The 72,089-nt window shown below is 40.4% G+C and overlaps 1 protein-coding gene across 1 annotated transcript; it reads right to left on the bottom strand.

The window, feature by feature from the left end:
• Positions 1 to 25,261: 25,261 nt before the first annotated feature.
• ELOVL4 (ELOVL fatty acid elongase 4) lies at positions 25,262 to 55,378 on the bottom strand (the record flags this gene model as incomplete). The annotated part of the gene is made up of 6 exons (XM_080342330.1): positions 25,262 to 25,537; positions 26,002 to 26,129; positions 28,255 to 28,426; positions 34,921 to 35,001; positions 38,282 to 38,469; positions 55,282 to 55,378. The coding sequence occupies 6 exons, from the start codon at positions 55,376 to 55,378 to the stop codon at positions 25,262 to 25,264; spliced, it is 942 nt and encodes a 313-aa protein (XP_080198456.1).
• Positions 55,379 to 72,089: the final 16,711 nt, after the last annotated feature.

Here is a 72,089-nt window from a genome sequence, read left to right on the forward strand (position 1 = left end):
TAAATTGCAGATAGCAATATCCTCTCATCCTTCTGCCATGCTATTTTCTTCTAAAACTTCGGCTTAATTTCATGGTTACAACTGTAGTATTAAGAAGTCTCCAAAGCAACAGTTTATTTTTTTTAAGGCAAGTGCAGAACATGTTTTGGTTTTGTGCCAGTTTACACTGTCTCAGAATTACCTTCAGCTCCCCAGTGCCCACAGTTAATCAAAAATCTTTGGGACAGGGGTCTTTTCTCTAATATGTACAATGTCTCTGATGACCTGGTGTCCCTAAACACTAAGGTACCATGCATCAGTATTAATTAAATACCCATGCATACAGTCAGGCTAGGACAGAGGTTTTTGCAGAGGCTATTGGAGGTTGCAAGTACTTTATAACAAATCCTTGGAGTTTAAGTAGAAATCTAGTACTTTGCTGAAAAACATGAATTTTAACCTTATTGCCAGCCTCCATCATGTGTCATTAAAACTGTACTTTGCAGAAGCTCATCACTCCACATGTTTCAACTATGGTTTCATTGCCCATTTTATTGCTGCCCAGCAAGCACAGCAAGCTGTAGAAGCTTAAAAAACAAGATTTCCAAAGACTTTTGGGACTATAGACAGGTGAAGTTATCTCATCATAAGACCTAAACAGCTGTTGTGAAATAGTGTCATTTCGCGACTCTATTTCAAGAGAGCACCTGGAGAAGCTCGTTTCTGCAGTGGCGTGTTTTGATGGTGGCAGCCTGCACCCAAGGTGCAAGTGTGTTCAAAAGAAACAAGTAAAATACGGCACCACAACATTAAAAAAGGGTCTCCTGGTCTCCCTTGCTTAACTTTGAAGTTATTATGAGCTTTCTGTTGCTATCATAGAAATGCGGGTGGAAGAGAGCAGGTGTGTACATTTCCAGACCACTCTCGTGAGGAAGAGGGAACGTTTCCAGGGACTTCCAGATCCAGTAGGTCCTCTCTGTCAGGCCATCCCCCAATTAAAGGAGAGGACATTCAGAAGAAATCTTTTACAATGAGTGTGGTAAAACATTGGAACAGGTTGCCCAGAGAGCTGGTAGATCCCCCATCCCTGGAAACACTCAGGCAAGGGTGTTGGACTTGATGACCTTTGAAGGTCTCTTCCAACCCAAACCATTCTATGATTCTATGATCCTACCTGTGGGATAAAGGCTACAGGGAGCTTCCTGGAACCCATGGCACTCTCCAGTTCACTAATGGAAGGTGGCCTGATTTTGGTCAGAAGCAGCAGACCCAAAGCTTGCTCCTTTCTACAGGCATCCCAAAGAGCCTCTTTTAAGTGGCTATAAACCAGGTTTGAAGTTATGGCTGTGAAAACCTCTGGTATGGACTCTCATGGTTTATAACCAATGTCCAGGATCATCCAAGCAATGTGGGAGAGGCTGAAGCAGTGACGGCCAGCCCAAATACGCAGAGGGAAATGGAAGGGTACTACAGGACCACCTCACAGGTACCCTTAGAAAGGGTGTCTTCCTAGAGACTTTTTTTTCACCAACAAATCATTTTGCATTTTTGCACATATCAAGGTGATTACAATATTCCTGTCTTGTGTCTTGGACCTTAATTATACTTTCAATCTTCCTTTCAATCACTTTAATTAATTCATTATTTATTTCTCCCAGAAATTCGAAGGACATGTCTGTGAGAGTAGATTAGAGCTGAGAGACTGGATCAGATGCTGGCATGTGATTATCCACCACGTTTAAACGTGGGTGCAGTGAAAGGGAATTTAGGAAATATCCTCTGCAAACTCTGCCAGGCCACTTGAGATAGGGCCAGAAAGTGAGCTCTGTTCCCTTTATTTTATTAACAAACATATGGCCACTGAGCCCAAAATTGTCATTCTCAGTGCCTCCCTATGGCTGGGCCTAGGAAGCTGGTCTGTTTGCAGTCACTTCCACCATAAATGTCATGTGTGAATTTTGGACAATGTACCTGAATGCATACTTCATTTCAGTGGTAGTACAGCACACCAGGCGTTCCTGTAAATTTGAGAACTGTTCATCTTTGGGTGCCAACAAGCATATTTATAAATTGACCTCTTATCTCTGAAAATTCCAGTGCTTCTTTCTTTCCCTTATCCTGTGGTGGGCTTCTCTGGATGAAACATCTAAGTGAGGAGAGGTACTGCAGCAACAGGTGGCTCCGTTGCCTAACTATCATCTACTTAATTGATTTATGAGTGCTAAGATAACAGACAACTCTTTTCAGACGCTATCTACATGTCCTGTGCTTGTGTGTGGTGAGGTAGAAGGGATCTGGGATCTCAGATGTTGTAAATCAGGCAAACCTAAGCATATTTACACAAGTTGACCATGTGAGTGAAGGCCACCAGCGTTTTGTTATGGTCCCACAAAAGCTGTGCAGGCAGAACCAAGAAGGTGACATGGGTCTGGGAGCCGTGAGAGACGGGGCAGGACAGGAGTCACCAAAGGGAACCTTATTCAAATGGCAGCCTAGCAGGCAGAAGAGCTAGTTTCTTCAGTAAATCAGTCAGCTGCTAAGTTATGGGTAATCATTCACCTAAAATGTGCTTTCACTAAGCCTATACATCTACCTAGTATAGGCTCAAGCAATTTAACCGTGCACCTCACATCAGTATCTGACAGGTGCAACCAAACCTGCCAAGGCACACTGTACTGGGAATGGATTTGGGGTGATGTTACTGAGTTAAGAGGCAATATGTGAAAGGGGAATTCACATTTATTCAGAGCCAAATTAAATTTGTTCAAAATAGCACAGGTTTTAAGTTCTTAAGGCTCCCAAGGTGCTTAATACATTTTAAATGTGTGATGATGAATTAAACATTCCAAGATTTTCCCTGTCTCGTACTGATGTGGGTCTGAGGGGAGATAAAAAGCTGGATTTTATGTCATTGTTATGTAATTAGACTTGTCTGGCCTTTCATTAGCCAGCGCAATTGCTCCCTTGGACCTGTCCATGTAGTGTGATTTGTAATTCAGCACAGAATAAGTTGCCTCAGCTTCACGTAATTGCTCAAATTTTTATTTGTCAACTATTGTAGATCACAAGCATTTTCAGTTCTGCATAGACAGGCAAATGCTGCTTAAAACAACCCACATCCTGTAATTCTTCCCTCAGGAGCTTATACGTGAGCATTTTCAGTGTACCGATTAATGAGATCACACTTCCCTCTCCCACTCATCTGATTAAAATATTTAAAGGAATACTAGACAAATTCAGATTGTCTAATAAGTACTAGACACAATCTTTGCTGTGTTAGCTGACTCTTGCTCATCTCGATAACAGAGGGAGAAGGAATCTCAACAAATCAGAAGTCTGCTATTGTCTAAGTCAGGAATGCTCTCCTCCAGTGAAGGGAACGAGCTTTAACATCTGATGAAGAGCTGTCAGATTGGACCAAGTATTATAAAACAAGTGATGAAATAGGCAACAAAGCTATTATACTGTGTAAGTTAAGGGAGCAACTCTTGCAACTGAACTTTTAAAAAGCTGATAATTAAGCCTGCCAAAATGGTAATAGTCTGTGGTTCAAACAGAAAAGAAGTCCCAGTGCAAGGATTTAGGGGTCTTGGCATGAAATCTGTTAACTTCACCGTTTGCATGTGATAAATGTGTCTGACATTTGGTAATGCGATATTAGCACAGTCAGCAGGCTTTGCCCATTTCAGCTCCCAATATGTGAATCACACAGATTCTTCTTGTCAAAGTCTCTCTTCATCTTCTCATCATTTTTGATACCAGCTGCACTCTTAAACACATGACTAATCTGTATACTCCTAGGAGGGGTATAAAATTTATGAGAGTGTAAGAGTGAAGTGCATTAAAATGGGCCACTCTGTTAATAAAGAAAAGCATTTCTGCTACAATGACAATTTAGGAATCCTAATTTTCATATATATGGACATGAAATTAATGGGCAGATGTGTGCTATGCTCAGCACACATAAGCCGGTATGTTTGGGAAGGCATGGATATGAAGCAAGAAACAGTGACTTCTGTTACAAGTTCTGCAAATATATATCCACATACTGATTTTAAACTACCTTTAAACATCCAGTGGAAGAGGATGCATGAGCTGACAGTGACATCCAGGTCTTGCTGCTCAGTTCTGGGGCTTCTTATCTCCCTGCGGAGATGTCCCCTCTCTGGTGGGTTCTGGGGTCTGTGGGGCAGGAGCAGGTAGCACGAGGACCATGGGCATTGTGATCTTTGATGCCAGCGAGCCAAATGTGAAAGTGAAGGCATTAATGGTCCTACCAGGTTGAGGAGCTTGAGGTGCAAACCTATGCCCTGCTACTGTAGCCGATGTGGCTCTGAGCCTTTGTCAAGCCACCCTGAAGCCCTGGCTGGGCACATGGACTTTCCACAGAGCCCACCACCAAAATGGGTAGAAGGAGGAAAAGTGAAGGGAGGGTGAGAAGAAAAGGCCAGAAGGGGTTCAGTGAGAGGAGGTGGAGGGCAGGCTAGTGGAGTAACATGGACACAAACAAGCAGGTGGAGCAATGAAGCCATGGGTATGCAGTGTGCCCGGTACAGCTCCCATCCCTCCAGGTCAGGACAGGCTGCTCTGATCAATTCACCAGCACATGGGAGAGATGCTAAAGACTTTCCTCTGAATGGACAAGCAAGGCACAAATAGTTTCTGATGGAAAACAATAATAAAATAATTGATTTTTACAGAAAAAAAATAATATCCATTAATCAAACAAATGGCATGCTCAGGACCTGAGCAGCGTGGGAGAGCAAATTGATTGCAGGAGTTGTCTATTCCTCTTGCATCTCTCAGCATTTCAAAGTGTACATAATACTGAGCCTTATTATTTGCTGGCCCTTTAAGTTGGAATTGAAATGCAATTAAAATAGCATTTGAGAGAGCCATACATTTTAATTAATGGCCTGCATTACTGAGAAGTTGGAAAACAAAGAGAGCATTGCCCACTTGCAATGAGTAAATCAAGACAGATACATTCCTGGGCGTCCATACATCAATATGACGACATAATCTAGTAAAGCGAGAAACCTATCTCTGCTGTAATATCACTCGTTTTGCTTCAGAAATTTAGCCCAATGGGTGCATATGATAAGTTGAGTGTTAGATGAACAGCCTCAGTTTTTAAAAATAGGACAAAATTTATCTAAGGGTTCTCCTACAGGGCTCCAAAATGAAAAGGATCTCCTGTGAGACTCAGCCCATCAAACTGCCCTCCCCCCTTTGCTGCTTCTCCTTTTGGTTTCCAGCTCCCTGAGCTGCCAAACTGGTGTTTCAGACACAACAATAGCAGGTGGGGGGTGACAGCTGCAAGTGGTGTGAGCCCTGTGATGTAAAGTCTGGGGTTTGCTCCAGCTCGACAAGTTGCTTGGAGCCTGGACCACCATGTGCTCTCCCCAATAAGGATGGACACTGCTGGGAAGGGTCCTGGCTAATCTCCACTGCTCCCAGATCATCCCTCATTTGGATGACAAGGTGACCCACTTAGTAGATGAAGGAAAGGCTGTGGATGTTGTGCACTTAGACTTCAGTGAAGCCTTTGACAACATATCCCACAGCATTCTCCTGGAGAGGCTGGCAGCTCATGGCCTGGATGGGTGTGCTCTGCGATGGATAAAGAACTGGCTGTAGGGCCAGGCCCAAAGCGTTGTGGTGAACGGAGCCAAATCCACTTGGTGGCTGATCATGGATGGTGTCACCCAGGGCTCAGTACTGGGGCCAGTTCTATTTAATATCTTTATCAATGAAAATCTCGGTGCTGGTGAGGCGCCACCTTGAATACTGTACTCAGTTTTGGGCCCCTCATCATAAGAAAGACATTGAGGTGCTTGACTCGGCAGGAGACGGGGACCTGCGTGTCCAGACCAAGGAAGTCCTTCCCACATGTGTGTGCACAGGAGGAGTTGCATGTGCATTGGTTGGGGGAATCAAAGAGAAAGAGGCTTTTTGCAGCCTGCCTTCTATAACCTCTGCCTTGTCATTAAAAATGGTTGGAAAATATTTCTCAAGTGGAAAACAGTTGTTTGTATATTTTTGTCTTTGATTTGGTTTGATTTGGTTTGTTTTTTCCCCACAGCATTTAACAGCTCTTTTAAAATGCATCACCAATGTTTTCTAGCAACTGGCAGTCATAGTAACATGTGCCCACTTCAGAGTGCATGATTTATGCCTGAAATCAGAAGAAAGTGGGTGGCCCGTAATCCACACCTGCCTATTCACTGGGGAAGCTGCAAAGCTGAAGTACTTCATCTTTTGGGAAGCCAGCTTGAGCGTGCAGATCTCCTCCTGACAGCACCTTAGCAGAAACTGGAATATCATATCATATCATATCATCACTCAGACTTGTGAATTGAAGCCCGATCAGGCTTCTTACCAGTTCCATTTTATTTTCTGAGGTATCAAAAAGCTGGAATGGGGGAGACACACATGAAAGGTTACTGGCAGCTGAAGCAAAGGGACCTAATTAGAGGCCCAGGTAAGCGCACTGAAGTGAAGGCAGGGAATTTGGATGAAATAAAAAGACTCTGCGTCATTATTAAAATAAATATGTTGCTTTGCTTTATAAACCATGACAAACCACATAGTAGGGTTATGCTGTATTCTGAACTTTGATTGACTCACATAGTTGTGTATTGCCAACTTTTGTAGCAAGAAAAACGGCCAATCTGAGTCCTCGATCTATGTGCTACCATTGATGCCAAGGAGAAAATCCCCTTCCCTAATGATCAAAGACTGAAGGTGAACTTGAGCTTTTCAAGAACCTGAGATGGAGTTTGAATAAGAATTCTTGATGAAAATGGCATGAGCCTTTGGGTCAGGTATCCAAGATGACATGCTGAAAATAAAGGAGGATTTCTTTCCTTCTTTTGCCATCTGTCCATACCACTGTGGACACTCAGACCTGACCACTTTCTACCTCAGAGCATCATCCCACTGGCCACCATCTGCACATTTGCTGCTTTTGTCCTGCCTGTTTTGCAGGTGGAAAACATGAAAGCCAGCTGCTGCTGTAACTGGTAAAGAAATGGCAAGTTCACCCAGCTGGTGTGCTAGAGAAGTGGGAAAATTGCATCATCCTGAACTAACAGTGAAGAGAATCCATTCATCTGCAGTTACCTTTGACTATATCTTTGCTTTGTCCCTGAGTTTTGAATCCAATCTGCAGGTGTATTTAAGCAGAGCATTTGTAATGGAACAAAATTGGGAACAAGCTAAATATGGGGGGGAAACATAATTCCCCAGGATGATACTGGAAGGTCTTCACTTTCAGCATTTTACCATTTAAAAGTTTCCCTTAAGAGCTACACCTCCTTTTCTGGCAGCAAATCCTCACAGTGCTCCTTCACCCATTGCTCACCATTGGCACTGGTTATTTTTGTTGCTCTCACCTCCTGTCCTCTCAGGGGCTCTTCCCACCAGTGTGTTCCTCAGAGGTGGCTCTGACAGAGATGTAGCACATGTAATGGAAACAGGTAAAGTTATTTCATGGGTATGGTTGTGGAAGAAACAAGTTACACACCTAAAGCTACTCATAGCTATTAATTGGTGCTTGCTAATTAAAAATGAAAAGACAATTTCTTTCAGGACTTCATCCATTTTTTTTTTCCTTTGTAAAGCCAGACAACTTGAGTGTCTATCCTTCAAAGATAAGCCTCCAGAGGAAAAAACAGGACCAAAAATGTGAACTTCTTGAGATTTGAGATCTAGTACAAAACAGCAAGCCACAGCCAGACTCCACTGGGAGGATGGTGACCCCAAAATTCTGTTTGGGTCCCCACTCCAGCCTTCCGCTGACTAAAGCCACTTATGGTTACAAGGCACCACTGATTGCACCCACCCTCAGGAAACCCCAGTACTATTGACTGATTTCGGGGAGGACAGATACCCTACATGTGCCCTCTTCTTACACACCTTCCCTACAGCTGTGCTGTCTCCTAGCAGAGCCCAAGCAATGAGCTTGGTGGACCTTTCTCTGGACTTTTCTAGGGTCTCCACTGGTGTGCCAGGCCCTATGTTGCTGTAACAACCCCAGATTTTCTTCTTGCTGCCTCCAAAAGTGGTGCCTGCTCTCCTAGACGTTGCATGCTAGTCTGTGTTTGTCTCAGTTCTGCCTTCCTGTTTGCTTATTGCTGAGAAAGATTTCAGAGGTGTAGGCAAGCCATTCACAGCCCACCAGGACCTTTGGGCTTGGTGCCCATCACCTACAGCCATGGCCAGATGTAATTCAGCACTTCTTCAACTGACTGCAGGTTAATGGCAAAGCAGCTGTGCCCAGGGAACTGGAGCATCCAGAAGAAGAAGAAAAAAAGGACTCCAGGATAATTAAGATGACACCTTGCAGGACTGACCCACTGCTGGGCATGGGGTCCCTTTGCAGGATCAACTATGCTGATAACACCTGAAGTTTTCCCATGGGCAGCTCAGGGGATGAACAGGTTAACTGGGAAAAACCACATCAGATCTTTAAAAACAGTATTTGTGGGCAGCCCTGAGCTGTGGAATAGAAAGAAAATTCGGCAGACGGCTGCGTAATCTTGTGATATTTTGAAGAAATCGTGCCCCCTGCTGATTTAATTAGTTTTTTTTTTAGCTTCGGCTCTAAACCTGGTGAGAACATTCAAACATACTGATTAGCGTTCAAGGTCAATAACTCAGATGTCCTGCTGGATAGTAAAAATCTTCTCTTTCAACCCTGAAATAAGATGGTTATTATTGATTTTTTGGGAGCAGAAGGCAACAGATGAACAGCATATCCTTGCAGGCCCAGCCTTTCTGAGACCATACCTAGCATTTTACATGCCCTTTGTTGCATTTAACAGGGAAATGAAAGCCTGGAATAACAATTCAAAAATAAATTTGTGACCAGGGGATTTGCCAGGTTTACAAATCCTCCATGGATGTTTGTGACTTACCTGCATGGTAAAATCATCTAGCCCACCTACAGAGGACACTCATCGGCTGCCCATTTAAAACGATCAAGAGTTATTAGTACAATAAAAATGGATTGTTGTGGAAGAGCAATCACTGTTGTTTTATGAGGTTTGTTTTTTTTTTATACCCCAGTATCTCAGATCAGCTCTCCCAATTGCCAGCAGCACAAAACAAAATGCATGTTTTTTCAGAAAACCTCAGCTGTGTCCAACTGGCTAGCATGAAGGTTGCCCCCAAAGCTCCTCTCCTTGCAGGCTGACCACAAAAGCAGGAAAGGAATAAAACCCAGTGGTGTGCTGCCATGGGGATGCAAACTGAGCTCCCGGTCAGCCCCATGCTTCCATCCTGCAGCGGGGCTGGACGTGGGCTCACAGTCCCCGCTCTGCTCCTCAGGAAAGGACCATTGAACCCCCATTTCCCATTGCCCCATTCCTATCTGGCAGCTTGGGGTCACTGGAGCTATGGCACAGAGATGTTCCTGCTGGATTTAAGCTAGTGCAATATTTCTTTCCTGTAAAATCCTCCTTACTGTGCTTTCCGAGCCTGTATTGTTCTCTGCTATGGTTACTGCAACTCTCTGTGACATTTTCTTTTGCCTTTCCTCTCCCACTCGCTAGACTGCAAACCCGCCTTCACTAGACGGTCATTGAGTACCCTCTAGTGGATATTTTTGGAAAATATAACTCAGCTTGCTCTTTATTGGTCTTCAGAGACTTAGCAGCAGCTCTCGGGGAAGGCTTGTGTTTATAGTTAAGATACACAGGGGATGGATTACAGTAAGTACAGCACATGCTAACAGTAGCAAACTCTTACAAGAGCTCCTTCTCTTTAGCTAAATCAAACATGAAGGGCAAACAAGATTAAAAATCAATACTTCAGAGAGAAACTGCTTGAATTTTTTGAACCAGTAAATGTGTACAAGGGCAAAAATACCTGTAAGGAAAAATCAATCTGCCAATAGCATTCATCTTCAGGTTTTGGAATAGCCTAGGGTGGCATCGGGCTCCCCGTTTACATCACCCAAGGACAGGCTGGAAATTACAGCAGGGAGGTCTTGGGAGGAGCAAGGATACATGCCCATGATTCGCCTTCTTACCATTTATTTATTAGCTTTATTAATCATCCCGTTTTCAAAATTAGCTAATGCATTTGCTCTTTGCTTCCTGGGAACTGTATGTGACAGGTTAACCTTCACAAATAGCCGAACTCCCATTAAGCCTCTCACTCATTCCACCTCCTCAGAAAATGGGATGAAAAGGGTCTTTTGCCAGGGCAAGACAGGCCTCACTTGTCAATTACCATCACAGGCAAACCAGACTTCACTGGGGGAAAAATATTTTAATCTGTTGCCAAATAAAATGGATTCAGGTAATGATAAAGTCAAACATTAAAATGACACCTTTCTTCTCCCCCTTTTCCCAGGCTCAGCTTCATTCCCAAGTCCTCTCCCTCCTTCTCCCCCAGGCTGCATGGGCAGGTGTGGAATGGGAGCTGGGGTCAGTCCATAACAGCTCCTCTCTGCTGCTCCTCCTCCTCATGCTCTTCCTATGCTGCAGTGCGGGGTCCTCCATGGCCTGCAGTCCTTCAGAATGAACCTGCTCCAGTGTGGGTCCTCAACAGCATGATGGACATCTGCTCCAGCTCCTGGAGCACCTCCTTCCCTGCCCCCTTCCTTCTCCTTTCTCCAACCTTCGTGTACCCTCCGGTACACATTTTCCCCTCCTCCTCTGCCCATCCAGTGTTTTCTGCCCTTTCTGATACAACTTACTGATAATATTTTCCCTGAAGTGTTGTATGGTACTGAACCAAAAAAATCACAGAAAACCAAATATCTGCCTACACAGAGTGTAGACAGACAGTCTACATGCAGAAAAACCCTCCATGCCTTTCTCCTCTTCATAATGAGCAGCACTAGTTTCTGCTCCTGTCACCTATCAGTCCAATCCCCCTGTCAGCAGTCTCATCAGTTTGTCTTGGGTTGATGTCAGACTAAATGTTATACAATCACCATGCTCATCTTTATGGCTTTTTAACAGTGGCTTAATGATAACACTCTGTAAGGCTTCAGGACTTTCCCTGGTACACAAGCGTGTACTCAAAATGAAGATGAGTGGGCCAATTATCTCCTTGGCAGATCTTCCAGGCCTCCTGAGTATGTAGCAAGACTTAAACCTATTTATGTCTCATATAGATTTTTAATGTCCTCACTTCTAACTCCACAGCTGAAAAATTACTTTTCTTATTTTGGTTGAACATACCATCTTGCTTCTTTCTAAATGCATGACAGAAATATTGATCTGTCGTTACCTTTTCTCCTCCATCTCCTTCTCAGGGAGTTGCTGCAGCTACTGCCCACTGTTTTTCAGGGATATCCATCAGGCTTTGCCCTTTGCATGTCTCATTTCTCCCCATAAGCCCAAGTTCCATGCTGGTCTGCTGCATATTTCACAAAAATACAGTACCTCTGCCAGTTTAAAAGGCTTCTGGACCCCTCCTGGTTGTATGTTGGCTGTTCACCTCCCTTTTAAAAGTCATCTTTCCTTGTAGAGCTTGTGGACATGGCTCCTGAAGCTGAACATCATGCACCATTCTTATGTCGAATGCTGTTCGCTGTTGAAGCTTCAGTTTCTGAACCACCCTGATGGGTGGAGTTTTGCCTTTGCTGGGAATCACCATTATTTCCAGCAATTAGCTGGCTGTCCATTTGTCATAATTTAACAGTAATTCAGACTCTCTCTATATGCATGTAAGTAAAAGAGGGGCCAGTTGAGCCCCGAATGCTTTTGAGTTGAGTCTCTTTTGCCTGTGACAGTAACTGCTGAGCGATGTCCCTGTTTTTATCTCGACCCATGAGCCTTCAATTGTATTTTCTCTCCCCTGTCCAGCTGCGGAGGGGAGTGACAGAGTGGCCAGCTCAAGCACCAAAGAGACAGTCTGTTTTGCAGAGCACGCAGAAGCATTTGTTTCCCTGTGATTTGAAGCACAAGCAACAAACACCTATGGCAAAACAGAAATTGGCTTAGCCAGCGCTTCAAAGGGTGTGAGCTGCCACCCATGATAATTTCGGTGAGATACTTGCCACCTTCCCCTTTGCAAAAGGCCGCTCAAGTGACTCATGCTCTCACCTACAGATGTTCCAGGCTCCTTAAAACTGCACTGCTTGCTTTTTGCCTTAAACCTAAAGTTTTCAAACAGCTTTTAAATGAGATGCTTTAGGGTTTTTTTGGTTCATGGAGCCTTTTTTTGAAAGAGAGGTGTTCCCATCCTGCACACTAAGAGGCCGGGCCGGCTGCAGGACGCCTCACCTCGCTCACACTTGCTTTGCTCCCCATGAAGGGATGAAGCCGGCAAGGGGTGCCTTGCCCTTTTCTGATTAGACTGCGACGTTATAGTGCTGATGTACAGTTAGGTTGCAAAGTTACAGTGCTGACCTAAAACCAGGACATGCGGACACCCCCTTCCCCTGCTTTCCTGCTGGGCTGAGGAACAAAGCACCATGTGTCCATACCCTGCCTCATCTTTTTTGTACCAGATGCCCCTGTGCCAGCCTGGCCACTCACCATTTCAAAGAGCCTTCAAAATCTTCCATAGAAAGCATTACAATTATTATTATTATCATCACAGACGGCAATGACTACTTTTTAAGGGGAATGAAGAGCTCTGCATCTCTCCAGCCCTGCCAGGGCACTGACATGGTGGGCGGGCAGTGATTCCCATGTGTGTCTGCGCTCTCCCAACACCTCCAGTGACTGATCCCCTTGGTGAAGCAGCACTTCCAGTTATGTTCAGCTTTTTAAGCCTTTTTCTTACCCTTTCCAGAAGTTACAACTTTTCTGTTGGCACCTCCACTGCATCACACCCCCCTCCTCAAGAGCTGCCCTGCATTTTTTTTTGCCTAACAGCATGTAATTAATCAGCCCAGGTTTGTACTAAAATATGACGCCCATTTAATAGACTGAGTCACCGGTAAAGCCAAGCAAAATTAGCCGGTGGGAAGGATGTCAGGGGAGATAACGTGGGGCTGCCTTGCACAGCCAGCGCTCTTCAGAGGCAGCCTGGGCAACACCAAGACCCAGCCTGCTCGTGTTTCCTTGTTACTTGGTGATGCCCTGACACGTTTTCTTGCCTTACCCAGGGCTTCTGTGCACAAGCCAGATTGGTCAATCCTTTCCATAAGATATGGTATGAGCTGAGGGTTGGGCTGGGGACTGGGAAACAAACAGAAGTGTGTAGGGGGAGCAGAGAGGTGACTGTCAACCCCATGGGAACACCTGCCCAGATGAGGGGAAGGGGTTGGAGCCCAGGAAGGAGATGAGCCTTTCAGGAGGAGGCAACAACTTTTGTCCATAAACTGTTGCTGGCATTTCAAACTTTGGGCTGATATCTATTTGTAGTATTTCTTGGTTGCCAGCTATGGTACAGTCACATTGTTCATCTTCATTAGAAGGTGATAAAACACATGGGTAAAACCCACGGTAAAGCCAGCTGATCACCAGCACTGCGCTTTATGAGCTCTGGAGTCACAAAATAAACCGGTTGCATGGCACTTAAAAAAAAAAAATCTCCCTCTTGTGTCTCAGAGATCATCAAAGTTAACAAAGAGTTGTCTTTACATGGCTGGTAAAGGCTTTAGGGCTTGCCGTAAAACTCACATAATCAGGGACCACTAACACCAGGAAGATGTTGGGGGTATGTATGATTTACTTTGCAAGAGTAGTAGAAAAATACAGTAGATTAGTTTCATTTTGACATCAGAAATACAGAAAATAGCCTGTATAGACTAAACATAAGAGATGATACATGCACCTTGGAAACAGGAGGATTGAGAAAAGCATAAAGGGCAGTATCATAATTTCAGTAATGGGGAGATCTGAGTGTGTATATCCAGAAACATAGCAAAAGTAAATACATTCTGATTTTATGGTTAACACAACTGCAGTTGCATTAGAAGCTTTTTAAGCAAAATCATTTTAGCTTTGTGTCACGCAGTTACGAATGTTTCCACATGCTTGCTTTCCAGCTGTTTGTTAGAAAAGGCTTATCTAGAAAATTGTGTGATGTAAGCTAATTACCTCCCAAATTAAAAAAGATATTATTATTAATGAATAAGATAGCAGGATTTTGCATCTGCTTTCAGCATCAGCAAAATATTTAATACTGCGCAATCTAGTTTGTTCTCTATCACAGACCAGAAACTGCAAAAGTGGTGATGGTACAAATGGTGCATTTGCAGGATATTCATTGCAAGAGAAGCTTCAGGCTGCTCTGGGGAGGGCCAGGAGAGCAAAAGCTCTGCCAGTTCCCTGTACAGCCGTGCCCAGGGAGGCAGCAGTGGCCTGAGACCTCATTTCCAGTCCCTTAGTACAACCAGTTGCTTGCAGAGGCAGGAGCAGCCTTGGTTAACCTGCCATGGCTGTGGCAGGAGCCGCATCAAAGGAGAGAGTCATCACTGCCCAAGCTCTTGCAAGTCTCGTTTCTGGTTGTTTACCAAGTATTTAAACCATTTTGTGAATGTCTCTTTCTTTTATTGGAAAAAAAATATTAATGAAGAGCTAGCACTAACACAAATTACCTACTCCATTTTTTACAGTTGAATAAATAATCTCCTTACTTTATAGCACTGCCAGGAAGGATAACGCTGTTGCTGAGGCATGAAACCACACTGGATAAAGTGTGTCTGCTCAAAACTTATTCAATCCACTCTCATCCTTGCCTGTAGCCACTGGAAAACATACAGGCCTCCTGCAGTTCAAAAGCACTGCAGCCATTTCAGGCAAACCACGGGTCTTGTCTTCTGGTCTCCTTTCCCTGTTATGGTAAAAAACAGTCCAAAGCTGAATACCTACGAGTGTTCTATCACTGATGTTGAGAAGCTCCTGAAAGAGCAGCTTTTGCTTTTGGTGTAGGTGGACAACAGAAAATCCCCTTTAAGACTGCCCATCAGTTAAATTTTTTAAGCCAAGGAGGTGAAGCTGCAGCAACATCCTACCAATTGATGCCAGAACATTATTTAGCTCTTCCTTAGGAAACATCAGCAGCTAGGAAAGGCTCCAAGTTTTCCTAAGGAAAGGCTGCAGTGAACAGCATCATCAAGCTGGCTGTGCCTTCACCACCACCACTCACCTGCACCCACCCCCATGCAGGTAACCTGGTCACAGTTTGCAGGTTGTGCAAAACCTGCTGAATCCAAATGCCACCTAGAAAACGTTTTGCAAGCAGATGTGGTTTCCAGCTGAGGGGATTTTCATCTTCCTCACTAAATTGCCTGCAACAGAGCGTGCACCTGCTTTTTAATTTATTTACTTATCTAAACTGCTGTTCAGCCAATCCAGTAAGTCCCCAGAAGTAAACCAGTCCCAAGGAACAGGACTGAGCAGCAAGGAGGATGTTGGAATTTTAAAAGGGAATCGGGGCCATCCCACCGGTCATGTATGGATTCCTGCTGGCTAACATGAAACGCTGCTTCTGCTCCAGAATTTCCAGCTTCAGGAACTGAAATTCTGGTTCAAATGTCCAGACTGAATTATAATGGTTGAAAAAGGAAATCAAGAAATACAGTTAACCCACTCCCCACTTTTGATTGCGTGTATCATTAATGTTTTTTTTTCTAAAGCATTCTTCACAACCATAAGGGCTATTTTATCTAAGAAAGAAAGAGAAACAGGTTCCAGCTGCGGCTTTAAAACATGTAACTGATTTTCTTAAAATGAATATATTAGCAAGTAATAACGAGGGCATTTCTTAATTTAGTTGCCTCTGCTACTAAAATAGCAGAGGGCACAAAAAGAACCTTAAGTAATAACCTCCGTGAGCACATTTCAAGGATTTTTCTACTTTACCTTATTCCTCAATGCTGAAGAAAGAGATGACAAAGTTGGGTAGAATGTAATAACTTTTAAGATGTATTTATTTACTTAAATCAAGGATTTAGGACACAGTCTTGTTTTGTTTTTTTCCTTTTTAATTTTATTTATTTAAAATTTTCTGAATTCCTGGTTCCTAAACATAGCTTTTGCAGATACGAACAGCACACATCTCCATAGCCTGACCAAGCCACAGTGCTGGGAAAAAAGCTGTTGACGGTATCTGCTTTCTGACAGATTATGGATTTTTAAAAAAATTTATAATTCAGATCCAGAATACACTGCTCACCAGGTTACAACAATGTTCATAGCTAATCTTGGTGTCTAGTGTTACGCTTACAAAGGGAGTGCTCAGTGCAGGAGGTACTGTACAGCATTCTCTGCCTGTTCTAACAAACAAGAAAAGAACCACGTTGCCTCAAGATGTTACGCTGCTAAAACTGCTACACCAAAATTTAAATTACGAAGATAGCCCAAAATCACTTGTCGAGCTAAACCAACATGCTATTCTCAGCATTCTTGCAATTCAAAAGCCAGCAAAGCACTAACACTTTGTGCATCTGTTTGTAACCCAGCATGTGTTCCTACACCCCATGAAAAAGATGCATCAAGATGCATATGATGTGAACAAAACACCAATAATATTTTGGCCATAGGTTCCAGTCAGTCGTGAAAATTCCAAACAAAACACACTACAGACAAGTAAGTGACCCCCTTCCATTTAACAAATCACCTACTAGAGCTGCTGAGCACACATCTTCCAACACACACAGTGAAATGTGGAGAGCCCAGTGCTGCTCCCTGGTAGCCAGTGTCAGGAACAGATGCTCAATAAGTCAAAGTCTCAAGGTGTTGAAAGGATGAGAAATTGCTTCAAACAGGTGCTAAAAACATCAGCTGAATCATACTCTTGCAAGGTAACAAGTTTATAAAAAAAAAAAATACAGGCTTGCATAATTTGTATAATTTAGAATTAAAGTAGTTGTCCTAATGGTTCCGTTCCTCCCAGTGCAAGGATTATAGTAAAATGATATGTCTACAGATTTCACGGACTTTAGATGAGACCTTCTAGGTCCAAGGGATTTATAGACCTGTGAGACAGATGATTTATGCCAACTGCTTATCACTACAGTACTACAGGTGTATTCCATAGTGCTGGTGCAACCAAGGCATTCAGGAGAGTCTGAGCTACAAGTGTTACACACGCAATCTCATATGTGAGCCCTCACCAAAGACATATTAAATACTGTCAGAAAGTAAGGAAAAAAAATCTTCCCAAGCACTCGTCTGTAGCACAAAGCAGCTTTTTCCTCAGTAAGGAACCTGTCACAGCCAACATTGCCCAAGTTCAAAACACATTGCCACTAGTGTTTTACTAAAGTAATTATACTTTCGTTGTAAAATCTTAAAAAAAAATCAAAGCTTTTGGTACCTATTTTTCTATTATTCTCTGAATATCTTTGTGTGCCATGTGAGGTCTAGACAGTAAGCAAGCCCTTAAAAATTCTGTTAGCATCATGGAGAGTCATTAGCTAGTGAAAATTCTCACTGAAATAAGTGAAAATTCACCTAGAGAGCAACAGTCAGCATAAGAATTTTAACCTGTGCAAGAAACTATTTGTACTAGTTACCTGACTTTGAAATAAACAAACAACAGATTTATATAAAAATTCACGTTTTATTAAACTCTGATCACAGAAGAGAATAGCTCAGTATAAAATCTCTAACAAAGTGATTTTATAGTGCAGTAAACTCTCTGTCTCTCAGAGCCATAAGCTCTGGTTATGAGTGTACAATACACTTTTGTATCATAGAATAAAAAACTTGAGTTTGTCTTTGTAGCCCCGTATTTGTTAAGCAAGAAGACAAAATTTCATAAAAGCTTTTTCTTTTTCTAGGTTATTGTATCCAGAACACTTAGTTTTGTAGTGATGCTTTGAGACCATTATATGCAAAATATCGCTAGTACTCAACCTGCTCAGTCTTTGCGGCTGCTATTCCGCGTTTCAGACCATAACAGAAGCCACTTCAAATGCCCCAGTGACAAATCACAGCAGTAAATTATCTCCTGTACACACATGAATCTTCATCCAAGGAGCCACCCTAGCAGAGTAGAAAGGCATGCATAGTGCTTATAGAGAGCAAAGGGGGAAAAAGGGTTTTCAGGAAAAACAACCCCTATCTACTATGTAAAGCCTCCTTTTCTGAATAAATCCTAAAAGGTGTGCCTTTTTTTTCTTAACTTTGCTGGAATATTACCAGCACATTTGGTTAATGTCAAGCAACTAAGAACTGAAAAGCATGCCAGGCTCTCTACAAGTACTGAATCCAGAGCCACATTTTCTTCAAGCTCTGTACCTCAAGCTGTCAGCAGAAAATGTTCAAACACTCCCTGCCAGGTTTGGTGCTCTGAGAGCAGCAGAATGGGGGAACAAAAATATTCCTCTTTGGCTCAAGGATTCTCCTGCCCTTTCTGCCAAATGTGTGGAAACCAGGTCAGACACCAAACCCCAGGTGAGAATCTGCTGCCCAGTAAGGAAAATTCACAATATGCTGGATGGACCCAGGCTGCTGTTCCCTGTGCCCAGGAGTGGCATTTGAAGCCGCTGTGCCAGGTGATGCCATGGACTCAAAACCCTGGACTGTACAACAGAGTCCATTTCAATGTTTTACCCACTTGCAACTACTACAAGATCTTTCTATGAAGTACAACCAGCTCTGGAATAATTTAGTAAGTGAGCACCTGAGCTGAAGACACATGTACAAAAAAGAAAAAAAGAAACTAAGCAACAATAGAAACTCTGCAAAACAGGTTTTTTAGCAATTATATAGCTATTTTCACCTTCTTAGAGTTTTGTGTTACTGCAAGAAGTTGCTCAGAAGCTCTGGAGAAGATTATTAATCAGAAAATACAGAGTACATATTAATTATTTGTGAGTCCTGTCAATGCAGGACTACGATGTTTGTCATTAATTCTACTACAAGCATTTGTGGTTAGATAAATAACTCCACTGTAATTTAAGACAAAGCAATTTTTATGTATTTCAGAATGTACTTATGCACAAGTACACTACTTGTATACTGTTACAGCATCTATAAATAATAAATACACAGCAGTAACAGCTACAGCAATTTAACTCCTGCAACATCTAGACGCATGGGCAAAAGCTAGAGGAGCAACTACTCCATGTTCTCTAGCTTTTGGCCCAAGTTATTTCTTGTATTTCTCTAGCTTTCTGTCATAAACACATTCCAAAAGAAACCAGCATAAAGATGTTTTTCTCACGAAACAAATTAAGATGATACCACTACAAGAATAACAGTTCTCAATATAAAGATAAGGGTAGACAACATTTATTCTCATTTAGCAGATTTAAACCTACCTGGTATTGATTTGATAGCAGCCATGCCACACGAGCTCAAATCAAGTCCCACATATGGAAACACAAATAGATTTTTCCCCTCAAAGCTGTGCTGACTGTATAGTGCTCTGGCAGGAACTACTGGCACTGTTTTGACATGATCAGGCCAGTGTGCACTAATCAGGCCCTGGACAACCGGTTCTGCAGTGATCAGAAGAGCCATAATCACAAATATGCTTATTGATGGGCAGGATGAAGTCAAATGTGATGTCACTGACACATCAGCAATCAAAGTCTGTGTGCACTCACCAGGCTACCTGGAAATCCCAAGTTTGAAAAGATTCTGAAAGGCACAAGTCCATAGAATGGAAGTAACCACCTTCACAACTGACCTTGAGTACCTACTCTTGTCGTAACTCCAGTGCTCTGACCTGAGCAAGCAAACAGGTAATAAAACCCTACCCCCAGCCCCAGTTTCCTGGACATTAAGAAGCAAGGGATACAATAAGGAAAATAGGAAATTAAAAAAAGAAAAAGATCCAGTCTGTTCTGTCTAATTGTTTGATGAATCTAACTTGCTTATTTTTAATTATTGGTGAGGAATAAATATTGTGGAAAAGATGCCTGGACAGAATGCCTACCAGCAGCATATGTTAATCATCTAAATCTTGCTGTGAACACTTTGTGTACTTCCCAGTTCCAGGGAGGGTGTGAGCCATGGATTGAAGCAACAGCTGCAAATTATGCAAGAGATAATTGACCACACCATATTTTGCTATGATGGCAGACTTGATTCTCTACTCCCTGATACGTGGAGTAGCTATTTGCACTGAGGTGCTAGGAGTGCAACATGGGTGCAACTCAACATTATAAGGTTGATTACAGAGCCCATAGTTGGAAGACTAGCGAGGAAGGAACATACAGACAGTAACACGTAACCATGAATTACACCTGCTGCCAAAAGTGCTCCAGATTCTCTGGGATGACAGACATCATTTTAATACAGGGCAGTGTCCAGCAGAAGTTAAACCACACGGCTAATTTTATTTCTAATTGTTAATACTCCCAAGACCAAACAATCTGGAGGCTTCAGTACAGCATGCAGATTCTTTTTCCACCACCTTCTCAAAACAGAAGATGGATTGGGAAGGTTTCTTAGCTAGAACAATTATATTCAGGCATCACATCCCTTTCTCACTTTGCTGATCCTTTGCTGCTTTCCTGTGCATCACAAGCCAAACCAGGAGAGCAGCAAAGGCCAAATCCATCTGCCCCTTTCAGTTTCTCCCAGCCTTAATATGACCAAATCTGATGCTGATGCATGTGCTCTACAGCCAGAACATACTCCAGGAGGCTTGGGTTTTGCTTAAGTGGAAATCCTATTTTCAATCAGTTCCCTGAGGGTGACTTCAAAGCCACTAGACTACCATTTGGGGGCAATATCCAAAATTAGAAAGTCCCCTAAACCTTAAAATGTTTGTCTCAAACTCCTGGGCTACATAACAGAAAATTAGCTTCTACAGAATGTATAAAACCAAACAGAAACAGCATGAAAAAGTAATATTTATTTATTATTGTTTACAAAAGCATGAACACCTTGCAAAAGCAGCATCCTGAACCATACATTTCCCTCATACTCCTGGGATATTGACAGAAAGCAAGTATTTTCTCTGTTCTTTAGGGTTAAACGTACTCTGCTGATGTAAAAGGGAAACACCCCACCAATTTCCACAGAGCTCCGACTGCTTACGTTAGCAAAGGGGCGAATCAGACTGCAACGCAACGAGATGTAAGATGGGTGACTTGCTCTAGTTGCCAAATTGGCTTAACTTGGGCTTCTAATAGACATGAATACACTGTCCAGACAATACGCTCCCCATTATTTTCCATTTTAACAGAAACACATTTAAGTATCTTTTTAAACATTACAGCTGTAATCCCACAGTAACTTCATGCAAGGTTTGACTTTATGCATCATGAACAGTTTTACTCAAGTTTTTAAGAGATAGCAAGTATGCTTATAAGCTATTTTAGGAGTGAGACTTTCAGCAATATAGCTGTATATTTGTTTCTTACCTGCCTCTCCAGCACATGAGGTGAAAGGCTTACTATGAAGAAAGGTGCCCTAAGGTTAACACGAAAAAAATGTGCAGCATTTTTATTTTGCCTTCATCTTTTTCTCCTGGAGCTGGAAGTAGTTAATGGTCATATAATCAAATAGGTCATGCTTTGGAACCTACAGAAAAACATTATTTAATAAGTGTTTTCTTAAACATTGCATTGATTGCAATCTCTTCAAAGACTTACCTGGAGCAAATTACTCATACTGTTGCTTAAAATGATCCCTACTATAGAATAGCATAATTCGTCTCTGAGTTGAGGTTTCTTCCCCCTCAGAATCTACAACTGATGCCTCAATCTTTATTACACTGGGAGAAATGGCTGTGGCTTACCTGCCATCCTGTGTCTAAAATGACTGACAAATACTGTTTATGTCTGCAAGACTGATATTTGACCTACGGATCAATGAAAACTGCTTCATTTTACTGCTAGAGTTGTAAGAACTGTTCTATTAGCTCCTGACAGCTTCATATTAAAGAAACATAACTTACTTCACATATTGAAAGAACCTGCTAAGAACCAATATATGTATGTGTGTGTACACATACATTATGTATGCGCACACATATATACACACATATATAGACATAATTTGTATTTATTTTACACTGACAAAGTGCTAAAAGAATCCAATAACTACCACTGCTAGAGATGAGGCTAAATGAAATGGTATCACTTATATGGCATCAAATAATTATGACACTCTGGTCTAAGAGATTCACAACTGTTAGCAAAATGTATCTTTCATTGGCAAAAAAATTTCCAAATGGTTTGAATTTCAATTTAAAGAAATGGGAAACATTTAGGAAAAAAATACCCCGCAAATGCAAAGTAGATTTCATAATTTAAATTTCAGTTCTGTGTACAGATAACACACACACACACACATATGTATATATATGTGTGTGTGCTGTTACTTTCATGTCAAAATTCTGAGGTACCTCAGATCCAGTGATGACTTTAATGAATCTGGCAGTATCTCATGTGTGCATCATTGCCTCAAATTGTGAAAAATAAAAAGCTACACAAGTTCAGCCCTGTATTCTGTGAGTCTGGCTGCATAATCAAAAACACAAGTATTGCACTCAAGACAACGCCTACAAAAACGCACATTTAATAAGGCCATTGTATTCAGGATCATAATCAGACTCAACTCATGTGAACAATCAAACAGATCATAAATTAACCTTGGAAAGCATATTGCAGAAGATGGACTCAAAACAGCAGTGTTCCAGCAATTTAATAATGGATTTTTTTTCCCATGAAATGCCAATCTTTCAAATTGGTTTTACCGAACAGGGCCAGACACCATGATGTGTATGTATGCATGAATTCCCACAGTGCGTTGTTTCACTTTTTCTTAAAAGTTACAAAGTACCCCAGATTTGAGGGTTGGATTCTACTCAAGTTCTGCCAATAAGGTTCAAGTTGTTATCAACTTTCAGCAGCTTCCATGCATGATGAGAGAAGATTTGACTTTCAGTTTAAGTATTTGCCAACATGCAAGACATAATTCTTTACTTTACAAAGTGTAGCAGAGATAGAATTGAACCTGTACTGGAATACTTCTCAGTGTGCTCTTTTAGAGCTAGATCACATTAAGAGAATCAGTTTATCTGACCTGGCTTGCCAAAAGAAAGACAGAGCAAATAACCAGTTTAACACAATACAAGGAATGGTACAGATTTACAAGTTAGCTGTCCGCATCCCATGGCATAGAGAAAGAAGAGACCCTTTAATCAAAGTGAGGTAAGCTACCTTGAATTTACAGTAGGGTAAGTGTATTCACACCAGATATTACCTTGGAGTAGCAGGTGTGCTGTAAATCTGCTATCTTGCTTTGTAGTTATTTGCTCCTTCGGTCATTCCGAAGTTACTCAGTCAGCCAGCATTTTGGCTTAGTTAGGGTAGTGACATTTGTCCGAGAAGGAAGGGTAGATCGCAATCCCTCTTCCCCATGCCACACTCCATAAATACAGAGAGTTATGCAAATGCAAAAAGCATCAGTACAAAGGCTTGAAAAATTGCAAGACACAGCAGATAGGAAACTTAATGGTCGCACACATTACAGTTCAGCAGAGACATTCTTTCACAATCCTATATTCTGCCATAAAATCCATGGTGGTGGTAACTATGGAAGAACTACCTCCCAGCTGTATCAACTCCAGCATTAGGAATTATTTCTGAATGCAACAGATGATATCTAACCCTTTTTCTCCTAGGACCAGGTTTTTAGGCTTAGACAGATTTTATTACACAGACAAGAGACAAACCTGAGACACAGAAGATGTGACCTGATGGATAATCGAGATGCAAAAACTATTAAATGTGTCACATGCTTTACACCTATAGCTCCACGTACTTTTTTCCTGCAACAACAGCGTCACTTGCTAGATGCAAGTTTGTCACTAGCTATGAATATGTTTCTGACCAGAGCTGGGAGGAATGCATTTAGACAGCAACATAGCAGCTCTTGCAGTGATAAGCAAGGAATATGGGCGTTCAGGATATGGTTTCTTATTCCACTCATCTTATACCCATCATAAGCTCAAAACATCTCTCTTAGTAATCACATTATTTGGAGGCAGAATAACTCTTCCTAGATTGTCTTTACAAAAGGAGCAGTAAGAAGTCCATTAATGTAGCACATAGGATGAAAAGCCATCTAAAAGGCTTCTACTTATTTTAGCAGTTTTGACTAAAAAATGATTAGCAGAATCACTTTGCCAGTTCAGTTGAAAAGAACCAAGAATATTTTGGAAACAGAGCTTCAGGAGCCCATCTCTGACATTCCCATTAAAATGGTGGCCTGAATACTAGCAGTACTTTTTTTTTTGCAAGTGTCTAAACAAATAGAGTTTTAATGGGCATTGAGCAGTAGCAGCATTTTCAACATATTATATTTGCTGTATTTAGCACTTTTTAACTAAATTCTGTCTCCCAGTAAAGTGACTATCTTGTGGTTAGCATGACTACCCATACACAGAGCATTTCTAAAGGGAATTACATATTGTTGTTTTATCTCCATCGTAACATTATCATATCATTTTCAGTATCAGTCAGCACCAAAGGTTTAATGCAGGTCACAGACAACAAGCAGCAGGCCTACCTCTATTGCTTGCTCCAAACAATGTATTGTTTCATATTTATACATCCTTAAAATTTTATCTTCACTTAGCTATACTAAAAGTACCACTCCAGAATTTAAGTTCAGATTGAAAAGGTTATTGATGACTTGAACAAAAAATAACCCCCCAAATTCCTTTAACTCCCACAGGAAATCATGTTTTGTCCTGAATTAGTGTTAATGAATACTTATATTAGAGGACACCATATTTGACAAACCAGTTATTTAATGTTCAATATTATTTTCAGCAGATGAAGAGGTAGGTATATTTCCACAAGAAAAAAAAAAACAAAACAAAACCAAAAACAAACAAAAAAAACCAAAAAACCCCAACTGTAACAGACACTCAAATCAAGTAATGTCTGAAAAGTCAAACACTGTTCTGAAAGCACATAATGTGTCTGAAGATACTCTCCAAGGAGGACAAGAAAAGTTGCACATTCTGATTAGATAATACACCATAATTTCAAATTTAATAATTTTCTGGAAAGAAAACACAAGTATCCAAATGCAACTTCCTTCCCCTCCCTCCCCCAAAGAAATGTGGGTGCCAACAAAACTGCCTGTATCAATGGTAGTATTAACTTTTGGACTGCTAAACATGGAATCAACTGCAATTCTTCCTTACATTCACCAACACCAGCAGTCTACAAGTTTACACAGAGACCATATGCATGATAATTACATAATTACGATAGAAATTCAACTTTAGTGTTGCTCTTAGAACAATCTTCATAAATAATGAAAATATCTGTGTTCTAGCTCTTCAGTAACCTAAGGTTAATTGGTACAGATAGTGTTTTTTTCTTCCTTTTATAAACCAAACTGAAGGTTCCTCTCTGTCAACAATGGTTAAGGCCTGGATCAAGTTACTCTCCTTTTGCTTTTCCCTTTTTCTGCTTTTTTCCATTTTCCACTACTGGATTATTTTCTGGTTTGCTTACTCCATTTGCAACAGCACCATTTGCTATTTTGCCATTCTTTACGGGTTCCTTGGGCAGCTTATATGTCCGATAGTAGAAGTTACCAAATAGGAAAATGAAGGTGACAGCATAGAAAATTACACCCCAGTGCATCCATTTAGGGAAAGGACAATCAATATAAATAGACAAGGCTGTGTGGCCAATAGTCACATGGAACTGCACCTGAAAGACAGAAAATATAGAATCAAAGAGGTCTGGATGCATTCCGTGGGTCCGACTGTACCAATATATACTGATGCATTAAGTTATGAAAACTGCTGCCGTATTTGGCTGTCACATCACGCATGCACACAAATGCTTGACCAGGGACATCAAATTTATTTCAGTACCTGGCACGAGTTTTCAGAAATAGGAAAATGAGATCTGGATTTTCTCTACTTTTCAAACATGTTTTTGTGATTCAGTTGAAACAAAGTAGTATTAGACTTAACTCAACTCTTATCTATGCTGCATATTTTTTGAGACATGGAATAAACACCTCCATGTCCAGGAAGTATTCTAACTTGAGCTGTGAGTATCAGACAGCTGAGAACTATTGGAAGGAGCAGCATCTGTTCCAAAGCTCTGCAAATGCAAATTAAATCAGAGGCGATACCTCTTGAGGTAAATGGAGAAATATTACTTACCAATTGCAATATGGTCAAGTATCGTTTCCACCACAGGTATTTCTGAAATTTAGGGCCACAGGCAGCTAATCCATAATACATGTACATAATGACATGAATAAATGAATTCATCTGAGCTCCAAAAAAAGCTGTCCAGGAAGAGAATGGAAGATTGTAATGTAATTTAAAAAAAAAAAAAAAGGGAGAAGTCTTCTCTAGTATTATTCATGTGATAGTAAAAGTTATAAAGTGCAGGACATGTCAGGATTTCATCTTTGAAATATTCAATAGTATAGACCTGAATGCCAACACGTGCTGATACAAATAACCGTTCATGCAAGTATTACATCACATCTTTCACAGAACTGCTTAAGTAAAAGTTTTTAATAAGATTTTTGCTGAAAAGACATAAATAACATAGATTCCATACTAGTTATTGTAGTATAAGTGCAATTGTTTTGCTAAAGGATTATTAAAAGCTCTATTTGACAAGTATAAAGTATCGGATTCTGAATTTAAATCTTTTGAAGTGTGTTTAGATGCACAAGTTTCACTACTCAGCAAGAAGTCAAGAAACTCATGCATAAGTCTGCTTAAATAGGCCAAAAAGAAATCATACAACGCAAAACTTCACTTGTGGTTATAAGACATTCAAGGGCATTGCCAAATGAGTTTGTCTAAATTGCTCATCCTTAGTTTCCTTGTTCATGACTTAAAATATCCAGCATTCTTCAATATATACATGTATGGTATAACTTCTTCCAGAACAATCCATGCTGGAAACAAAGATGACTGTTCTATTTGCATTAAGATCTCTTTGCTCTGTCCAGATTAGCAATCATTTAGCAGAAACAAATCATATCTTGTTAAGTTATTCTTACACTGCCAGAGAGGCTCAAAAAGGCTCTGACATATAAGATTGGGGCAACACAGACAATAGCTGCTGACATCAGGCAGCTCAGATGCCTGTGTGGTCTAGACCCTGTTATAATAGGGTCTAGTTTATAACAGATCTGTGTATGTAAGCAACGTGTTGTTAACTAGAAAACAAAAGAACACAGATCTATCCGTATTTATGCAGTTGCTTTACACAAATGCAGAAGAGTAGCCACTGCTTTTCCTTTTGCAGGGGTTAGAAACTAAGAGGCAGTGTTACAACACCAAAACTTGAAATAAATTTGGAAATAGTTGCAACTGTTGTATTGAAAACTGCTGATATTCAGCACAAAAGGTCTGAAAAGGCAACAAGGGATAGGGCATTTTGAGATATGCAGGGAATTTCTAAGTAAGGTTACAAGTAAGCAACCAGTCTTCAATAAACTTATTTGATGGGTGCAGTGGCTGATAAAGATCAGGAAAAGGCTGGTTGAGTACCTGCATCCTGCGGATTACTTGGAAGTAATTCAAGGATAGTCAGAGATACGAATTTTAAATATTTCTTCTTTTGAATACAAGTAACCACTTAGTACAAGATATCTACAGTTTGGTGTGGCAATTACTATATGTTATTTTCAGTGCCTTAAGCCTACAAAGCAAAGTACAAACAAAAAGGTATTTTCCCTGAATTCTCAGCTCTGTAGAGCTTATAATTTGAGAGAGATGAGGCAAAACAACAGGAATAAGAGTATAATGCAGGCAAGGATTTGGTAAGTACAATGGAATAAAATTATTTGATGGGGCTTTGGAAAGGAAACAAGGGAAAAAAAGGCTGATAATGAATTATAGACTTGTGTCATTATGAATAGGTTTTCAAAGTTAATTGACAGATTCATTGGCTCACCTTCAGGGGAAGGTTTCAGAATTTTATACATGCCTCTTTACAAAAAAGAAAGCAAACCCAAAACTCAGATGCAATGACAAAATAATGCTTCCATTAACTCCATTACATTTGCACACAGATTGTGGCATGTAATTAGATTTTGCAGTTCTCTGTATCTGCAAAAATTAAAGTTAGGCAAGACTCATTCATCTTTCTATTTCATACAGAACAAGGATAATTTTGAAAACAGAACTTCGGGCTTGCAATTGATGCCCATGAAAGAAAAAAAAAAAAAGGTTTTGCAATTCATTAGATTATTGCCCTGTTATCTTTTCCTCCCCCACATTTCCCACACAGGAAGACTGTATCACTAAGCTATGGCACTGCTTCAGTGCTATTTAAACAGTCTTGTATATTATAATGTTAAGTCTCCAAAAACTTTTTTCCATTGCTCCCAAGCAATAACCATTGTCCCTTGTGTCCAGTCAAAAAGGTATGGGAGGAAGGGAACTCACCTTGTCCACCAGCAACCCACTTAATACCAATCCACCACAAGGTAAACATGGTGAAATGGTGATAGACATGAAGGAAACTGATTTGGTTAAATTTCTTCCTCAAGATGAAGAATACTGTATCCAAATACTCAATTCCTTTAGAGACATAATACCACCATAACGCAGCAGCTATCTGCAATGAAAAAAATAAAAGAAAACACAGAAGTTTTAGTGATTCCAAGCTAAATGGAACAAGGTCCTCTGCTGCAAGAGAAGGATACCTCTTCCTTCCCCAAATCCTGCTAAATGTTGAGGTAGTCATGAAACATCTGATGATATGAGAACAACAACAAAAGCAATAGTCCATTTCTCTATTCTGGACATATAAGTGTTACTCTGAGACTGCTGCTCACAAATCACAACTGTAAAAAAGAGCTAACATAATTAAAGCTGTGCCACCTCTGAACAATCTACCAGTTAAACATAGAGTTTGTGTCCTCGTTCTCTATCCTAAGCTTTGCATAGAAGACTACTACGGGGCTTCCCGTACTAAGGAGGCAACACTTTGATGTGGTCAGAACAATGAGGCAAGAACATTATGACAAAATGAAGGTGCAAAGGTCGAAGCCTTAACATAAGGTTCTTTCAGTAGCACAGGCATATGAGTGGGAAGATACCAAATCACTCTTACAAGCTAGGTGCAGTACGGATTTCATACCTCTCAGCTTCTTCTGGCCTGCTCAGAAACCCCCTCTGGAAAGCAGTGTTCCCCCACTGGCTCTGCGCCATTCAGGAAAGAGAAGAAATGACACCATGGGAGCCACAAAAGCTGCAGAGATATAACCCATCTATCCAACAAGGCAGCGCTACACACCTAAAATTATTTTTCTAATCCACCCATCACAGTGAATCTTGCCCAAGATGCAACATAAACATGGCTTTCTGCTGATATCAGGATATTGTTTTACCAGGAAAAGCTCAGAAGCTCTGCACAGCAATTTGCTAATACTGTAATATGGGAGTATGGTGGTGGCAGGTGCTCCCTTCCAGGTCCCAAAGCACAGCAACAAGTCTAGTTTCTGGCATCATAAGTCATCTAGCTTGTTATGCAAGGGTGGGACCAGAACATATCCCAGATGGTGACTCACACAGAGAATTTAAAATAAAAAAATAAAAGGAAAGTTGGAAATGGCACCGCCAGCAAGGAAAGCTGGCAATATCACAACACACCTATTTGTAAGAAGAAGTTCACCTGGTCTTTCAGGACTCATCTGATGGCAAATCAGTCTTCTTAACATGGTGTGAAATTACTCCACCACCCCCTCAGTACTCAGGGGAGACAGAAGAGAAAAATTTAAGAGAGCAGTAGCTTCCCTTCCTAAATACAAACACACTGTTAGGCTAGTAAAAGAAAGGGGAATCAGGAAAACGAGCAGTACAGAGCAATGCTGCAGCCCTGCATGGGGTTTTCCTCTGTGTCCCCAAACCAGCAGGAAAGGAATGCATCTCTCCTCAGAATCAGTTTGCCACAGCCATAATTGTACCGGTGAACATTTTAGGAGAGATTACAGCAGAAGCAAAAAAGCAGCATGGGAGCAGAAGAGTGCCGCAGATCTGCATTGCAGACTCTGCAGTGTCCCAGAGGGACAGCACAGCTTGCTGTTGCCAAACTGCAGGCTTCTATGCATCCATTAATGAACACCCTTCTCATTCCCTCGAAGCGATTTAGCCTACTTCAGTTCTCAGGAAGAGAAGACAGATTTTGTCAATTGTATATAAAAAGATACTAATATCTGTCAAAGTTGGAGAGAGGCTTAATGACAGAAAGCAACTCCTACAGATCTTGAAGTTCCCAGACACACAGTCAAGCTGCAAGAACCATCAATATATATGCGTTGCTCAATATCCAGTACAGTTCTGCCTCTGGGACAGGTAATCAAGTGTTTAATAACACCCACATCAAGGTTTTGTCTCACACCCAGGGATTAGCATAACAGTTCAGCATCTTTTACAGATCTTTGCTAAAGCTGCATCTCTTAAATAAATTAAGATAAGCATTCTTTCATCTTATGAGTTAACAATAAACACTTTGGACTGTATCCACAGAATGACAAGCCAGCACTACAATACTCAAGCTCTTACTTCCTTTTGAGAAACTTTTAAATCATCCATAAGTCAATTACAAGCAAACTACCATAAAATCTCTTATAAAGCTGATATGCATTTTGTTAAAGAAACAGAGGAACAATAAGCCAAATAGCCAGTTTCCTGTATGACACAGAGCAAAATGGAAGCAGACAAAAATCCAACAAAAAACCTTGTTTTAGGCTCAAGATGCCACAGGTTCACTATACATACCTGGACAAGTCATTTAACACACCTCGTTCTTTTGAATTCTACCTACCTTGCACAGAAAGCAATTACAGCCCATGGATCAAAATCAGTTGAACTTTTGATCAAAATGCTTCTATCACTTAAGAACAAAAATAGCCTCAATTTCTTTGCAGGATTATACCTGCTGATTTTTGTGTTCCTGTATTTTTTTTGCCCTGACAGCTCTTCTGCCCTCTTCCTATCATCAAACTTTACTAAGTTTGTTCTCAAACCTGACAGGTTTCATGTACTGATGACATGTTTCAGCGCTCCCAATGACTTAGGCAGATGTTTTGATCATTAGATTATAGATGCAGAAAAAAATGAAACATATGTTAAGTCATTTGCCCAAGGCCATCCATGCAATCAGTAACAGAGGACAGAACTAAAGTAGAACAATGCACCAATATGTAAGCTATGATGGGAGCAGATGGCTACTGTTAAGCAACTTCTGCAAAGCACCAGAACTTCGGACCTGACCTGTGGTCATTCTTTGGATACAGCATGAAAGATTTAGGTTAAAAGAAAATATGCATTAAAAAGGCATATACCTGAAATGAGTAACACTAGTCACAACTATACTTTTTTTGGCAATTTTTATGTGTACCAATTTAAGTCTGTTGAAACACCAGACAGCACAGAAAGATTACATTACAGCGCAGGATTAAGGGGCGTCAATAAGAGCCCCAGCTGCATGACCTCTGCCTGCTGCAGGGTGTTTGAACTGAGGGCTGTTTTAACGTGAGACTCCATTCCTGCACCCTCCTTCCTCATTTCAGGTTGGAGACAGTTATCCATTACGGAGTCTGAAGGGACAGATACTTCTTAGAAGATACTAAGTAACATGAAAAATTAAAGTGGCTTTTAAAGAGAAATCTTCCCTGCTTCAGATACAGAATTTTGTTTACAGGACTATCAAGTCTATTTTGTTAAGTCAAATTCCCTTTCACAGGATTTTAAAGTAAAGTATTACATTTATTACCTAAGAGGAAGCTGCTCAAGCTCTAGACATAAATACAAACAATGCAGATTACAATTACAATAAAGAAGACAACCATAGCTCAGCTTTATTATTACAATCAGCACAATTAAAACTAGGAACTAACTAATTCACACAGCCCCAGATTCCTAATTCTCAGCTCTTCAGAAATGCTAATAAAATAAATTAACCTGGGCCTGGGAAACAAGGACACACAAATGTAACCAGAGGGGGGACTACTTACAGACACTGTCGTGTCTTAAGTTAGGTAGTTTAGGAAATTGTTCACTCCAAATAAAAGAGTTCTCCAAAGCATGGATTTAAGACCATGGCCCTTCACTCTTCTCAGCTTCCTGCCAGCAGTCAGTAAGGTGGCTACATACTACCCCCAGAAGTCTTTTAGAAGGGAGTTTATTTTTGCAAGTATTTCTGCAACTGTGGAATCTAATTTCCATCCCTGCTTGCTCCAATCGTCCATTGCCTAAGTAGAACAAGATTAACAGGTGTAGGTAGGTTCAAAACAGTAAGTAGGACCAATTTCATACTGTGTGTAAACTACCTACAGAATTGTCAGTGAAAGCCAGAAGTTTGATAGAAGTTGAAGAAAACTTACAGACAAATCAATGGAAGAATAACCCCCAAAGCTGGCAAAACAAAGAGGCTTTGTCTGACTTAAGAAGTCTGTGAGTTACAGATTGCTGATGTTGCCAGATGATACAGAGGAAGTGCCAACACATGCCCTTACACTGTCCCCTTGAAATCATTGGCTTATTGTCTTGATATATGATGTGGGTTAAAGAAGAGAGGAAAGACATTCTCTGGCACCTGGGATAGCAAACTTTATATACATATACATACATACATATATATATATATATATACACATATATATATATACACACATACACTTTTTTTTTTTTAACTGTTTACCACCTCTCCATACTCCCTTGAGGAGTTCTTGAGGTTTCTTAACCCCTCATTTTGAGCAAGAGCTTTGCTTAAAAAGTGCCATTAAGTGGCAACATCATAGCAGCACATTCCCAAAAAGACAGAAACAAAGTTCATACCAGGGCTTCTATATTGCCATTTAGACTACCACATGCAACTAGTTTCACGTTTCTCAATATTTGTTCCAGTTTTCTAAGCCCCACAATGAAGTCATACATGAAGCTATGGCTTTCCAGAGCATGTTCCATAATGCCTTCTGGGCTCAGCACTCCTTTTATGTGAGATCGTCCCAGCCTCCTTTATCTGACTAATAACAGAATTTATTTACTCATTCTCTTACAAATAAAGTTATTGCATTTGTAATTAATTCTACTGTTGCAGTACAGCACTCCTCTTCAGAGAAAACCCTGTGCCAATAGATACTAGATATTTAGTATCTAGATCTATTAAAAGGGTGTGACAGATGTGCTACTAGGTTTATCAACTCTAAACTCAACCTGCAAACAGAAGCCGACACATACTTACATTTTAAAATTGCTTTTGCAGGCTTATATTACAAAAATTATAGTGAAAGGAATCTTGAGAAGGTCTGGGTTTGTTTGTTGTTGTTTTTTGTTTTGTGGTGGTTTGGTTTTTTTTTGTCCTACAGTGTCAAAATCCCAAAACATACCTTTCTAAATGCAGAACACAATACACTGTAAAGCAGGCCAGAAATGTATCTTTGACTCTTTAGTTACATAAAGCACACTTACTGCAAGTGTAGTTTTCTACTTGTCACTTACCTAAATTGAGAACTCATTCACAAGAACTACCAGATATCAATCAAGATAAGGGTCTTGACTGATAACATACTATACAGTTGCTGCAAGAACTTGAGAGAACTCCATTTTCCATGCTTCCTCAACTCAGTTGTAAACTGAACATATTACAATTTAAAACTTTAGAAATAAAGTTTATGCAAATCAAGAAGTTTGCAAAAACTTAAAAAAAAAAAAAAAAAAATATCAGGAAATCCAAAGAGTAAATACTGCTAGAGCAACGTTTATTTTCTGGAGATATCATATGCAATAAGGCACGAAATTTTGCCTTTGTTTCATTGTATAATAATACTTTGTCATAATGAACAGAAGAGAATTCTTTTGAGTAGGTCTGACCCCTTCACAGCCTTCCACAAACAAGTGCACCTAAAAGTGAGGCTATGAAATAGAATTTTTGCATGCTAAAAGTCATTAGCACTTGTACTTCATTAATATAAAAATTCCTTCCATATATGCCATTCCAGACCTCAGTGTCATCCAGCTGCGTGCAAGGGCATTCTATTTTGCTTATCTATTGGAAAAACCCTGTCTAGCATTTGTTACACTTAGCTAGATTCTGGTTTTAAACAAAATTATTAACAGAATTATTCTAGTGACTCAAATAGTGAGTGCACAGCATGGGGAAAGGTAAAAGATAGGTGACTATTATAAGGCAAATAAAAATCTACACACAGAGTTGTTCTGCAATATCAGCTGTTACACATAAGGTGTAAGACTCAAACGCATCCTTTTCACTACCACCCCTGTTGCGTGCACAAGCTTCTGAATAATACTACGCATGAATAGCCACCTTGTAGACAGCCATTTTTTGACATGTGTTATAAATATTAAATGTATTTATACTATAACACACTTTAATTATATTTTCAGGAACATGTTCTAATCTGTAGATGAAACCTGCAAGAACAGCTGAGAGATTTTCAAGTGTCAGCTCTGCTGGAAGATAAGGCTTAATACATGAGCTAATCAACAGCATTACGGAAATTAACACGCATTTGCACTTCTATTTTAATTTGAATGCTTTCCAAAAACCACATATTTGAATTCTAAGCTTCTACAATGAAATGTACTGATAATACATTTGCCAGAAGCCAGCAAGACCTCATGAAGCCAAACATGGGTAAGGGAGACAAAAAGTTGCCTCACCAGTAAGAGTGAAGTGCAACCACACTATATGCTGATAAATCTTCCTTGCTTTGATCTAGCTAAAATACTACTTTACTGTGGTTACCCTGGTATCATAAACTTTTGCAAGGTCTAGGAAACGAAGTATGCATACGATATTTATCTTGGATTGTACAACCACAGATGAAGCCAAGGATGGTATCTTCAAGACTATCCTTACTTGTAGCAGTAAGATGAAAGTTAATGCAAATACATTGATGCACTTTGATTAAACCTGCTGTGTGCAATATATTCAAACCTGAAGTGGTCTGTGAGAATATAACGGGATACACTCATGGCTGACAGCAGAACTTTGGAAACACTGTTTTCAGACAAGACTTAAATGATCATGTAGTGCTATATGTTACACACATTCATATCCAAATACAAAAAAGAAATACTCACCCTAACTTCATAAACATTATCTGAATAATCCACAGTCTGGCAGACATAGCTGTAACCGCGAGCTCTTGATGACAAAAACAGCTGAAAATATTAAAGTCATATATGAAGGGAAAGATACTATATGAAATACGTTCATAACAATTATTAGCAAATTTCTTACTACATCAAACTTACCTGAAGAGAAATATTTAAAATACCCTTACCAGTCCTGAGAATACTAGTGAAGTAAGTCAATATTTAGTCCTAACAAACTTTTGTTACACAGTAGCTATTTTTTTCTTGTAAATTAAAAAGAAAGCACTTTTTCCCTGCGTGTATCTGCCCAGATAACTAGAGCCCTGTACAAATAAGTAAGAATTCCAGTGTGACCTTAAGCTATTAAAATATGAGTATTCCCTCGGACAGCTCTAGCTTCAGAGACAGAAAATACCTAATTGTTTCACTATGAATGACAGAAATGCTATTCCCATGATGGATTCGAGAGAACTCTCTCCTAGAGACAGGGATTAGATAATGTGGATCTACTGTTCTCTAAAACAGTATACCAATCAAAATCCAAGGGAGGGGGAAATAAAAAAGGAACCAACCCTGAACAGCCAATGCTGAGCACCCATATAACATGTTGAGAGAAACTGCATGAAGATAAGTTCCCCGTTTCACGCCAACAGAAAGAGCATAAAGCACATGGAGTGCTCCTGTAGGGCCACTCCAAATAAAGCATGTTGCAAGAACCTGAACAGGAGATAAACTTGATGTTTGAGCAAGTTCCCTTTGGAAAGAAGAACACTTGCTTAATGCTGTACAAGGTTCAAATTCTAATCTTGACATTCAATGATGTTATGATCCAAGATTGTTTAAAGTCAGGTAATCTCACCCTGTTAAGAATAAAAAAAGATGGCAGTGGAACAGACATAGCCTGTAAATTGTGAGTTGTAAAAGTAAAGAAGGGTGATATAAAAAGATCTCCAAAATAAGCATTGGTAGGCATTCACTATTCTTACTGCTAATCTGACTTCCATCTTATTTAAACTGAACTCAAGTTTACTTTGGTATCTCATCTTGCACACAATACTAGGATATCCAGATAAAACCAATACATAAAACCTTCTGAAAATCTGGACTTACTTCTGCACGTCTGTTAAAGTAGGGAAGTGAAAGAACTGTCCACAGAAATGACTCTAGGAAAGAAATTGAACTACTACTACATCATCCAAGTCCATTTACAAGCTGCTGTAACACCACTGTTCCCTAGCGTGGTCCCACACAGGTACGAGCACATTTGATAGTATCAGAGAAAAGCAGGGAACAGTTTGGTCCACACTGTTACAGAAACCAACCAATAACTACTGTAGCCTGCTGGGTAATTTGACCAAGGCTCCCTTGGCAAAAGGCAGTAAACTGACTTCACTAGACTGCTTCCAAGTAGAATAAGAAATTCAAGGTTTTGTGGCAAAACAGGAGATCCATCTGGGACTTCTGCATGTTCTAGGCAAAATTTGCTCCTAATTTGAATCTGAATTTGAGTCCACTAGACAACATAGGAGTACTTAATGAACTTACCATTTTAACATAAGTTATCACAGATGAACAATACAGCTTGCCACCAGGATGACTATTTTAGCAACATTTAAAGGAATTTAACATTCAAATTCTGTTCTCAGCAATACCTGGAAACTTCACAGTCACTCACAAAACATAATCTGTGTATAATTTTACTCATAACAATTACATTGCTCAAGCAAATTACAACAGTGGCACACTGGTATTGTACACCCCACGTAGACTGAAGCAGAAGTTGTCCTGTTAAAGGGAACAACTGAAACTTGAACACCTACCTCCTATCAGCCTCTAAGATCAAGAGGACACTTCTTGTAAACGTCATATCCATAGTCTTAACATCTACTGAATAACAACCTGCTATTTGAAATAGCAGGAAACAAGAACCTCTGTGTTTTAAGTTATGAGCTTTCAGTCTATCAGCAGCAAATGTGTATTTGCAGTCCCATTAACGTTTATATTAATTTAGTGATTTGGAAATGCCATATGAACACATATACTATAAGCAACACAGGTTTGAAAAATCATTGACCACAAGTCTGTTATAATTCAGCTTATTCCTTTAATTTGGTTTGTTTTGTTCATAAGTGAAAAGGACAAACATGGCAAAAACATGGCAGAATTCATTTCAGAGGAGTGTCAGTTTTAACCTGCTAAAATGATTGGATTTCTTCCATTCCCACAACTATCCTTGAGAGTCATTATTAAATTCTGTCATACTTGGAGTATTTTACTACTCAGTTGAATACTGCAAGGAAACAATTTAGACAAAATGATGACTGAGGTGTGATGGCTAACATTTTACTGTACCATGTCTTAAAAAACTGCTGAAATCTGTTAATGATTTTATTATAGAAGCTCTAGGGATGCAGATCATCCTCAGACATGCCATGCTTTCCTGGCACAAGTATAGAACAGACCAGCCAGAAAAAAAAGAGCTCTGCAATGCTGTAATTTTAATTGCTCTGTTCATTTGTTTACTTTTGGAAATGGATTTTGCAAATTTATGATCGGAGATCTTCCTGGAAGAAGACAATTCAGATGAGCAAAGTCACAGCAGTGTAAACTACTCCTTAGCATCAGCTGTATTCTGGACAGCTATCCTTGAAACATCATTACCAAACTGTTAAGTAATACCACTTAGCTACTACTAAAGAGCTGATCCACTGCATTGTTACTAGTCATTTCCTCTGTACAGAAAACCTAAAAAGGGAAAAATGCAGCAGCACTGAAATTTATTAAAATTAACATTCTCAGAACTTTGCAAACCAAATATTAGAAAAATGTGTCCTTTTATTTAAAGATATGGTTCACTTCATTTTTATTCTTATTCTAAAAGATAACTTACAGACAAGATACTTTTCCTCACTACATACAATGGACATCTGAATCTGAAAAATATCTGAAAAATGATAAACACATTGAAGGCATCAAACAGCTCGATTTCTAACAAGAAGTGTTCTGACACCCATTAAAATTATTAAAAAGGAAAAAAAATCAGTTACAAGTATTAAATCTCTACAGATTTTAGTTAATCTGTCCAGTGTTTACACCAACATAAATCTAACAAGAACTTGGAATAGCTAGTACACAATTCTTTCTATAGACTCATTCAGTGCATTTATTCTTAAACAGAATATACCTAGCTACAGAAATACATTAAAGGTGAACTCAGCTTTAAATGTCTGTGCAAAACATTCACTCTCAATAGAGATGATGAATATGTAAGATTATTTTCATTTTGCAAACTGTAGACAGCCTCAGACTTAAATAGGAATTCCCTCCTGTGAGAGGGCATACACACCTCTTTAAAAATGAAGAAGTTGAGCAGAACCATCCCAAAGTTGTAAACAACCAACAGGAAACGTAACTGGAAGGGCTCTCTTGTCTTCATCCATTTGGGGCCCAGCCAGACAGTGAGGAGATAAATAGTGCTTATAGTCAGTGTTGGAAATGGAGACTGCATCAAGGGCCAATCATCAACACGTTTGTCTGAGGAGGGTGAAGCAAACAGAAGGAGTCAACAAGATCTGAACAAAATATGTTTCATTGTAATTTTAAGCATTGCATTTGTTAAGTATTATTCTCTCCTGCAATAGATGTATCCGATAGTAGAAACACAATACACTCGTTCTTTCTAGGAAGTTTAAAGAAAATAGTTTTTTAAAAAACACACCACTCTATCACATTACCTCACACAGACATTCATTATGTGATGCAAGTTCCATTGTCCTGTTCTACAATCCAAAACAGTAAAGCAAACAGAATCACATAAGCCCAAACCCAACACACTAATCCCCCAGAAAACAATTTTGCTTATGATGAACAGTGACTGCAGTGGCAACATAACAAAATATTCTACAACATGACAAATGAAAGATACACAAATCTGGCAAAACACTGATAAAATTAATAGTTTTTATTAGTTTAAAATTGGGTACTAAAACGTCTCCAATTAATTTTATACAGGTTGTACGATGCTAACCAAGTACCTTTGCTATTTGATGTAGGTCAGACTCATATGTTTCAGACACAATACAAACATCACTGGAAAACAACTAAATAGAAGAGATTAAAGGGATGGTTCTAGGTAGTGAAATCTGTGCTGCAGAATGGGAGACAAAGGTTTTGTTTACAGTCTACTTCATTCATTCATGGGATCCAGAGACACACATACTCTAGTGCCCAGAATATGCTATATTAAGTTCTGGATCTGTAAACAAACAACAACAAAACAAACAAAAAACCCAACCCAAACCAACCAAACAAAAAGAATCACTCTTGGCCTGATGAACCAGTGACATCTAGGATTAGAAGATGGCACTGCTACAGTGACACATCCTTACACAGGTGCTTCCTTCCCCCACCATATGAAGGCTGAACTCTAGTTATAGCAAGAGATAAAAGGCAACTATTACATAACTATCGATACTTCAGGTATTGCACAGCGCTATGATACTAACTGGATTATTTGCCAGATGCTTAGACCAGTCGGAGTTCAAATGGAAATCACACAACAGTGCTCCTTGGGAAGCTCAGACATCTAAACCACCTGCCTTCAGTCATTTGTGGGCAAACTCACAAATAGCAACGCAGTTGCCCACAGACTTACCTAGAGTGCAAGTTTATTTCAGATAACTGTTTTTCTTCTTGGTAACCTGAAGACAGTGTGAAAAAAAAAACCAACCTATCCATAAATTCATTCCCAATCCTAGGCAAACCAACAGGTAAGTTAGAAAATTCTACTTATCTAAAAAATGAAGAGCCCTGATGCAACGAGTGAAATATAGAACAACAATACCATTACTTCTCCTCCACTTCTTTCTTGTTTCCTTAGTCGCCCTTAAGATCGTAAATTAGAACCTCACTTTAGAAGCAGATTTCATGAGACTCTCTATTCTAACAAACACCACATGTTGTGATCTACAGAGAGACAATGTGCATGGCCCTGACTCTTCTTGCTTCCAGCTGATTTAACAATACTTGATCTGCACATTGCAAGTAAGATGCTGGGAAGCCTAAAAAGAAATGCAAAAGAAGCCAGCCTAGCTGCTTCCATTATGACTGTTCATACCAGAAGTGAGAAGTCATCCTAATGCATGGAAACCTCCAGCAAGGCTGATGCTGCCAGAATGACAGGAGTCAGCCTTGTGACCACAGCCACCAACAGAAGCCAAGGGCAAGACAGGGCAAGGAGAACAGGGAGGAGTGGCAAAAAAGTCAGAGGGATTGACTGGAGAAACACAGACAGTGAAACAGAACTCAAGAAAGTGGGAGCAGACAGTTGCCTCTTACTTTTCAGCAAGTTCCTGGAACAGACACTTCTATTACAATACAATGTACTCTCTGTCAAACATGAGAACAATTGCTTTATACTGTAAGTACAATGTCTTGGAATGTAAAGAAACAGCCCCATTTGCCAGACCTCACAGAATGCTATTTATTGAAGCTGAAATCACACTGCTGCATTGCTATTATGACACTGCTGTCTCCCTTACACTTCAGTTCCTGCTTCTTTTTATAACAGCAATTGCTCTACCAATCTGAATTTTAAAATAAAAGATACTACCATTTAAAAGACAAGAGACATTGAGAACCACAACATCCACCCGATATGAAGTAATGAGCAAAGACATATCTGCACCAAGAGAGAAGAAAGGTGCCACTTAATTGAGACAATGTGTGACGTGCTTTAATCAAATCTGCATCTCACTTCAGACACTTAAGAGTGCAAAGAGTGAAAAGCAGGTAAGGCAAAAGACCTGGCTGCTTTTCCAGCCTTCTTGAGCTAAGCAATATAAAGAGGTAAAGACATATTAGAGAATGTCCTCTATTTTCTAACCCAGCCTTCCACAGTATCCTGAATGCTAAAATGACAATACAAAAAAACGTGAAGAAGGAAGATTTGACTTTTTTACCTAGGAGGTGAATGTTACCACCCACTGCTGAAAACAGGAACCATGACCTATTCCAGATTTCTTTTTGTAGCAGGAGACAAAGACCTCTGAAGAGAAGAACAAGGATTCACTAGAGGGTGAAAAGAAAGCATCAGAACTGTAAACAACTGTTTCACCTACTTTCCACAAATACTACAAAGTGAAGAACTGGAGAAAACCAATAGATAAATTTAATTAACTCTGACAACAACATAACAGCACCAGGGCAGCTGTCACTAAACTTCCATACCTGTATCATGATTTCAGCCTGTTACTTTGCCTGTGCAGAGGCTTTCTGCACAGGGAGTCACCACATCTCTGAGACAAGTCCTGAAGTATTTGTACTAAAAACATAGCTTACTGATACAGACCACACAATACATTGCCCAAGGAATCTATCTGACTGGGATTTTGAGGGCCTGACCTCTGCTAGGACAGTTAATTACACTTTGAACACAAAATGCCTGTATGAGAGCAAATACAGTAGGCGATTCAGTTCTGGAGTACATCCTGGCCAAAACAGAAGCATATCAATAGTCAGAAAGTTTATTCTAATCCCTCCTGTGCTAAGAACAACATCTTGCATTTATTTTCAGGGCATCTTGGAGAGTCTGAACATGATAATTTTTTACTAATCTTGTGGCATGAGAAAGTATGCTACTATTAATCTGAGAACTTGCTAGATTTAGAAACTGTTTCATCACAAGACCTTGTCTAGATAATGCACAGTAACTTGTTCAGTTTTAAATCAGCTCCATACACCATTCTTGTTGCACAGGTATTACATTATAAAACCAATTTCATTTCAGTTTACCAGGTAAGCCTGCTTGTCCATCTTCTACACAGAAAATGGACAGTTACATGCAGACCCTGGTTCCAAGCTTCTTTTCACATACCCTCTTTCAAACCAAGATAAACTCAACCTCAAGTCATCCGCTTAAGTGACAAACCTCCCAAGCTATTCCAACACCCTCCCACTTCCCACCCTCTTTTAGTTAAAACAGCACAATTTTGTGTCCTACTTGCTACCTAGTGCTGATGACCACAAATTATTTCAGCAAATTACAGCGAAATGTGATTGCTTAATGGGACATATGAGTGCATTAAATCCTGAAGTACTTCACAAGCAATAGGTACATCATTGCCTGAAAGACAAAATAAGCTTGAAATAAAAAGGTTAGCTCCCTGAATTAAAAAATCCCTCCAACTGCTTTGAAGCAAAATGACCAATGCCTTTACCTGATTGGAATTGACAGAGACTGACTGAATCTTTCAGGGGATTAATGTGTTTGCCTTTCAAATCCTAAGACCCAGATTCTAATTCGATCACAAATAAAATGCCTATTGTGATGGCACAGCCTGTAGTACAGTGCTTTTTTTTTGTCAGGTGAGAGACGTTTTAGAACAAACATTTGAAGTTGCACTCAATCATAAAGGTGAATCCAGAACAGAGTAAGGCATCTGCCAACACGTTCCTAATAGAAAATTACTGTTATGTAAGGAAATAATGTGAAATATTTATAGAAACAAGGTTTTCCTGTCATTTTGTGTACATACGTTTTAAAGTTTCACATTTCAAGGAGAAGAGAAGAAACAGAAGAACGTATACTTTTTTTTAATAGATAAAAATAACTGAAATTGCCTTCAAGAACCTACCCTTGCAGGATTTAATTCCTTATGTGGGGCAATTCACAGGAAATACACACATAAAACCCTCTGATTTCTTCCTCCACAGCAAGACCAAGAGCAGGACCAGTGAAAAGGACTGAATACTCTACCTCAATGTCCAAAGAGGACATAATTAACCTATATTGAAATATGGAAAGCGAACGAAGATGCATTTCAATAAATAAGGCTGCACTGATGGCAATCTAGAGATAAAAATCACAAGAAACTTCTGTGAAACGTACTGTGTTTTAATATGTCCATGCTTCTGTTAAATGTGGTTCAGCATTTTCTTTCCAATAGAGAGTATTTTAGACAGTTAGATTTCCTGCATGCTACTGAGCCTATAATCTATATTTTTTCTTTCCTGAAGAAGTACAAACTTTAAAAATAAGCAAATGCATAACGCAGTTGCTCTTGCATTCATTAGAAGAAATCCTGAAACAATACAATGGTGACTATCTCTGTTTTTAATGTTAGTTTTAGAGGGAAGTATTTCATAACTAAAATACATAAATTCTGAAATTCCCTGCATTCGTATTAAATTCAAAGTCAATACTTAGTAAAACTTTATTTTTAGTTTAACAACATACGTGTTCCTTAGCTATAAGGTTGCTACTCACTAATTTATCTGGAGAGCCTTTCGAAGTTATTAATAGCTATTGATACTATTCTCAGCGCAAAGACACTTACAGTGCCAATCCAGCACATCCATCTGTCCAATTACATTTCTAAAGACACTGCAGAAATGATGGTGACTGTTTAAAAGTGGTTCTTACAGTGAGAGCTCTCTGAAGATCATGCTGTTTATTTTAACAAGTCCTCTCAAAGCCCAATCTCAAGCAAGATTTCTTTAAACAAGTGAAATACTAATTTCACAATATAAGGAAGGCAAACCAGTATTATCTAACTGGAGTATTCTTTTATGAACTACACTGTTTTAATTATCTAAGAACTTCACGTTAGCTCCACTAGCACTATAACTGAAGGATATTACAAAATGAAAACACATATCATATAAAGCAAACATTTGAGAAACATGACTTCATGCACCTTAAAATGTTTACTAAGCTTTCACATTAAATTCCTTTGCAGTATTTTAGTGGCCCCTCTTCCCTTTTTCTTTCTGGTTATGGATTAATATTCTACACAACATAGTTCTCTTTCTGCATTTGTATGAAAAATACCATCTTGGTCCTTTAAATCCTTACAAGCGAATACAAGGCTCTCTCTGCCTATATGACCACTGCAGACTGGCTCAGTTGAAAGTGAACTCGAATAACATCTACGTGTTTGGACCCTAGGCTTTTAAACTAAATGGAGTAATGCATCAGAATCACTTAAATGTACATTTACTGTTACCAGTTTGTAGAGATTCCAAGAAAAAAAGCTCAGTCTTTGACTAACTAAAATCTCAAAATGTACAAATAGAACAACAGCTGAAGCTATAAAATTATCCTATAGAACAGTACACAACTCACTGCATGTGCTGCACAACTTGAGATTGAACACTGTTGAAGTACATTGCAGAGTCAAAATTGAGAGGCCATATAACTTCGGATGAACACCTACAGGAGCTGAAATTTTCTATTCACTTATTTATTACAATTTTAATGGAGCAGTTTTCTTGGTCCAAAAAGACTGATTCTTTCAAAGGTCTTTAGTGCTTGAATTAACTTGTCTGCTCTGATATTGATTATTTATTGCGCATATTGCATTCTAATCCTCAATCACCCCAGTTTATCAAGTTTCTTTATGAGAAATCCTATGATAGGGGATTGAAGCTAGTGCACAAACTAAAATAACATGCCTGTAGCCTCACTCCTGTTTCAATCAAAAAAGCCTATGTCCTCCTAGGAGGGATTATGCAGAGAGCTGCTGCAGGAAAGCAAAAGGACTGGGACACCAGGAGCATCCTGTTTATGCTTCTTTCTTGCCTTTATCTCACCTATCATACTTGGCAATGCCTGCAGTTGTCTGGCACTGTGGGTATTTCTAAGGAGTCTGATCGGGTCAAAGATACCTGTGCCTAACTCAGGAACATTGCAATCTAGTATAATCTACAAAACAAAGGCCATAAAGCTCCCCCTAACTCACATTTTAGCTAAGAGATCTTCCTTAGAAGAATTTCCCATTTTACTATAGGATATGTCTTTTCAGAGGCTCAGAACCCAGTAGAACACATAACTGCTTGCTGTAAAATGTTAACTGACCCACTGCATAAGTTTGCTCCCTAAATCCAAACGAATTAATTAAATTTTAACCAATTTATGATACTTCTGTCTGCTAGACTGAATACGCAGCTTTTTTAGCAATTTTTTTTTCCTCCTCATTTGAGTAGTTATAAGCAGCTATCAGGTTGCTCGCTAGCTGCTTTTTTTAGATTTAAATAAACACCTTATTTCATTGATCTGAAGACATATTTTCCAATCCTCTAATAATTTTCATGGCTCTTCTCTGGATACTCTACAAACATTTAAATCAGCCTTGCACCTCTTAGGCATGGAAAATTAACTATACCAATCAAGTCACTATACCAATCAAGTCACTGCATATTCCCTCACAGAAGAATTCTGTATTATCACAATAACATCACAGCATCAGCAGCAGTTATGATTGGGGAAAAAAAAGACAAAGAGGTGAGTATATTTGGGTTTTTTGGCAATCATAACCAATAAGAGGTGAGTATGTCACTGCTAAAGCTAAGGATGACATACACACAATGTTATATGGATAAAGATTCCCAAAACCTGGCACAACAAAGCACAACAGCTGGCCTGATTTAGGTAATTTATTTAAATACAGAATAGTACAGAGAAAACATATTTACTTTGATCTTCAAGAACTAATGGAAGTATCTGAGTTAAGTGTTTTGTCTATCCTCAAGCTTTAACTAGCTAAGAACAAACTAATTTGTTTGGGCTGAGAACAAGAGACATTAAAATTCTCTGGCAAGCTATGAAACACCAAGCTAAAATGCAATAATAAAAATATTCAGCCTCAAGCACAATCCATAATGAAAGCATATACTCTGAAAAACAAAAGCCACAGATTTTAAAAGTTTGTAGACAAAGCTGTACAAATCCTGTTGCACTCAGAAAAGAGATATGCCTTCTTCAAACCCCAAAGGACTACAGATCAGACTAAGAGATACTACCTATAACCAGCTGTGGCATTGTTCTAAATTCTGGGGCTTTGAAATTGACTGCTGAGTCTTTTTTAAACCTATACAGATCAACATAAAATCAAAACACCATAGAGCTAAAAAGAGCATCTGCTGCAGCTAATGAACACCTGTGTAGTATGCATGTGTTTCATAAACTCCCATTAATGTAACAGGAATGCCTAATCCTAATTTGTTGTTAAAATTCAGACATATTTTAAATAGTATTCCCGTTATTCCAACTAGCACTCTAGTCTTCTTGGGCCTCTCATCACTCAGTCACTAATACCATACTGCATTTGTGCCTGTACACAGTAATTACAGAATACATTTACTTCAAGCTAAGCATAATAACAGAATTATTACGAAGTTCAGGAGCCATATCAACTCACCATCAAGTCTCAGGATTTTCAAGTCTAAGAGATTGCCTTGTTCCAATTATTTTTTATTTACCTCCTCTGTTGATTATGATTCTTTGTGAGAACAGTGCAAACACTCTGCTTCAAGGAATAATAAAAATATAATCCTCACTGAAGCTTACACAAGATTCGCAAGATGGTAAGCCCTTGAGGCATGCAGCATTCTTCCGTTTGTCAAATCTTATTTTTCCAAACATCACAAAAGCAAGATGCATTCCCTGAGCAGTGACACCTGCATGCCTTTTCTTAAATATTACAAGTTAAACAGATGAAGAAAACAAGTTAAAAACCAACCAAACACACACAAACACTAAACCAAAAACAAACAAAAAAATCCCACATAAAACCAACCAACACCAAACTGACCCATGGGATGCAATTTTGTGAACTATTTGCAGAACTCTATGACCCAGCCCATGTCCCTGTAATTTCTAAAGAAATAAAAGTGCTGTATAAAACACAGTTCAACAAGCTTTCCTTCTACATTGTCTTCTTTATTGAAACTTTTATTCAAACTTCTCTGGTCTTAGCCAAAACTGTATTTCTGAGAGCTCAAACTGGATGTCATTACTTCATGCAAAAGGGGCGGGTTTTGGTACTACTAAAATACGTTGTAGGGGTATCAGTAGCAATAATACAAACATAGGATTTATGCACACTCAATGTTGCAATAACAGATTAGACTATTGGTCCATCTAGTATGATTCATGATTTTATAATGTCAAAGAATAAATCTTCTGAGACAGATTTTTTTTTCTTAAATTCCCTCAGTTACAAGCTAACATCCTCGAAAAACGCGAAGGATTATTAATAACAGTTTAATAATAACTCTGCAAGGCCTTATCCACGGTACAGAGACATATTACACACTCAGCATACACAGGACAGTAAGTTCAGCACTGATATATGTCTGACTAATGTGCTAACACAGCAGAAGGGTGCTGATGCTTAACTACACAGCAAATATAAACAACTTATATCACTGATCTCATAACTACTGGGGCTACAGATGAACATTTAGAGACTCCTAGATGCAGTGTGTGAATGTGTATGAAAATCAGCAACAGCAAATCTACCTAAAAATAATACCAGAAAGCTATTAGAGAACGTTTGCGAGAAGCTGCACAGAAATCTGATAAACTACCCCCTTTTTCTTGTTTGTTTGCATCAGCACAAAGATGCTGCTCATCAGCTTGGTTCTACAGAAGGATGAATGAAACAGGAATTCTGTTTTGAGTAAAAACTACAAAAGGAGTTATTGAAATATATTAGCTCTTCAAAGTGCACAGGTAGAAGTAAAACTTACAGTTGTAAGGTACAGCAGGTCTTCTGTTAGCGTAACACAAGTACATCATGAATTGAATGAGTGTCTTTCACTGACTAAGTACACAGCAGCAAAATCATGAGTTTGGCAGCTAAACAATGTCATACCATAATGACTGCTACAACTAAAAGTCTCTTCACCTCTACAGTCATGTTAGCATTCATGGTAACACATGGCCTCCAAATCTACGCTTCTCTAATAGCTTCTGCAATACAGTTTCTCACTCTGGATCAAAAATTCATGGACTACTGAAACTGAGATTAGACAGAGTAGAAGAAAATCTGACCTAAACATGAAAGCATTTTGGGTTACTCCATGTGTAAGTATTTCTATTGGGCACATCTGTTCCTGGTAAAACACTAAATATTAAATGTGAACCCTGAAAATGTGGTTATGAAGTCTCCTTTTTACGGTCCAGATATTCAATTTAGCACATGTATATACTGTTGGTTTTTTTTTTTTTTTTTCCTATTGAGTAGTTAAACCATTTAAAAACAAGGTGTTACAATGATTCTTTAGGAATAGAAGGACATAAAATCTTATTTAGCGAGAGATGATTTACTGGCTCAACAAAAAAAGTAAAAGATGTGTTATAAATTCCCTTCTTCCAAGAACACACTTTGAACATTTAGAAAGCCAGAAAGCAATCTCTTATATTTGCTATAACTGGGAGAGGGAAACGAGGAAATGATATCTATAAGCAGATAAAAAAGAAAAAAAAAAATTAGAAAAACACCATGGTCAAGCATGCAAACTGAAGCATAACATATACACAGCAGGAAGAAGACACTTTTGAGGTACTACAGAAAGAGATGAGAGGAATGGGAAAATGACAGAAACAAACCAAACAATGCCATAGAGAAAGAGAACACTCCGGGGTGGGAGTTAAAGATCAAACCACTGAAATTACTCAAGTACATAAAGAAAGGAGTTGAGTTGCAGGCACATAAGTGAGTTAACCTGACACAACCTTGACCAGTTAATGCCCATGGGCATGTCATTAACTTGTAGCAAATGTGAGCCAAATTGAGGTAGCTTATTCCCCCTCACCTTCCATGAGAGGACAGTAAACTAGCTCATGTTTATCTTGGGATCCAAGCATACACAATGGAAGTTAAGACAAAGCACGTTGCACTCAATTCATCTCCAGGTTTGCCTTGAAGCTACGTATTGCTTTACTTACAGTCTCGGATGCAGTCCTGAAAATCCCCACAGAGCTGACATCTAAGTCCCAGCAGGCCTGAATTTCAGAGCTGCTTTTAGTGGTGTCCTTAAAATTCCACAAGACCGTGAAGTCCATAAGTTCACAAGCACCTGAGTCTTGACAAAATTGAGTGCAGTTGTACTCACTTGCCACCTAAACAAGATCCAGAAACTATGTATCCCCCAGCTACATCTTCCTAGAGGAGATGTCAGTCAGATAGTCCCACACACAATAGTTCCTTATGAAATGCAATAGCTGCTTCAACTTTGTTTTCAAATACAGCCTGAGAAAGCAAAGCCCTGTCATATAACAGCTGGCAAGTCAGAGAAGTCGTACCTCATGGATCAGATCTGCTCTTGAAAGCACTCTGTCCCAACTGTGCTCCAGGCACACTTCACTGATACCAACACTCTTTAAAAGCCAAAGCTATACTTTTTTTTTTTTTTTTTAATAGCCAACTCTTCTTAGTTAAATGAACTTTCATTTAGCTATCATTTTTCAGGCCATTCAGGTTTAGCTCCATTTGCCTTACCTCACAGACCTCTTTACACACCACAGCCTTTCCCCGCCTAGTGTTGCATCCTAGTAAATTCTTCTTCCCAAAGTTCTCTCCATGTCTGCATGGAGCCTTTCCATTCATCCACCTTTCACCTAAGTGCTCCCTTAATCCTTTCCATATGAATCAAGTAACTCCAAAAACCTGTCTGGACTGGTGGAGGAAAAAGTGCCTCACCCACTCCTGATGGCTCCTGATCTACAAGACCTTAAAAGGAACTACAAACTGTGTTTCGTACACCTTCCTCTACCAGTTGTCCTTCCGCAGCCTTTGACAATCTTTCCTGGTTGCACAGGATAGTATAGCATAGCTGCCTCAAATAGAACCTCTTCTGGTCTTCCGTAGCTATAACCATATTCCTGCTACATGCCTCTTCACCCTGAGCACAGCATAAATAATGACTACCATGATCATCTTCTAGTCAAGTTTCTCCAAGTAGAGACAGCTACCTACAAAGAACAGTTCAACCACTACACTCAATCAATTTATATAGCCACTGCAGTCCCCAGGATGAATGCATCTGCTTCATGACACAGATATTTCAACTGCTCAAGAATTCTTCACCTCTCAATACAGTATGTAGCTCCAGAACCACATGCCAATTTGCACCTCATTAATGACAATCCAGCCTTAGCTGGGATGAACAATCTGCAGAAAACTCCACAACAGTCATTTACGGTATGCTACAATTTTAAAGATAATTTCGCCTTCTGCAGTAGGTAATAAGGTAATGCAATCAGCTTGGTTAAATTCTGTATGAAGCAGTTTCCCAGCCTTTTTCCACGGAATCTGCTTTAAGAGCATTTGTAACATTTCCTCTAGAGATTTCAAGACATGCTACCTACACAGCCTTAAAAGGAATTTTCAGAAGTCACTTTCTTGCCATTTTGTCCAAACACTTCTTTTTGCTTCTGGAATACGTTCCAACAGAAGTTCATATCACATTTGTGCTGGTGCTCTTTGAAGGCATTTTCTGTTTTACCTTTCTGCTGGAGCTGAGAGTTGCAGGTGAACACCTACAACTCTTTCTCCTTTGCTTTAGGAAAGAGAAGTCTTCCACTCACTACTCAGCTCCTCATCCACAGCCCGAACTTTTTTTCAGACTTTTCCCTCAGGCTTGAGTTCTTGAAGCTTAGTGATCCAAAATCTCTAAGCACATGTTTCCACCTCAGTAATGTACTTTTCTGAGTGATTTTTCCATTTCCAAGGGTGCTTGGTATCTGTTTTGTTCTGAATATCTGTCTTTTGAATTCCACAATTAAACATGGGGGGAATTTCCCCCAAACATCCGGCAAATTGTCTTCAATATCAACAGCTGTTTTTTCTTCACTAATAAAGTCCCTCCCTCCACTGACTGGCAGTTAAATGTGACGCTTAATGAAATGAATCTAGTAAACTGGGATGCTCCTATTGCTCAGTTTGTTTGACGGTAAACTCTCATAATCTAGCCTTTAACATTCCTTACTTCCATAATCAACTTCTCCAAGTGTTGCTTCTGCCACAGGTTTTAATTCATGTTTCTGCCACAAGATAGCTAAACCAAACTACACCAGCTTCTCCCAGTTTCTGGTGTGTTTCTTCCTGTCTAATCCTTGTGTTTCACACAGTCATGATCACAGATGAAAAAAAAACCTGCTCCCTTGAGAAGAAAATTGTATCTACAAGACAAGTATCATGCCAGATCACTGAGTCTGGTGCTCAGCCAGACCTCCAAAAGCTTTGTTTCCGTGAAACGGGCTTCATGAACCTTCCCCTCGCCCTTCATTCTCTCTTCATTGTCACTCTCTCAAGAACTTTCATTGGGATTCTTCTTACCTCCATCTTTGGCACAAATACAACAAGGTACTACTTGCACTCATACAACCCCACAGCTCTGCTGACCACTCTAATAAACCTCCCTCAAACATAAACATTCGCAATTCTTTGGCCACAGTTGGTTTCTACATGGGGACAGAAAGGAGGGAAGAAGATGAAACACATTTTCTTGCAGTTCTGTTCCCTGGACTGAAAAAGAAACTGAACCTGAACTTCCAGAACATTTTTAACTTAGTTCCAGGATCTTCTTGGCAAAAGTTTATGGCAATTTGAGTTCCCATGAAAGCTGCTTCAACTGATCACTTATAAGGCAAGCAGCTGTTCCCATCCTCATTACCTTACACTTCTGACTCAACTGATATTGCTCCTAAACTAGATGCTACTCAGAAGACTACCTTACCACTAAAGTGAAAGTTTGCATCTTTCTCCTCTCTCCTCCTGATGGAAAAAGTCTGTAATCTTATTAACTGTAACAGCTGTAAATAGTTGCTGTTCCAAAGCAGTTCCACGTGGCCTGGGATGGCCCTGCCTCCTTTTAACTTTGAGCTCCAAGAACAGTCATTCTCACCCAAAGTCAATAAATCCTTCTATTCTTTCACTCAATACATCCAAATGAAATAGTTCCTCTAAAATAAATCTTTTTGATACAGGGTTTCACAAATCTCCTTTTAGAGACACAGTCTCCTACATCCCACCCCCACAACTGCCCAACTTCACCTGTGTTTTGAGATTTCCACATTCTTATTTCCTGGATTGTGTCCAGAGTTATTAATCTTAATAGTTCTCCTGGACTCAGCCTGGAACCTCCCTTTAAGTCACTTGCTCAGTCATCTAATCATATCCTTAATCCTTCTTGGCAGATCTAACCCCAACCAACTACCCCAGCAGAGAGAAAGAAGGAAGCTCTCTATCCTAAATATTACATGTCACTGGACCCATGCCCTTACACAAATAATGGCACAGAATTCCTACATCATCTTTCCTGATAGTAACTGTTCTCCCAACTACCTTTTTTCTTTCTCCTGATGACTGCTAAGACCAAGTTTTTGTCCTTTCTATCTCTTCTTGAGGTTCATGGCTTTCTAAACTACCTCCCTTCAGTCTTTTTACATGAATATATTATTACAATGGATTTTAGATTTTCATGAGGTCTAAAAAGATAGCCAAGGAAGGAGAGGGGAAAAAAAAAGAGTAGTATTTCAACAAAATTACATGCAAAAATCACATTAGGCGAAGGCTGAAAGCTTATTTGATAATATATATGGGGGAAAAAGGTCACAAAATACTGTTATTATTCCCAAATACAAGATTAAAAAACAAAAACCCACACAACAAACAAACACAAATCAGCTTTAGTTAGCAGCCTTAATGCTATAAAAATTGTGACATCGTTGAAAAAAAGCCCAGTTAGGCTCACCATATACTCAGCCTTTTGGGGTTCTTTTTTGTCTCAGAAAAGGCCAGATGCTTTTTAAGCAGCACAGAGCAGGAAGAGGACAAAGCCTAAATCTTTACAGCACAAAAATAAAGCAGCACAAGACTCAGTGGGATGTTCTGGCACAGCTCTACACAAGTCACATCGCAGGAGTCTGGGGTGGCATTATAAAAACACACCTACTGGCAGGACCGTCCTGCTGAATACTAAGAACAGACCTAATGACACACTTGGGTGTCAAATAAAAAAATGGCAGCAAGAATGGGAGAGAATAAGTAAATTCGATTTCATATGAATGAGAAGTCTTTGTGTAGGAGTAGTAGTGGGAACAAAATTTCTTCACATTTTATTGTGTAATTTTGCTGTGTAGTAGTGTTTCTGTATGATTTGTTGTGCAACGCTATTGCATGGCATCATTTGTTGAGCAACGCTGCTGCGTGGTATAGTTTTTCATTTAATGATATTGAACGTTAGGCAATGGTCTTGCATACCATAATTTGTGTTTTCTGTTGAGCAACATCACTGCCATAGTTCTTGACTCAAAGGTGAATTACATGAATTCACGTAACAGTGCTGAATACATGATTTTAACATATTCACTCAAGAGATGGCAAATGGAGACAATTATTTTTTTCTTAGAAAAAAAACACATGCAGAAAAGCAGCAAACTGAGCAGGTATTTAAGCAAAACTTAAGGCATTAAGACATGACTTCTTTAAATCGCAAGGCAGCATTGCCTCATAAATGACAATTTCTTATCCAGAGCTACCCTGTAACTACACTGTGTGACACTATATTTCACATGGACACCTGACTCTAAAAACTACAGGAAGACCTTGTTTTACGTACTACTGGGTATAAACAAGATCAGTAACATGCTTTTGACGTGACTTAGGCTTTATCCAAAACTATCCTTGCTGGAACCCACTGAAATCCAGAACCTGAACAAGAAACTCTCCATGTCTTATGCAAAATTCATCTGATTACTTCATTATAGTGGAATCCTGAGGTAACAGCAACACTACTGAACTTAGAGCAAAAATTAAAAATGTTGCCTTAGTAAAAGACTTAAGCATACTTTAGATGGCATCACAATGCCATCTTACTACTGCTTAACATGCTCCAAAGGAACAGGAGGAAGAAACAAAAGTTTGCTCTATATGCAGTACTACTGTACATTACTCAGCTTTACATTCCTTACATAAACTTGCCTTCTCATCCCTCTTTTTTTTTTTCCTCTGATCATTTTTGCTTACAACAAACATGGTCTACATACAGACTTAAATCACATGTTTGAAGCTTAGGAAATATATGAAAACTTGAAGTATTTTTCCAAACAAATCAAGCAACCCATAAGGATATCAACTTTGTACCCACATCTATTTTTATATTCATCTGCAAATGCTATTGACTGCCTAGAACAGCATCTCTTTCATGCACTACCTGGCAGTCTATGAACAATTGTATGTTGCAAGAGGCCGAGAAAGAGCGCTAACACTGGTAGATTACAATGCAGTGCTGCTGCAAGCATTTTTATTTGATCTTGTATTCTGGCAGGTTTTAAACAGAGAAGAAAAAAAATATGCACACAGGCTTAATTTTTAAAATATGGCAAAAAACCAGAAGATAGACTGGGAAGGCAAATTGTGAGGAAAAAAAAAAAGTGAGCTCCCTCCATCTATAACATAAGATTAATTTATTATCTGACAGATGGCAGAAGGGAGGGGGGCGGAAAAGAAAAGACTGCTGATGCAGTGAGCTTCCTGTCTGTAATGAAGGCCCCACATTCCCACTTATTTTACTGCCACAAAATACATCCATAGCTGCATTCACTCCAGAGTCTTGCTCTGTGTATTTCTAGGTCTAAATCAAAATAGCCTTGACCTCATCACTGCGCGGGCAACTTAAATATGAAGAAAACATCCAGAGAAGCGATTCTTCTGTCAACTGCCCAAGGCTACTCGCAATAGCGACTATGAAAGCTGGGACTCTACCCGACTCGTTTCATTTGACCAAAGAGAGAGACCCATTCATGCTGACCAAGACTTCCAAGGCTACTGGTCACTGCAGCAAGTTACCATCCCATTTGCCGTCCCAGCAGTGAAAGTTGCTTTTTCACATTTCTCCATATTCCAAGATATTTTCCTCTTCCTTCAGCATCTTCCACACTGCAGCCATGGGGTGCCAGTGCAAAAACGGAGCATATTGAAAACGGAAAACAGAAGAACCGACCCGTACATGCTTAATATAAAACGAAAAGCTTCTGCACTGATGGTAACAACCATTTCCTCATTTCGCTTGCTGAACTCCACGCGATGTTGCCACAGGGCTCCCACCTGCCGCAGAAGCCAAAGCACGAATGACCGGAGGGCTTCGCTTACCTCCGACATCCGATTCCCGGCAGGCCGGCCGGCCCCGGGCACGCTGCGGTGAGGGAGCCAGAGGAAGGTCGGCTCCGGAGAGCAGGTTTTGCTACATCCAGCCCGCAGGCGCCCGGGGAACACCCTCACCTCTGCCGCGAAGCGATGCCCCGCACGCCGCGGGCCGTTACTCGGGATTAAGGCAGGTAAATAAACACAGCGCCCAAGCACACCCGGCGGGACGAGCAGCGGGTGCGGAGGGGCCGGACCCCCCGCCGCGCTCCCAGGTCCGCCCGCCGCCTCGGCCCCCGCGCCGCGTCTCCCGGGAGACGGAGCCATTTTGAACCGCTGCGCCTCGGTGACCGCGGGCGGGGGGCGCCGGGCACGGCGATGGCGGTGCCGGGGTGGCCGCTCTGCGGCGCGTTACCTCGGATGCTCCAGGTCCAGCGGTAGAACTCTAGGGTGTCGTTCACCACGCTGGACACCAGGCCCACGGCGCGGGGGGGCTCGGCGGCGGCACCCATGGTGAGCAGCAGCAGCAGCGGCGGCGGCAGAGCCGGCGAACCTGTCTCGGCGCGTGCGTCCGTGCCTCTGCGCCGGGGCGGCTGCTGCTGCTGCTGCCCCTTCTACAGCCGGGGATGTGATTTAAATCTCTATCTCTCGGTATCTTCCCTCCAGACTCCGCCTCGCTCCCGTCACCGGCTCCCGCGCCCCGCGGGCAGGGCGGAGGGCGCGGAGGCGGGGAAGGCGGGGGGGGGTTGGGAAGCGGGATGTGCAGCGCGGCGGCCGCGGCTCCGCAGCACCGTCCCCCGCGCGCCGTGCGGTGCGCTCGCGCCACGTGACAGCCGGCTCGCTGCCCGCCGGCGGCTGCCCGCGGGGCGCCCGGCCCGGCTGCGCAGGCGCAGTGCGGGCGGCGCGGTGGGAGCAGGTGCGGGGCGGCGCTGACCGAGGGGACACCTGTCCTCCCTCAGCGGGCGTCTCGGGTGGAAAAGCGGCGCTTATTATCTCAATTTGCCTTTTGTTTTCAGATAGGAATGTTTTTACCAGGAGAGGGAATAAATATTTCAGCCAACTTTTATTTCCTTTATTTTCTCTTTGAAGCAGTTTGGATTTTTCTTCTTCTCCCCCTCGTCCCCGCCGTGGCGGACGGGCCGGGCACCGCCAGGAGCGGCGCTCGCTGCGCCTCGGGGTGTTGGCGTGGGGGTGTCGGCATTTCAGCGGGCTGCCCCGAGGAGCCTCTGCCAAAACCAGCAGCCGATAAAAACAGCAGCCGCAACAGGGTCTCGCTGTCCCTCAGCCCCCTTGGCAGCGCCTGGTGGCATTTCCCTGACCAGCAACTTGTCCAGGCTCCTCCAAGTGCCACCGCGGTGCCTTTCGCGGGCTCTCCTCTCCATCTGCTGGACCACAGCCTTTATGGTCACATCAGGGCGCAGAGAGAGTTCTCCACCCAGACCATTGCTGAGGCTGCAGGAGAAGGGCCCCCATGGCAAAGGCTCGCGGGGCTGTGGATGCAGTCCTGGTTCATCCATTCTGCACCCTGTGTTTCAGCCCCAGGAAACCCTCTGCCTGGTGTGGGTGCACCAGCTGCTCCTCACACCCTTTGCCTCTTATCTCCTCCTGCCAGCTTGTCTCTTGCTGTCCCACTCCCATGATCTGCCTAGTGTGGATGGCTGCATGACACCCTTGGCATCAGTTTCCCCATTGAGGGACAGGAGGGGAGCTGCTCCACCCGCGTTGCAAGCTTTTCTCCTGGCAGACAGCAGATCAGATGGTATCTGCCTTTTCCTCCCGCAGTGCACCAGCACCTGTGTCACTCGCTGTCGCTTGGTGAGCACAGCTTGCACTCCTCCTCCTGGGTGAGTCATCCTCTGCTCAGCTCCTGGACCATCCCAGCCCTATGGATGGGAGAGGCACACTGGCCATGGCTAGTTATGCCACTGTGAGCAGAGCCACTGTGCCTGGAGCTTGTAAACCAGCAGGTGTTTGGGAGTAGGGATCACCTGCATTGGGAAAAGGAAGAGGAGCTATGTCAACCCCTGGAGGCCCAGATGGATGGGGGAAGTCCAACAACCTAATGCTGCCTGAAAGTTGGAGCCAAAGCAAGGTTAATGCATGCTCATGTATGGACAGCTGCTACTTCTCTCATGTGAGACAGATCACTTAAAACTCTGCATGAATTGCACTGACCTGAATTACATTTTATTTTGATGGCACTGATCATGCCAGGAGGTCCGGTGAGAGCTCTGAAATCGATCTGTCACTGGGTAGGGCACCATGAACGCCAGCCTGCTTCCCAAATAGCAGGCAGACAGCATAGTGTTGGCTGTGGTTCCTGTGCTTCCTTCACGTGAAACCACTGCAGCGGATTGTTGGGCAGTTAGAAACCCCATGTGTGGTTGGCATTGTCTAAAGCATGGCTTCAGGACATTTTTAACATTATCCTTTAAATCAAAAGGAAAACAGAAGAATGAGTCATAATCCTCCAATTGGTATATGGCCATTTGCCTTGGCCATAGGTTTGAAAGAGAATGGGCCACTAAATGAATCAACACAACAAAGGATTGTACTTCCCTGCCACATTTGATGTCAGGCAAGATGTGAACTAGGCAGAGTGCCACCAACACAAAAAGTAAAGATCTGCAGTCTATCAAAGAACAAAAAGGAACAAGATATATTAGCAATAATGATACATATCCATAATAATTATTATTTATATTACAGCCTACATATGCTTACTTCTTTATTAAAATGGGAGTTTATTTATTCTATGGAGGTTTTTTTTGCACAATTGACACCAGTAATTATAGTTTATAAAATATTTATATAATCTAGTTTACTGTTTCATCTATTTCAGATTAGATACCTTTTCTTGATTGCAATTATTCCCTTTGTATTGAAAATATGATTGTACATAGATAATTTTACAGAGTGATTAAGTCTTGAAAAGAGCCACAACAGAGCTGCAGAGCTTGGAGAACAGGGAGAAGAACAACAATCTAACCAGAGTAACTTCTTTTGTGCTTTGACATTGGCTTTGAAAATGTGATGGAGGTTACAACAACCTATTCTCATTAGTTTAACTTTCAGCCTGTAAGCATGTGGACATGCTTTTAAAAGTAAGTCTATGTCTGAGGGCTTCCAAACACATTCCAGCTAGTTTCCTAAGTTTCTGCACCCAGCAGGATGTGCTGGTTCTAAGAAAGCCAAGACCTATGTCTTTACTTAAAGAGAGCAGGAGGAAGGCATCCAAAGGTATAGCATCAAAGCAGCCTCTGAGGAAATCTACAGCATGGTAGTCAGAAAAAGATGATGTTTTTCTATTAATTAGCCAGTGTTGTCATCATCTTCTTGGTAATCCCCATGTTCCTAAAGCTTGGACATCTCAGATGGGCAGGCCTGTGGCAGCTGACCCCAGAAGAACTCAGGGATTCCCAGCTGTGCTCCAGCTGTTTGTCCAGTGCTCCAGGGTGCTTGTGCTGGCAGCAGGCGAGCCTGTGCTTCAGGAAAGGTGCAGAAGGTAACAGGAGGTTGTGGGACAGCCTGCTCCACGGAAGGTCTCCTCCCAGTTCCCATTCAATATATAAACTGTATTCCAGACCTTTTAGTAAACAAAACCAACCAAACAAAACAAAAAAAACCCAAACAAAACCAAAAAAACCCCCATGAGATACCTCATTTCATAACTATTTCAAGCCATTTTCTGCTTCTTCATGTCACAAATAAATAGCGATAGAAATGTTGCAAAGTCCAGATGATCAGTGCATTTAGTAATGCATGTGAAAGAGCATTTACTCATGAATTCAATGACTGAGCAGATGCTTCTGCACTAATCAGAAGTATTCCCATTCAGGTTTTGCTTCAGGTTAGCAATGAGATTGTTGTAAGGAAAAAGTGAAATACAGGTATGTTGGATAATATTTATGAAGTGTAGGAAGAAGAAAGCAGTCAGAGCTTTGTGTGTTGCTGCCTCTCTCAAGGCAGCTCACTGAGAGACAAAACAGCAGTGAAAGAACTTTGCCATGCTACAAAGAGAATCACAACAACCAGGAACTTTCCTGGTGGGAAACCGTGAAAGTGCTCGAATCAATGCATTTGACAGAAGATTCAGATGTTAAACCATGCTGTAAGGAACAAATCTATTCACTTACTAGTAAAGAAGGCACGCAAAGTATTATACGCATTAAGCATGTGTTTTTATTACTTTAACTATTGAACTATCATATTTTTTCATTTGATTCCATTAATGTTTTAAGAGGGAAAATTATGAAATAAATCAGCATATCAATTTGCAGTACATGGGATTTTCTTGCACAGTCTGTCAAATTTATATGCTTCTTGCACCAAAGCTTTCTAGCCAATATGCCCTATAAAGACTACTAGCTGTGCAAAATAAAGCTTGTCTGATCTTTGAATCAACAAGTACAGGATTAAGTGTATTCATATGCAATGGTACAACTGCTATCTGCCCCAATACAGACGCTGGTTTAAGGCAGCTTTATACTATACATGCTTAAAATAAGCTGTTTTCAAACAACCATAATTTTTTTTAACCTGACAATGTATCTTTCAGCACTAATTAATTTTTTTTTTTGTTTATTATGTAATATGTTGTTAACTCCATAATTTGAGGTGGGGTAAGTCAGGCACACAGGGATTACACAGCTTTTGCACAGGGAGTCTTCCATAGGATCTGAAACAGATCCAGCTCTTTTTTCTTCTAAACCGTCTGCTAGATGCCATCTGTCATTTCATACATCCAACTGTATCAAAACAGGCTTTTTCCAAACCTAATATATTGGAATGATGCATCAGAAAGCATCCAGAGATGTTAATACTCAGTACAGGCTTTGGCCAAAACTTACCTCTGATGTAAGTTTCCACCAGGTTACACCTCACTTGCATCTACCAGCACCAGCACTGAATTTTATTTCTGGTTTGTACCAACTTCACGTTTTGAATTTCAGCCATTTTTCCTGTGGCTCTATCAGAATTAAAATATGTTTAATATCTTGGCTTAAATGCTCAAGGACCAGATCAAACAGAGAGAATTCCTAGTGAAGTAAATACACCTTTTTTTTCCACAGGATTTTATGTACATATTGACATTTCTTCTCCATCTTTTTTCCCAAAAATTTAGTCACAAGAAGAAGAGCAGGGAAGTGGTGGACAGCTTTATCCCAAGCTACATCAGGTTTTATTCCCAAATAAATATAACTGTGGTTTGACTCCAGGTCATCCTGTTTACAGGCTTGAAGCTGTAGAACTAACCCCATTTACTGTAAATCTGGACAGTGACTGGAAGTGTTGGCCTGCAGTGCTGGGCTGTATCCAACTTAAACCACTGCTGTTCTGTACTGGTCCAGACGAGGAACCATTAATCCAGTGCTTCCCCACCCTATTCCAAGATATTAATTTATAACTGATTCCTCTGTGGGAGATTTAACCCTAACCAAGAGGCTAATGTGTGTACGCAGTATATGAGATGTCCTATATACCCAGCAGGTGTATGTTCATAGCTTTACCTGTGTTTCAGCATACTTTTAAAAATTAGTGTTTCATGGACATAAGGATGATAAAAATGTGTATGCATACTGTCTTGTTCTGCTTTACTGATACTTTTCTTATATGGTTTCATATACTTTTACAAAGCTAAGATTTTTATCTGCAGTGATATCTGTCACAGCATCTATCATTTGTGAGGTGTGGCGAGCACGCTTTTGCAACGAGGGCTTCAGATGTGTACATCCTGGAGTATGGCTCTGCCAAACTCTCAGCTGATGTTTTGAGGGCACTATGTTGAAACGACAGCAACATGTATAGTCAGATCTGCAGCATGTCGCTAACTACCAAATCCAGCCTTTTCCATAGGTGTGTGTCACTGGTGCTGCACCCACTCCACTGGGTGTGTCAGCCTCCTGAAGGCGTGAAGCTCTTTGTAGGGATGATTTTGCACCTTTGCTTCTGTTCTAGTAATGGCGTGATATGTAGGGCACAGTCCCCTGCAGAGGCCGGTTGCAGCAGCAGAGCTAGGTGGAGGGCTGCTGATTACGAAAGCTGTGTGCTAATTACGCTGTCCCCAGCTGTGACATTGTGAGTGTGGGTGGTGACGACAGTGCTGGGCATATCCTTTATCTGTGTGATGTGAGAAGAACAAAATTGTGGTAAAGGACGTACATAAAGGCTTTGTCAGCCCCCGGGCCTCTGAACTGGTGTGACCCGGCACGCACTCCTTTCACTCTACCAGGGGGATATTCTGTAGATCCATGTGCTCTTGAGGGACAGCCAGTCCTCATTAAAGGCTCGTGTTGTCCTATCCCCAGGAGATCATGTGGAAGTATTTGCCACAGGGTTATACATTTTATAAACAGCAGGTTCACCATGTAACACCATACTGAGATAAGCAGGTATTTTCAACTTCATTTTATGTATGGTGAAATCAAGCCTAGAGAAAACCAATGACAGCTCCAGCTCTTTGGAATAGAGTAGAGCAAAAATGTTGGGATCTCCCTTGAGTTAGCTAAGTCTTGTCCACTCACTAGTATGAATGCATGGTTCACTAGTTTTCCCAACACCATATTCAGGCATGATCAATTAGGGCATGAGCCCCAGGACCTCACTTTGAAAGAACCAGAAGAGACACTGGGCAAGTTGTAGGCAAGACAGATGCATATAAGGCAGACCATTTCCAACGCTATATAGTGAGATTCCAAATTTCTCACAAAATGCATAAGAATTTTCTTGTACATTTTCATGCAGTGGCTGCTCTAAAGTTTTCGTAGTAGCTGTGTGCGTGTATAACACAATGGTGTTTTAAGAGAAAAAGAGGAGCAGGAAAAGATAATACAAAATAAGCATATTCAGTTGTTGAAATCAGAAGAACAGCCATTACCTTGTAAATTACCTCAAAACTGCCTTCTACAAGGTCCAAATTGCCCAAGTTGCCACACATCCATCTCTCCAGCCTGGGGATAGGCAGGGAAAACCTCCAGGGAGGGCTGCACCCCGCTTCCTGCTGGGATTTGCACTGCCTGTTGCAGGGTGTTGCAGCACTGGGCTTGCTGTCGGCCTGTGAGCCATCCGTTCTTAGTGCAAGAGGCAATTGGGTGGGAATGAAGTCACCTGTCCCCAAGGTAAGAGTCACTCTACATGGCAGCTAAATGGACTCCCAGAAGGAAAGGTGACAACCTAAACTGTTGTGCTTTTTAAAAGGCAGCTGTTGCATATGAGTAGGTGCACAAATTATACACATTTTATCTGCTGAGCACATTTTATCAACCCTGCATCTAGCCACAAATGTTTGTTTTGTCTCAGGTCTTGTCTCAAAATTTTAGGTCTTATCTATGCAATGGAGCAGGATGCTTAAAACCAAAACCTGGGAAGCCTGACTAGAAGAGGATCTGTCTATTAGAGGCAATATTAAAGTGTGGTCAAGTGGCAAAGACCAACCAGATACTGTAATATGTGCCGAAAAACCATAGTAACAAAAGTGCTCATGGACACAGAACAATAGCTCTGTATCTGAAATACCTCAAAAATTCACAGCTGGGACCAATATTGTTTTCCATCTCCATTCATGGCTCTGATAGTGGAACAGCGTGTGCCCTCCGCAGGTTCATAGATGATATCCTACTGGGAGGATCAGTCATTGTGCTGTGTGATACAGCTGCCATTGGAGGTACCTTGACAAGCTGGAGAAATGGGCTGACAAACCTTTTATGAAATTCAACAAGGGAAAAGGCAGTCCTGCATCTGGGATGGAATAACACTGTGCAACAGTACATGGTGGGGACTGAGCCAGAAAGCAGCTGGGGGTCCTTCTGGACAACAAGCTGAACATGAGCCAGCAGTTTGCCTTGGCAGCAAAGGTGGTCAAACACATACCGAGCTGCAGTAGTAAGAGTATAGCCAGCAGGACAAGGGAGATGATGCTTCTCTCTGTCATTTGTGCAACAGCATCTGCAAAGATGTGTGCAATTTTGGGCTCCTCATTACAAGAAAGATTTGGACACACTGAGCCCATTGGAGGACCCCCAAGATGGTCAGAGGCTGGAGCATGTGATGTAGAGGGAAAGACTGAGGGAGCTGGGCTTGCTCAGCCCAGAGAAGAGATGGCTTCAGGAAGAACTTGTTGCTGTCTACAGCTACTCCCTGGGCTGGTGCAGAGAAGACAAAGCCCGATGCTCCTGAGAGGTGCACAGAGGAAGGATCAGAGGCAATGGGCAGGGGTTGCAGACAAGGAGAAGATATTCAGAACCCAACCAAAGGGCTTCAGCAATCTGCTCTGTCTTCAGAGTTGCCCAAGGTTTGAGCTTAGGACTGGACTAAATGATCTCGAGATCCCTTTCAACCTAAATTCTTCTGTGATTTCCCTTCAACTCCAGAAGTTAATCTCCCCTCCCTCAACTCCAGATGTTAATTTTCATCACTTTTAGTAAACAACAGTGGTCCAATCTGAGCAGACTGATGGTAGTATTTCTTACATCATCCCTTGCATAGACTTGTACAACTTTCTATATATTGTTAATACTTTTAAACTTGTTCTTAAGAACATAGCCTAATGAACTGCTAGGTAATGCAGGATGATATTACTATGAAGTAAATATAAGTACATCCTTGCCTGCATGTAGCAGTTTCATATTATTCTTTTTGTCTGTGTCTCATTGATTTAACTTTAAATTTCTGAGTTGCCAAACTGCACCTGGCAGCAGCTGAAATGATCACAATCACAGTGCTGTTCATGCTGGACAGGAATTTGGCAGCTGGACTAGATAATTGTTGTAGGTCCCTTCCAACTGAAACATTCTGTTCTATTCTATTCTATTCTATTCTATTCTATTCTATTCTATTCTATTCTATTCTATTCTATTCTATTCTATTCTATTCTTCTTCTAGTCTAGTCTGGAATATAATCTGTAGCTCCTGGAACAAGAACATTGTACTCATTGTAAGAATGTAAAAGTGTCCAAGCAAAGTTAGTCTGTGTCTGGTAGAAACCAATGGCAGAATAGAAAGTAAAAACAGGAGAAGACAGTGAATGGTAAGTCCCCAACAGAATGCCCTAGCTGCTAGCAATCTGTGACTATTTGATCTATCTTTGAAATCAGTTTTATGGGCATCTTTAAGAGACAGAACATTCAGCCTTATGTCAGCACCAAAGAACCCTGTCTGAAACATTAAAAAGGGAATGGAATATGTTAAGACTGTAGCTACTTGGTAGCATAATCTTCTGGGGAATGAAAATAGTTTCTTTGCTAATCTAAGAAATTTTTAGTATGTTAGAGAAACTATGGATGACCCAATTTATCTGTATTTTCCGCAAACTTTTTAAAATATCTATTGTTAAAGTGTATTAATGAAGAACAAAAGTTGCTGTAATGCAATATAACAACATACATCAGACACTAGGTAAGAAAAAAAAAGTTAAGAGTGAACAGTTAACTCTGAACATGAAAATCTCTGTCATTCAGCCAAAAGTTAATAGTTGTTCATACATACAGTATATAGCAGCATTCATTATACCAGCATGCTCTAGAAGGGTATCTGTAGGTACAGATTATCTGTTGGTACTATTCAAACTCCACAGAGGTTATTTAGGTAGAGAAAGGAAATAATAGGAAAGGAAACAATATTTCTAAATTGTTTACAATTTTGCACAGTACAATATGAGTACCTAAAGGACAATGCCCTGTAGGACAGTATCTTATTATAAGAGGATCCACCTCCTCTCTTTTGCTGACACAAGGGTTAAGGGAGTGCACCAGAGAATTCTGCCAATGTGCATAACCCAGTGCCAGCCCAGAACTGGTCAGCAGCTGCAGCACAGAGGACATGGTCCTCCGACCTGCTGGTTATTGTGTCAAGAAGCAGCTGGAACATCCATCTTGGTTGCTGTCACCATCTCTGCTCTCTTTTCAGCCCAGACTGGCTGCCTCTCAGATGACCTTCATTTAACTTTCCAAAGAAAAGCAAAAGGAAAGTTACATCTTTTATCTCTGTGGCATACAAGAATTTCCATTTCTTTTCTATTTTGAATTAAGTACCTATGAGTTGTTATTGTTAATTTCTTTTTTTTTCTTATCTGAATGTCCCATTGCAGCTTTTAACTACCCATTATACTTTATTTTATCCTGCCCTATTGAAGAGATCAGTCTACTGTCAGGAATCTCTTCTCTATGTAGGTATTCACAGGTCTTCAATTAGTAGCTTCTTGATTTTTTCTTCGATTGCAAACCAGATTAGTCTTACTTTGACTGTTATTGTTAGGCATATATTCCAGATGTTATATCATTCACCAGTGTTTTTGGACGTTTTCAGTATTTTTTAGGGATGTGGATGCCAGATGTGTCCACAGTACCTTAGAAATGGTCTTACTTCTTGCAGCTGATGGTTTCATTTGCAATTACCCTCTTTGTTCTGTCATTTAACTACTTGTTAATCCATATAATTTATTCTAAATGAAGTAATATTTAAATCTCTAATATTTGTCATAAACTCATGCAATTCAGGTACCTACAGCAGCTTTATCTTATATACTTGTACCATTACCTTTACCCACCAGACTTCTGATCTTCAAATAGCAAGCCTATCTGACAAAATCTGTATTTCATAATACCAGGTTGATGGACGTTAATTGTTTACACATTTTATTTTCTTTCTTATGGCATCCTATTTCTGCCTTTTGAATTGAATCCTGAATCCATGTCATGTTAATGAGTTGCAAGTTTGTGAAATCAACCAGTTTAACATTTGGACATGTTTTCTCTAATGCTCTTGAAATTCATGAGTGTTTCAAGATTAGAAAAAAAAACCCAAACACTTTAATATTTAAGAGAGTTATTTGACCAACTACTTAAATATTTTAATACTCTTGGACAGTGAGTTCTCCATTCCTATGTTTTTTAAAATATCATCAATATAATTAAAGTATATATCCAGTTAATTATAATACTACTTCCAGTGTTTCAAGTGTGATAACTTAGTGACTTGTGAAGTGGCTAAGTGGGATGCAAATTGTAGTCTGTTCCATGTTTACTGTAATTAATGTGTTAAAAATGACATAATAGTTTCAGTATGGCAGCAAAGATGAAATCTATTCCTAGCTGTATCTTGTCTTTTTTCTGATGTGTGCAAAAGTACCCTAGAACAAAGGTTATAATATGACGTCTCTTGAGCTATACTTCCAGTATATGCTATCTCGCAGCACATCATACATGATTTATGATCTCTTAATGTTAATAATTCCAAATTTCCTCACGTTCATGAATAATACAGATAAGACATACTATAACGGAATATTTGTGAATGTACCAGTGTGATAATAATCACAAATATGCTACTGTATAGTAATTGCAGTACTGAGAATAATAACAATAAAAGTAGTAACAATACAGCCAGAGTCCCTTTCGCCATCATCACAGAAGTATTTGCAAGACTGCTTTATTTAGAGAATCAAACACTAAACCGTGTATATCATATATATAATCTTTTATTGCTACTTGGGTTATGATTCTCTATTAATGTAAAGGGTTTTTTCTTGCATGACCATATTAAACATGTCAGAATAGCTTTCAGTATATCCTAAAATGTGAATATTCTGTATGTATAGTACATGTATGAGTGGAATTTCATCCATGACTGGAATACATCCAGTATGTAAGAGGTATGAATTATAGGAGGTTTAAAAAATATTACATTAATTGCAAATAATAATAGTTTATCTGTAATGCCATAGCAACAAGAAACCCTGGAACGTGTATGCTTGACATCACACCTACAGCAAGGACACAACCCTTACCATAGAGGCCTTGCAACATAGGGTTGGATAAAAATATCTTACAGAGAAGTTGGGCATTGGCAGTTCCAAAACACTCTGACTTAGGGGTAGAGACTGCCAAGAAAATATTTCTATATAGCTATCGTGACCTATAATAATGATTCATGGATCTTACTGCTGTTTAAATAGGTACCTGAGGTGATTCCACCTCCTTCGCCTCTTCCTACTCTTCCTTTCCTTTTCCCAAACATGAACTCAGCTTTGATGTAAAGTTTAAATAGATTCTTTCTGTGTATTCGATTTCCGTGGTTAGGGCTTGCCATGCATTCAATGAAGAAACCTGAGCTTATGCCTGCAGGACTTGGAGTTTCCATGTGATTCTCCAGTGTCATGTCTGTACTCTAACAGTACAGTGTAATAACAGCCCACATGTGCAATAATAGGGCTAGGTACACACTTCTATAATCTTTGTTATGCGGCTGTCCAACTTGATTTAAAGGATATGGTGGGTACAATGCATATTATAATCTTACGTAAATGATATTTTAGCCATATCAATCTTATGAATAAATAAAACATAGCAGTAATTGATTGAGCAAAATGGTAAGTCTGTGATAATTCACACTTTGCTTTGTATGCCTGCATCTCCTCTATGAACTACTCGACATTTCATAGCCAGTGGGGAGAAACAGACACTTGCAGAGGAAGATGCGTGCTACCAACCTTAGATAAAACAAGCTATCGCCTGAGGTCTTTAGTCTCTAAAAATAATATAAAGAGCCTAGGACAGCGACTAGGTGAAGTACTTAAGTGTTAGATGACTAAAGAAAACTAATCCCACTTTATATATAGTTTAGGCAAACTTCACTCATTCTGAGTCAGTGTGTATACTCTCTATATACATACAAGCCAAAGGTATTGTCCTATTATGAATAATAACAATGGTTTTCATGTATCTATCTCATTCACCCCAGGATATCCTCTGTGTCCTTTATAAACATTAATTAATGTGGCTTCATAACAATCTCATGAGGAAACAATTGTCGCCAATTTAGAGATGAAGAAATGCAGCCATAGAATGTTTAAATAAGTCATCCCAGGTTGCACATAAAACCAGTGCCATAAATGTAGATACCAGAGGGTGCCTCCCAATCATAGCCCAAAGAGAAGGTAATCATAAGGTGTGGCTCCCAAATCAATAGTGTAACTTGGCATTTGTTTCCACCCTATTCAATGTAAATGGGTTGAGGTGTGGTATGCATAGGGTAATTCGTGATGTGTTCACATCACTCATACATTAAATTTGGTACAGATGTAGCCAGACTGACTAGGGACAGAAGAACAGGGTTAAATACCTGTTCCACATACTTGAGACATTTGTGTGTCCATAGGATTCTGCAGAATCCAGCCTTTCAGCAAAGAAACACAATTTGAGAGCAGCCCTGCAGAGAAGGACTTGGGGGTACTAGTGGATGAAAAGCTGAACATCAGCCAGCAGTAGGCACTTGCAACCCAGAAAGCCAACTGTATCCTGGGCTGCATCAGGAGGACCGTGGCCAGCAGGTCAAGGGAGGTGATTCTCCTCCTTTACTCCACTCTTGTGAGATCCCACCTGGAGTACTGTGTCCAGCTCTGGGGGCCCCAGCACAAGAAGAACATAGACCTAGTGGAGAGAGTGCAGAGGACGGCCACAAAAATGGTCAGAGGGCTTGAACACCTCTCCTCTGAAGACAGGATGAGAGAGTTTGGATCCTGCCCTCTGGAGAAGGCTTAGGAACAGCTGGGGAGAAGGCAGCAGTTTCAGCCTGAAAGAGGGACAGGGAGAGTTTTAGGAGCTTGCTAGTGTAGACAATTTCAGTTCAGGATCATGAAACATTCCCTGACACCAATTTCTCAGTGTCGACACATGCACTATTAATGCCAGGTGTTGTTTACACCTTCAGTAGGCTTAATGTCTTGACTAACGATGTTATCATCAATACAAATTCAGTGCATATTTTTCTGCACACCACCACTCTCCCCTCCTGGTTTCATCCCCTTACTGCCATTTTTGCCCAACACTTCTTATGTGCATATCTATACCTACCGTCATCAATGTGTGCATCTCCAGAGCTGCAGGACAAATCATGTTGGTGAGGATACCTCCCTGCTTTGCCATATGGAAGCAGCAAACACACAGGTGCTTCAAATGCTGTTGAAGTAGTCTCAAAGTGTTATTCACACAATTCCCCCAGTGTTTATATTCTCTCGACTTTTTCCCTTGTCACTGTTTCACTATCAATTTCCATATGGCCCTCTCCATTTGCTACCCAGTTCATCTCAGTTATGCCAGCAAACAAAACGCCAAGTCACCTTTCCTGCTGCTGTCTGGGTTTGGGTTAACTGCTGGTGTGAGCAACCAACAGCCAGCTCCTTCAGCCACCATCACCTGCTGTGACACAACTTTGAACAGAGGTTCCATCATCCTTTTCCTGGAGCATACAGGTGAAAGGAACTGAGATGTTGCATGTTAATGGCAAAGAGGAAGGAGAAGAGACCATGAGAACCATGGCCCTCAAGGCCAGCCTCTGCAAATGGTTGCACTGGATGGTATTCTGCTGAATTTTACAAGTGCCAGACTAAGGAAAAGCTGTGGACACTTCTTAGAGAATGGTCTACAGCCAGAACAAGGTCCAGTGATCCTCTTTTGCTAGAGTCATGGGTGAGTTATAGCAGGACAGGAAGAGATTCCTGATTTTTACTGTAGTATCTAGCTTTGCGCACCGAATCTATTACTGGTTTACAGCTACGGATTGTATTTGGCTTTGTGTAAAGATGCTAGGAAAAAATATTTCTCTTGCACCACTTTTTTTATTCCTATATCTGGTAATCTACAGAGGACAGAAGTGATTTAAACATATAACTAGGGACTACTTTAAATTATTTTTGCAATTTTCAGAAGAATAAGACAAGTATAGTGAGGAACAGTACTCATCTCTCACAATATTTTTGTAGATCTATCCCAGCAATAGATTGAGATAGATTAACTAACACTGAAAAATTGTTCAAACAGATGGACTGTGGATCCCAGTACAGTTATATTCTTTGGCTTGTATCATTTCTTAGCAAGCTTTTTCTGATTGAGAGGGATGGGGATAGGCACGTGAAACAATTTGCTTTTTTTGTTTTCCCCTCATAGTTTAGTTTCTTTTCATGCTTGCCTAATTTTCCCTTTAGCTGGCAAGTGACACCTCAGAATACTTCATATGAATGGAACTGCAGATGGTCAATGAGATGCCAGGGAGTGCACATTTTCAATGGCAACCTCCATAACTAACACATATTACAGTCCATAATACACTGTTGAGTCACCAGGTAATGAAGAAATCTCCTTTGCATTAACAGGTGGTATTATGCTTATTTTTTCTGTAGTTTGTCTTTCTTTCAGTCTCCAATACTAATGTATTCCAGAACCTACTGAATATGAAGCAATAGTGAAGCCATTTCTGGTAATGAGATCACGATTCCACACTGTGTTGTATTGTTATTTTCCCTAGCAAATCCTCCTTTCATTTCCCCAGTTAATAAAAGTTTTACTAATTAATGAAGAAATACACATTCTTAACATAGTTTGTGTTTGTTTGTTTTGGCTCGGACTGCTTCAGCTTTAAAGACTTCCAAATGCACACTATTTCAAATGGGAATAAATGCATGTCATATTGATAACAAATCCTAAGTGGGCTTTTGTTTTTGCCTAGGTGAGAAAAGGACAGTTTTCCCTCTTCCATTAAAAATTTTTTCAGCTGTTCTGCACATACTTCTGTTTTTGCACATACATCTGATTTTGTTGTGTATTGGCTGAGTACCCTAAAAATAACGTTATGTGCTTGGAAAATGAAGGAGAAACACGTTGTTGCACCCAAAACTTTTATCATAGGTAAAGTCTCTTAGAATTCAGTAAAACTAAGTCCCCAATGCACAACATCAAATCAGTTCATAACAGGAGAGTGGATATTCATACCACAGCAGTGCAAAACACGCGACATGACCCATGGCCACCTGGCACTCCTTCATTCCTCAGCTGCATCACCCTGCGATAAGGGATGTGGGAGCAGGAGGCAGCATCCCCCATTTTCCCTGATTGCCTCCCCTTCGCCTCTGAGGGAGTAGATAGGATTTCTGTCTATGTGTGCCAGATCTACTAGCTGAGTACGTATTAGGATAATGTATGTGACCAGAGCCTGCCATTATCTTCTCAGATAATGAGAAGATAACATAAGAAGTATGTATATAAGTGTTCTCTTTGTAAGCTGCAGCATGGCCAAGGCCACATCCAGGTGTTGCCCTTCCCAGTGACATTTTCACTTCAGCTTGTGTATTCCTCCATCACCCTACAAACACAAGTCATCACGGTTGGATCAGGTCAACGGGATTCTTTGCAGCAACAGCAAAATCACAGATTTTATTGATTACTTTGTCAGTAAGAGAATAAATTCTCTGTTGTCCCAGAAGGTAAATATCAGATCTCTTCAACAAAGTGACAATATATACCTTTGCCAATACTCCATATATGTACACATACACATGTTGAGTACCACTTGAGAACGGTGAAACAGCAGCCTCAGAAATTTGCTTTCCACATGTTAATTTGATGGGCAAGTAATGTGCATGTGAGTACCACTAATGATCTTACTGACACTTGGGAAGTCCAATTTCAAACAGCTTCTATTTTGGGGATATTTGAAGAATTGTTCTGTAACCTAGAGGTGTAATTTCGGCTCCCGACTTTGTATGGTGCTACTCTAACAAATGAATCAGAAAAGGGAATAGGAGAGAAACATGTGGCAGTAGAGCTGGATCTTGATGCAAATAAGAAGACAGATGCAGATAAGGAAAGGGATACAACTTTATTTTTGGGAAAAATTTTGTGAAGACAGAGATAATAAGAATAGAATTTTATGATGTGGAATTGTGAAGGAATCCTCCCAATAGGATATGATTGTTTGAGAAAACGTGAAATTGTCAAAATAACGCAAGGTGATGGGGCATCAGATAGGAGTGTGCATGGAAACCTGGTGAGAATTCAGTGTGGAAAAATAAAAAAAGGTCAACTGGTGGTGAAATTATTGGACCAGGCTCCAGGCTTACAAGTGTTATTATAGACATGTACATGTTGTTTTCCTGAAGGAAGAGAAAAGGTATGCTTTTATACTTCAACTTCAATGACTTTCAGAATCTTGTTGAACAACCGAAAACATTTGCATATGTGGGTCTTACTGACATTGAGTCTCTTCAGCATTATTCACCTGTCACAAGAGCTGTGCCCTTTTGAGCTATTCCATCATCGAAGAGGCAAATCTAACTGTAGCTTCTCTTACAAGTGCAATACAACAACAAGTGTGTTAGAAAGGAATTGTAACAGGATATTCTGTTTATTCCTCTGGAACTGTTTTGGAGTTCTTCAAGCTCTTTGAGTAATTCTG

The sequence above is a fragment of the Nesoenas mayeri genome (assembly GCF_963082525.1).
Source record: "Nesoenas mayeri genome assembly, chromosome: 3".
Lineage (NCBI taxonomy): Eukaryota > Metazoa > Chordata > Aves > Columbiformes > Columbidae > Nesoenas > Nesoenas mayeri.